Source organism: Ptychodera flava, chromosome 15, assembly GCF_041260155.1.
Source record: "Ptychodera flava strain L36383 chromosome 15, AS_Pfla_20210202, whole genome shotgun sequence".
NCBI classification, from domain to species: Eukaryota; Metazoa; Hemichordata; class Enteropneusta; family Ptychoderidae; genus Ptychodera; species Ptychodera flava.
In genome coordinates, this window is record NC_091942.1 from 5,894,130 (window position 1) to 5,965,267 (window position 71,138).

Genomic DNA, 71,138 nt, shown 5'->3' on the forward strand with positions numbered 1-71,138 from the left:
TTGCCAGACCAACACACGGTTATTAGAGGCCAGTCACTTGTAAGTTGTATTTTTTTTTCACTATTTTCTTTTTAATGTTATCTACAGTTTCTTGTTCTACTCCCCGCAGCATGTTTAGATACACTGTATTCAGCTTGTCAAGTCAGCCTGTACATGTGTCTGCGACAAGCATTGTTATCGTTGACAAGTGAATTCTACTCCCGACTGGAATTCAAATGTAAACAATAACAGTGCATTTTAAACACAATATAGACCCTATATTGACAAGCTAAATAACGAATGTTTCAACGTGCATTTGGAAGTAGAGCAAGAACTTGAAATTGGGTATACAAAATAAAATAATGAAAAAGACATTTATCAAAAAGTTACTTTCCCGTTAGCGTTGATACCCTTCCTCTTTAGCGGGAACCTCTGTAATAATATACGCGACGGAGTGCGACTATCGTTGCCAAGTGTAGCTATATCAGTGGCGATTTCCTGGCCGTTTTCAGTAAATAAAAGCTCGATTTACGTTGATGAAGTTCATAGCATTTTAAAAATGTGTATGTTTTATTATTATTCATGGACGGCTAACCTTGAAGGTCTCTGGGAATTTAGACTGGAAGATCCGTCGCTCGAGGACAATCTCTACGCTCCCCTCCTGAGAGCGCCCTCGAGCGGTGGATCTTTCAGTCTACTTGGAATGACGATGGTTGATTATACCGCCCTCAAAAAGAACTTAACGACTTTCAGAATGCACAATATTTCACTGGTCAATCAATTTTTGTAGCATTTGGTACGTATGTAAGTACTCACAAAAATAAATTCAACTAGAAACCGGAGATACTTAAAAGTATTAACATAACATTGTCACTATATCACATTTATTGTATAAAAATCGCACAGAAAAGAAGAAATATACATTATTACTATATTTGATAAAATGAATTTATCTTTATATTGATGATAACATCGAACTAATCATATTAACAAATTCAGAGTCATTCTGAAAAAGAAAACTTAAAATATTTGAAACTGGTGATGTTACTGACGCAAAACTGTAAAATGACCTACTGACCTGCCATAGATTTCTACGACTATTTTTCTGATGATTCGTTGGATCTCAGGCAGTTATTCCGACCATGAAAATGTCTGACTTCTAAATAATTAATTAAATAATTAAGTATGTTAAGTATCAGCCGTTTCCATGGCACATCCACCTCAAACCAATAAGTTCAAATTAATTCTAAATCGAATATATTTATTTGATTTGGAACTATATTACTTGGTAATTATTTCATTTTCCTTGATCTGTCAGCACACTGACATCTTTGACACATCTTTTGTAACCCAGACGACTGAGCAGAGTAATTCCTATGAAGGAGACAGCGAGACAAACAAACACACTGACTGGTAACCATAAGACATCGAAGTGATTTCGTCCTGAACCTGTGATCAAACAAACAAATTAATGAGTTAATCGAACTGCTATGCATTTTACGATTTGACGAAATATAATTCATACATCAATTCATGATTAGTTGTTTGATTGATCAATTGATTGATTGATTGATTGATTGATTGATTGATGACTGATTGATTTTAATACAATTTTGATAATTTATTCTCGAGCAGTACCTAGTGATCATAGTGTAAAACATTAACATGCAACGTTTGGGTGTACATCTTCTCAAATCACTGCGTTTTGAACTTTGTCGTCTTGTGTATGCCATTTTCAAATTTTCTTTGATTCATTCCAAAGAGCGTCGTCGTTTTTGTGTTTACTTGCCCATCGTGCACCGCGCGACTTCAATCAGAAAAGGAATTATGAGTGTCTGTTGAGCAATCGAGAGTTATATGTGAAGATTAATAAAGAAATATTGATGCATAAAACTTGAGTAATTACACAGGCTACCTTCAACAGGAATCTTCGTTGTCCTTTGATTCGTGCTGGAGTTATTTTGTTCAATAGTGTAGAAACTGTCATCACTTCCAGGACTCTCAGGGACTATGTCTGAAAATAGAGTTTGTTAAATACCATGATATACATACGCACACACACATACAGAGAATTCATTCAAAAGATGATACTCTAAAAAATTTCAAAGTGTTTCACGGCTGTTTCTTGAACTGTTCTCTGAACGGATATGTCATGGTCCCTCCGTGGAGAAAGGACCGAGCTTTAACAGTATTTGTGAAGTATTGAAATCGTCGCTCTTTTAACGGGAACAAATCGACATGATAGACGACAAATTGAAACACGCTGGGCGGAAACGAACGCTGATTTGCGGAAGCAAACGTAATCCAACTCACTCTAGGGTAACATAAAACTTAAAGCCCTGCTGTATCTTTTAGCATTATTTTTATGATTCTACTTTCAACTAAAATAAGTTTGTGAGAATGCACTAATTTAGGTACACTTATTATTAACTTCCCTCTGTGACTGTATATGCAATTTTGAACAAATTAAAGATTACACTGCAATTAAATGTTTGCCCACACATTAAATCGCAGCCCAGTGCGGAAACAAACACCGTTGATACTGTGCATATCTGCTCTGAAATATTCACATAAACTGCACAGACTAGTCTAATGCTTAGGGGTGAATGTTTTCAACTGTGACATTGTATGTTCTGTTTCCTTTGTAATATTACCAAATTTTGAAAATAGCCGGAAATCATAATGACCGTTAAAATTTGGCTTTACTTTTCAAATGTTTCCTAATGCAGTATAAGCCTATACCATGCATATCCCTTCAGAGGGTAGAAATTCAGAAAAAAACAGGGGAGAATAGGAGGATATTTTGAGATCAACAAATTTCAAGAGTTACCGCCAGTTAGGCTTTAATCCCCAAACTACCGAAGTGCGGTGGCGCGAAAGGACTGTTCTACAGACATTACGAATTCCAGCAAATGTTAATTTGTAGAACCGTAGGCAGTGTATTTATGGAACATACGAAAGGATCGGCAACAAGAACTCACTGGCATGGTCAGACGCAGCCGGTTAAAAGTCGCCAGGACAAATACCTCGGAGAACTAAGATACACAGATCCCGAGCTAGTTCCCCAAAGCTTAAAAATTACTTTGAAGCTTACCTCTAGCTGTGACACCTTGACTGATAACCACTGTGAGTGTGGCGACCAAGACAACAGGATGAATTTGTTCCTTCTCCATTTTTTACTGTCACAAACGGCAGTAATATTTAGAAAAATGAGACCGAGTTGTCCATAATGACGCAGTTAAAAATTTCAACATGAATATTTATTTACAAGCAATAATACACGGAATGTCACAAAGCCTCAGAATAACTAAGTTCAAAGTTCAATTATGCAACAATCTGTCGAGTTCTCACATTTACATTTTGATAAATAATATTTGTTTTGATGGCGACATTCTGAAACCAACTCAGAGCATATGTTTAACAGCGTAGATTTGTCAGCATTGATAATGTGCAGCTTTTCTGATATACAAAGATTACATCGCTTGTTTATGTCAGAGTAACTCGATGCTTTGTCAATAATTGACCATGATACGTCAAAGACCTGGTCCTTGTTCTTTAGAGATCAAGAAAACTTTTGATAGTTTTGATTGTCATACTTTTGTTACGGAACGATCGAATATGATTAGCGAAGCATGTCCTAAAAGTGTTATCATTGAGGCCGATGTAAACCTTTTCCATGTTGACCCCCGTTGATACTTTGGCCTTTTAAAGGACAGCTTTGGCTTGGCAGTATATAACAATTACAGTAAGTAAAAATACTATGTACAATCGCGAGCTCCTTGCCTTGAAGATGTAAATGCAGAAGAGTGCAGAATTACACTTTGGATTGCGCAAAACGATATCGCACAGCAAATGTAACTCAACAATCACCAACGTTTACATACAATGATCAAACGCTAATAGTATGCGCCTCGAAATTGAAAAACTTAAAGATTTGCTTAAACTTTCCTTAAGGAAACTTTTAACAAATCTCCTTAAAAATCGAGAATAAAAACCAGTGGTCACAAGGCAAATTTTTGTCCTGCAGTAACTGACTACCTTGAATTTACTGATATTTGAAATCCAAAATAGCCGCCAACCCTGGGTTAACTGTATATTCACATAATATGACGGTGAGCACTTTATATATTTTACTTAATGACCTTTAAAGGAAAGTTACACATGTTGTAGTTCTGAAAATTGATGTAAATGTGTTAGAGTTCAAATTTCTGTCCCCTTAACACGAAATTAGTAGTATTTCTCTTCGGTGCCTTCATACTATGACCTCACGTGCACACATTAAAATGGCAACACAGCAAGCCACCGTTGTCAATAGCGACAAATCAGGACGCTTGCAGAATTGAGGGCACTGCAAACAATACGCTATGAAAAATAAAAAACTGCGGAGAAGGATTCGTTATGAGCAACACTTATTTCGATCGGATAATTTTCTGTATGGTTTGATTGTAAGGAACCGTATAGTAAAAATTGTGAAAATTTTATCACGCTGAGTCAGCAGTTTTGCCTTGTAACGCTAGTCATACACCAGTCAATGTTGACACGTGTAGGAGCCATTAATCTGTGACGCAGTTAAAATGTAAGCTAGTTTCAGCTCATTTTTTTCGAGTTTTCTCATTATCGACGAATCCAAATTTAAGCTACTACCTACGTGGGGTCTGACCAATTGCTAAGTTATTTCCCGTTTTCTCTTTTGAAAACAACAAAAATCCTCAAACGAACTTCTGAAATCCATCTGTACTGATCATGGGTTAATTTTAAAAGTTCTCTTGTAGTTCATTTGAATTTCAACTTCTATAAATTTCACATATTTAAGACATTTTGTCTCCCTGTACGCTCTGATGAAACTTGTCTGTGTACGTCCCAGAAGTTAGGGAAATAAACAGCTTTCGTTAATGGCAGATGGGACTTGTCAACTACAATGTATTTTTCACATCTTAACAAAAATACAATAAATTAATAAAACAAAGTATATTTAAAATTAAAAACAAACCAAAAATTCTAAAAAAATTACTATTATGAAATTTACAAGTTGAATATAAAATATTCACACACGGATTACTATATATATAAGCCGAACAGTACCTGGCATTATTTACATCTGAAATTGATGAAATTATGAAAAATATATATATACTCCTAGAAAAGTATAAAAAAATGATTAATTTCTCGATAAAAAATGAACATTTAAAAGTGTCCGTTCTAAGGGGCGATCGGTTTCAAAAATAGTGCTATGGATAGAACATGAAATTAATCTATACTAGCGTATCAGATGTGTTGTAATTCAAAGTGACAATTATATACCAGAATACACGTCTAAAAATTGTCGCCTGCACTCCGGATAGCTAGGTGGTATTTTCTATGGAGGCTGTTGTACTTCGCATCATAAAAGAATACTGATGAGCGAGAGTAAAATTCATTTTAATTATCACTTTCTTTGGACTCTCGCAAGTTTTCAAAATATAAGTACGTTTAGTGGGATACAATATTTGAGATCAATATTCAATATGGTATTTGAACAGAGAGAGTCGTTACGTATATTACTGACCGAATGTCCCATACAGGCACCCATATTTATTATCAAGTGCGCACACATTTGCATGATAAATGTAATGAAAACACACGCTTTTTTAAATACATAAAGACTTCTTGTTATGAATAAGAAAATATTTACAAAAAACTATACAACTTTTGGTGGATCTCTAGACAGACGTTTCCCTGGAACACTGGTATTGTCTATTTGTTCCAACTTTTAACACTGAAGGAAATTCCAGACGTCTTGATTGATCAGCGATGTCATCATTGATGGAAGGGTTCATTGTCACAGATGCTGTGTTGTCTTCCTCTGGCTGTACGGGATCGTGAGTCACCGATGACGTGAACCTAACTCTTCCACCATCAACGTTGTGGTAGATGCAGCCTGACAGAGAAGTAAAAAATATTGCCATGTCAACAGTCAGTCTACATTCAATCCCAGCACCAGCAGTATTTCAGTTCATCATCGTTGAGGGCGCGCAACTTTACAACATGTTGTCTGATTCCCTGCCCTGACCCATTTCTGCTGCTGGCTGCGCTGCTGACGAAAATAGGGTCAGGTATGGGCTAATGTTTCAGTCAGAATTTTAACTGCATATTAATGAGCACAGGCACCTGACAAGATCATGTGATCAGCACATCTGTACAGTGGCAAGCTCGGAAATCAGATTACGAAACATCGAACGTTGAAGTTAACGTTGTTTGCACGGCTTCACCTTTCAATCTGCGGCTGTGTTCTTCTGTGATTGTATTTAGTGGTAAAGTGACGATTATCGTATATGACTTTTTTCTCACACGTGACCTGGTGACCATGGTGACCATTGGCATGTACGGCAATGTCTCAAAACTAAATAATTATTCATTTTCCATTGAATGTCGACATAGGATGCTTGGTTCGGGAAACTATGGAGGCACAATGACTCAGTTGGCATACGGAATCTAAATTCGAAGGCAGCTCCCAGTTGGAAATAAATTCAAAGCAATCACTGCACTCGTACTATTGACCAATGATAGCCATGCTTACAATAGCCCATACCTGACCCTATTTTCGTTAGCAGCGCAGCCAGCGGTAGAAATGGGTCAAGGAACCAGACTATGTAACATGACGATCTGACCATGTGACTCTAATATTGGCCAATTAATTTAACAGGCAAGTTTACGTGTTCTGTCCTTTTCTGATATCTTTATCATCAATTAGGCCTAAGTTCAATATTTTTTCGTATTTTGTGGTGTCCTTTTTCTTCTGTGTTCTGCTTTTGTTGTTTTTGTTTTTTTGCTCAGTGCTTATTTTCCCGATTCTCTAACGTGTTCTCTTTATTCTCATATTTGTCTTTCACTCGGTCAACAAAAGGTTAACCCTCCCCCGTTTTGACGAGAATCTCAATAATTATATGCAAAATACAGTGTCGCCCGTTGCTGACCCTCCATACCAGTCTACTACAGCACATTTCGATATTAAAGGCAACAGTAGAGGGTTTCCGGTGTCACCAATAGTGGACTATATGTATCACACAAGCCCGCGTAGTTCTCGTCGTGGGTGGGGTGTGGAGGTCCGATGATCTCTCTCTCTCTCTCTCTCTCTCTCTCTCTCTCTCTCTCTATCTCTATCTCTCTCTCTCTCTCGCACACACACACACATACACACACACACACACACACACACACACACACTTCTCTTCATCACAAGTATGCAGCAGGGAATAAGCCCGTCTACACTATGAAACTCACCATGGTTCGCATTTGCGCGGTTGCCATGGTTCACGGCACATCCAGGACAATGGGGCCGCCTCTTCTTCTTGTAACACTTGTGAATAACATATGCCAGAATAGCGAGTACCAGTAATATTAGAGTAATAAAAGCTATTAATTCTCCCTGATGTGGAAGTAAATTACCTGAAAATGGAATAGGATGTGAGCTTGAGTGTTCGCAAGTATGGTGCGCCTGCATACAAATCAGTTTCGCCTTTGCGTATAAATTGCTCGTAAACTAATGATATTGCCGACAAATAAATTTTTTGTCTTGTCCTGAATTCATTTGTTAACCATATTGCACACAATGCATGCATCGTTTCGGCAATTTTAGTATTTCATCAAGCTGAAGAACGAGATAATGCACTTGTTTTCACGATGAATATTCATTAAAAGTTAATCAAATTTAGGCAATTGTTCGGTTAATTGACTATGTTGATAGCTTGTCAGATAGTAAAAAGTAATATGTACAATTTATTTACATGTTGCTGTTGCGAAGTTCTGCTTGTCAAACACACTGTTTCAATGCTTCACAAATCCCATATTCATTTTGACAACTCTCTCTCTCTCTCTCTCTCTCTCTCTCTCTCTCTCTCTCTCTCTCTCACACACACACACACACACACACAATGGCTTACCGATATCACTAGGCGTCTGAGATACGGTCGAAGTAGACGTCACCGAATTTTTCTGTATTTCGCCGGCAGTATCTTCGACTGTGATTCCTAGTACAGTGTCGGTTACTGTTGTCGAGTCATTATGCGGCAACTTGGACTGTGCAGATATCGGCGTCGTCTCTGAAATGAAATGACGAAATTTAATTATGCCTATCTGGGGAAAGTATACAGCTGATTCAAGATTCCATATCTGTGTGCCATCGCGAGCACTTTCTATTTACCACGATTGGAATTAATTTGGGATAATCGGATTTTCAAATTTCTCAAAAATGTTAGGTGCCCTACAACTGAATGTTGCGATATTACAAATTACTCATAAACACAATTGTGTACTATAAAAATGAAAGAAGGAGAGATGACATTTGTAGACGAAATCAACATTACTTGAACATCCAATCATCCCAAATTAGTTCCAATCGTAGAAAATATTACAAGTTGTTATATTTATTCTCAAATATCACGCTATCAGAGCCGTACAGTACAACCATTTAGATTTGGATGGCGACAAAAGAGTTAAATATTAAACATAAGGTACTCAGATAATGTTTGCAATGTTAGATGATACATTGGCTTTAAGTTTCATTTCTTGTTTATATGACAATTTCTTGAATTTATCAGAACGATACAAACAGAGAATTTTTATTTTGACGTAACATCAACTTCAATAAGTTACTTTCGAAACAATCTCTAATCAATCTGTTGAAGTCGAAATAAACGTAAAATGTTTTACCCAGAGTTCAGACCCATCATATTACGGATATTTTACACCTTTCTATGGTTTATGTTTTATCTTTTTAAGTATTTTCAAAGCATTTGTCCCCTTTAAAAGCCAAATAATCTCAACTTCCAACGTTTAGGGGGCCAAGAACGCCAAGAATATTACGGCTGGCTACACTAGGCAACTCAGAGTACTGATATAAGACAATCACGTACATTTTGTAATGTAAAATATTAGATTGTTTGTACAGCTTACAAGCATTAATTTTTCCGGTTTTAAACTTTTCATCTATCTTGGGTGAACACGTTCGATATTTCTCTACAGCCGACCGACAAAGATGGCGGTGATGTGAGATATGTGATAGCTCCAGACCTAGTTTATTTTCGTTCTGACCGTAAATCTTTCAATTCCCCGTAAAAGTCATACTGACATTTTTGTGTTGATAGTCACGGATCATATCAATTGAATGGTCCCGCACAGATTTTCGAAGTCCAATGGCTTTAATAAGTTGTCATGACGACCGTTTTCCCTCATTCTGGTGTGATCTAGATATCCATACAGAATCTGGTACACATTACCTCCTATCTATATAAGCTGATTAGATCTACCGCCCTCCTAAGGTCATTTATAGAGAAACATTCATGACCGTCATGCAATCAAAGAAATTTGAAAAGTTGAAGGTAGGATATATGGCATGGATAGTATGATAGAGCAGACAATAACTGGAGATATTTGTTGCATCACAAGCTTAAGGCCTCCGGGCCATATACAATGCAATTCTCAGCTGGAAAATGATATATGCTATATTGGCGCTGGTCGTAAAGCTCATTTTCCGTTGAACAAAATTCCATTATTTACAGAGTTAGCGAACAAGTATCGCGTCGCAAAAAAAAACTAGACAAAACACTGTAGACGCTGTGCTTGGACCACGTTGAAATTATAAAATACAATACAATACTGACAATCAATATCTGAGATCTTAGGAAGGAATGCAGACGACAATGAATCATTACATTATCAGAGGAAAACATTGTCATCTGAATTTATGGCTCAGTTTTCATGCAGAAATCAGGTGGCTAAAACCGGAGATCTAAACAGCGTAATCTCATGTGTCCAGTGACACTAAACCAGGAAATGTGTCTCTTCTTCCGAATAATAACGAAAAACCTCACAACAAAATAATGGCTGTAACCGTCGGCGAATTTTAACTATATTTTTTCTGTTTTTGAAATACACTTTCAAGTTCTACTCACGAAATTATCACGAAATGGTTAGTTTACTTCTTGTCAGCTATGCCCGAATATATGCGATGCTGAATGCCATTGTTCATAACTGAATTCGAGTACGGACTAGAATTCATTTTTAACGATAATAATGCGAAGTGTGCAAGGTCTATTGTGTTGTGACGTTAAAACTTCATATTTCAACTGATCTGGGCTTTAGACATATAAAAATTGAAACTTCGTTGTTATGGCAATATTGTTAAAAAGTAATCCGATCCTAAGTGGTAGTCCCTGGTTTCTGGTTTCTGACTTTTTGAACTTCCCTGTAATTGGTTTACACATATGAATTGTGCTTCTTTGTGGTCAAGTTAATCAACTAACCCAAGGAAAAGATGGCGGTGAAGTGAAGGTGAAATTGTCATGAATGCGCACTACATACGTGGGCGTTGTCACGTCACTGTGCTGAGATGGCATGTGCGTGACTTGAATTTAAAACGCCAAAGATGTACAAACTTGAGTGAACAGAGTGATTTTGATGTCTTGACACAAGTAAAAAATACTAAAGTTCACACAAATGAGGTGTGGAATTTAAGACTGCTAAAATTTGGGATTGAAATTATGAATAAATGATGACGATTGTACGATTTATACATACCAGACGGATTTTGGATCGACTTACCACCGCAGACTCTGCATTCTTTTTCTGATATCTCTGTGCAGATGCTGCAATTCATGCACTTGTCCAATACTTTGAAATATCCGGGTGGACATTTAACAACAAGTGGGAGACTAGCGACAGTCGATGTTTGGCAACACCACAGCAAGAACCACGCAGTCAGTACGGCGAAACACACCCGGTTCGCACGTTGGACAAACGGTAGCAAAGGGACAAGCATTGATCTCTCAAGTAAGTGACCGTTGTTCCGTGTATAGTGACTGATCTTCAATTGCTGACGCTCTTATGAATGATGCACTGTCCAGTCGGCTACGCAGGAGTTGGCCAATCAGAGAACTCTCTCAGATACGTTATTGTACAACTCTCTTTGAAAGTTTATGTATCTGGCATACCATAAACAAAATAAGGAGGAGAAAAACACGATACGTCATATTACGTACGTCATTAGTTTGTCAGCTCTTAAAAAGTGACGTCAGATTGGTAATAATTACATATAGCAACATACCACGTGACAGGGAAGTCCCCGTCAGGTCAGAAGCTTGGCATATCTGTTTACTATTGTAACCACGACACACTATAAATGTTATTGTTTGCGGCACTGAATTTGAACTATCTTGTCGGATCAAAGGATTTTTACTCGAACACTTTCTCTCTGTTCGAACCGAATGGACGCAATCACAGCATGTCTTGGATTCAGTGCATCGGCAGAATTCATGACATATAGGTCTTTGGACCTAGCACCGTCGCCGAAAGGGTTGGGTCCCATTGACATGTCATGACTCGTAAAAACGTTTCAGTTCAGTCAACTTTGACTTCACGCTACTGACTCCGTTATGAGTCACAGCGAAATCGATCATGTTGATCAAGAATCAGAGTTTGCTTAACTTACAAACGTGTCCGAATCTATTAAACCTGAAGCGATTGGGTCAGTCAAGCTGATTAATGGTCATATAAATCAGATGTGGGCATAGCGACGTTTCTATTTGTCCCTGCTTTTCTAATTTGCTGTGTCATGTTAAGCAGAATTATTAATGTTTAGCATTTCGTATTAAATTTAAAAACAAACGAGAGATATAAAATGATCAACTCGAAGCCCCAACTTTTTCATAACATTATCCTGTAAAGTTCAGCACTTCTATGAAGAATAAATGGTGTACTAACTTACCTAAGAGCCTTGAAACTCGTTTTGGAATTAACTACACGGTGATACAGTGGTAAAATGTTATATACTTCACATTTAAGGAAATCAAGGTCCTCTGACTATGAGGGTAAAGTCTGACTGTGAGCGTAAAGTCCAAGTTCACCCTAATACATGTGATGAGGGCAAGGGTTGTATGCTGCAGTAAAATTCACAGATTATCAAAAGTATGGCGAATCTTGTGTTTTGTACTCACCGTGAAGCAAAAGGGCATTGTGATGTGAGATCTGTATTACAACGCGCATTTGTGGTAGCTCAGGTGGTTGTATGTATTAGGCGAAGCGTGCTATTGTTCACTGTGAAATAACACTCAAAAAAACTAATCGTATTTCACTTTTAAAATATTGCGGAAATCAAAACACATCATCATATCATATAGATGTACTTTTTTATTTAAAACTATAAAAACGTTAAGTATATAAATACTGAATATTTAAGTATGTACATTGTGCAACTTTAAAAAAAATGACTCCTGTAAAATCTTTATGTCGAGATGTTCATTTCTCATTAGAGTTTTACAAACACGAAAACTGACATTTTATGTTATGTTAATTTAAAGAGTAACGTCGTCATTGTCATTGCTATCGCGCTAGTTGGGCATTTTTTTCCGTATACCACAAGTTAACTATTTTCTCTTCGCTTGGAGGCATCGTCACTTCGGTTTATTATGTTGATTTTACTGTACAGTTGGCGTTGACTTTAGGCTACTGGCTTAACGACGGTACGTATCGTTATTCATCGTCGTCGAAAAATATCTCGCCTTCTTATACGGCAGCAACTTTGACGAAGACCCTCAAGCACTCAACTGCACACGGCCGGACGATTGGATGGCACACAGTTTGTGTAAGATTCACTCTGCGCAGACTCAGTGCAGCTTTTGTTCATTTGAAGGGATACTTATCAATGTTGACGTGTACGCACGGACTGCAATTCACTGTGACTATCGTACTGCAGCGTGGGCTGTGATCATCTATGAGTCTTAAACACGAATGGCAGTGTCTGTTCAGGTAATGTTCTTGATAAAAAGTACTGGCATATTTTAGTTTCGCGTCGACACAGCAAAAGCTGTTTTTCTTCTCCGCACTGGGTATCTGAATCTCTGGGAGCTTAGACTGAGTGGGTGTATGGATAGACGTCTGTGATTTGCCGGTGATGTAGTCGAACTCTACACGCGCTGAAAGTGAAAGAGAAGTAAGATTGATGAAAGAGGTCACTTCGTGGTTGTGTACACAGCATTATAGACATCTCATTGCTCCATTTATCGTTCAATTACCCCGAAGGAATGTGAAACTTCCCGGTCATTGGCGTTCCACGCCCGACTTGTGTCAAATACCAGTATGTCCCCATTCCTTATCTATCAAATATTTCAAGAATGTGAAGAAAACCTTTTGCTCTGATGAATACATTTTTTTTTCTGAAAGAAGTGTTAAGCGTAACTAAAGAATGCAACTTCATTGCTGTAGATTTTTAATAACTGAAAACAGTAACATATATATAGGCCTATATATATATATATATATATATATATATATATATATATATGTATATACAGGCAAACACAGATATATTCATGTCATTATATGAAATTGGACTGTTGATACAGAAACGTAACATCTTTAGTAGCTTAATTTTGATTATTATTAATTTTATCCATCATGAAACAGTCAAACAGGTGAAAGACTGCGTATACATGACGTAATACCCTCTATCCACTTCCCGATAAAACACAAAGGAGGACCAACGCCTTGCTTAAAGGGCACAACAGCGTGTTCGAGTCTCGAACTCGCCATCCTCAGATAATGAGTCACGTATGATCTTAGCACTGCGTAGTCACGTAACTAATCGATTAAGCATGTTCGAAGAGCATGCAGAATCTAAGATTATCGATATTTAATGTCTTACTTTGTACAGGGCTGTGATTGCTGGCATTTTCCTCTCCTCTGTGAAATGACGGCAGTTGGTAAGTCTTGCGTCGAAGCGCCATCGCAACTAAGATCAACAATACAATAACTGCCAGACCTACCAATGCCAATGGCGCCCACTGTATACCGCTTAAATAAGACTGGCCTGGCAAAAGAACGCAAAATAACAAAATGATAAGACATTTGTTTTCGACATCAGCTTTCAAAGCTGTTGTGATAAACATTTGTGTATAACTATAATTGGATGAGTAAATGGCCAATGAGCGTAAACAATTGAGTTTAAGATAAGAATTTTAATTGCAATCATGTACACAACTTCACAGACACATGTGTATACACATCTATATATCGAGAGAGACATACATGTACATATGTGTTCGTATATATAGATATTTGCACAAAAAGTTAATCTTTATACGCGTAAAACTTGAATTACAGGTGTTCCAACCACCTGACATTCGTTTTATGTTTGTAATATTCTCTCTTCACCTGCTTATCGAATACTTATTAGACACACTATGGACAATAATAGTATAACTTAAATCGCAAGTCTAGAGGAGCGTATTTTCGGGGAGAGATGATAAAAAATGTACGGTAGTTGACGGGATATCTCAGGTTTCTGTTTCACAAAGTTCATGAAGTTTTGATTGACTCTTTTAATTGAATGAGAAGCGAAAATGTACTTCACAAGATTTTTCTCGAAACACTGAAATTTCAAATTATTCATTGACTATTGATGTCCACTGAAAGACAATAAATTACATACGAACTGAGATACCTTATCAACAGGTAAAATTCACGTGAATGTAATTAAAGATTTCGGTTTTCGGTGACGAAAAACAAATGAAATTTTCACAATAACATATCACACAGAAATGTAAATACGAATTGTATTATTGGCAAAAGGCTGATGAAAAACAACCGGGGCCTTGTTTTCAAAATAGTTGAATAACATTACTGAACTCGTGGCCTTGAAATTTCTTAACCGACGCCGAGTGTCCTGGTTACGCTAGGTTTGTTTTAGTCACGTGATGTGCTGCATTAAGGAAGTTTGTTTTCGTCACGTGACCTGCTGCCTCTAGGAAGTTTATTTTCGTCAAGTGAACTTCTGGTTTAGGGCTGTTAACGATAAGATACGCGTTATATTACATTTGCCAATGCCTTTTTTTTTGAGTGTTGATTTGTCATGTTTTTGATGTGAATCTGTTTCCGCCGAAACTTCGTGGACACGCCCTCCCCTGAAAGTCGTCGCCCACACTACCAGATTATTGAACTCGTCAACTTTACATGAAAGGGTATGACTGACATTTTGAAGTAGGATAAATAATATGGCGAGAAGTCTTATCACAAGCATGAAACCTGCTTTTTTTCTAGTTTGACAGAGTTAAATGTGTAGTGACGCTAACATGACAGGTGACGCTTTCAATGTTACGTACCTGTGATTATCGTCCTGTACCCCATGGTTTCTGTCGTTCGGCTAATCCTCTGTACTGCTGTGTATTGACGTCTGCTGGTGTCGTCTGACTGATCTGCGTGCTTTTCACACGGGCATATGTGGTTCTGACAGCTGCAGATGTTGTTGTCCCAAACTCTGAAAAACAAAACAACCAGCAGAACACATGCTAACGTTGTTTACTTCGTGAGATGAAATCACGCGCGTAAAAATCACAGATAGTAAAAGAAAGACTCGCTGGACCATGGGACACAACCGGGAAATACCCATTGATCACATGGGAGCAATAATTAAAACAGGCATTCAGATAAAATTTGCTGATGTGCAAGTATTGACGAACTGTCATAAGCAGCGTTATGTAGACAGCAGATGGCCAGCGGCTCTGTTTTTGTGCGGTTATTGTCGTGACTCGCCTGATCATAGGCTGAACACTATGCACTTCGACACAAACAAACGTGAACACATTCTCCGCCTCTGGCATGTGTTCCTTCCGCATAACTGACCATTGAACTTGAGAAATTCCATTTGAATTTTGGAAAGCGTTTGAAAGAATACCGCTAAGTTATATAACAAAGCATTCCTCTTCCTTGAATCACTGTACGTTTCTGAGAAACGCTAAATTTGTCTCCAAAACCGGAAAAGGGTGATAATGCGTGGTTGAGACGCATACCGTCGTTGTCTTGGACCTCTCCCGTTCAACGTGAGTCACAACAAGTGGGTGCATGTTTGACTGAGACAGGTTAATAAAGTTCACCGCGTGTTGTAAAGTTGATCTGGTATCTGATAAACCAAATATTTCAAGGCCTGTGATATTCACGTATATTTATATGATTCTCCAGAAATGCTTCTTTCCTCTGCAGCAAACTACCAGATCAAGGTTACTTGATAAAGGCGGGATCTTTTGTAACTACAATAAATTGAATAGTACTTTACACCTACATTGATGATAATAACTATATACTAGCGTTAAAATAATATCACATTTATATTCTTCCCCCTCCCTCCCCCCCCCTCTCTCTCTCTCTCTCTCTCTCTCTCTCTCTTTCTCTCTCTCTCTCTCTCTCTCTCTCTCTCTCTCTCTCTCTCTCTCTCTCTCTCTCTCTCTCTCTCAACAACTGATATTAAAATAAGATCGCTTACCGCATGTTTCGCAACCTCGGGGTGGTGTGGAGAGTATCAGGCAAATCTCACAGGACTGACAACCACCCAAACCGTCCGGGAAATAATTGGGTTGACAATCGATATTCCTTTTCAAGTTCATGGCGAACTTGACGAAAGAGCGATGAATGAAATGAGAAAAGTCGAAGATCTTTAAAACCTGTTGTGTCCCGTATAACAGCTAAAGTGAAAATAGACCTGACAGGTTTAGAGCGCTCAGCGTGATCATGACGTCATGCGTCATCAAGTTATTTATAGAACATCCGGAAGTAGTTCTCTCGGTCCTCGACCCTTTGTGGTCACCCCTATGAGAGTCAACGTTCAGTGGGCGGCGTGTCGCCAGATTTCGGCACACTTATAGTGTGACATCTGGACTCCATAGTATCTTGAGGACACACAAATATCAAGTGCATCGCAGAATGGGGAATTGGTTGACAGTGTTGTACTGGTTTGCTGAAAGTCTACACAATATAGTCCTCGTATGACATCATCAGTAAAATTGGGAAGTTGTTGACAGTCACCGGGGAATTCCCACTTCAACATGCTTCATACGCTAACTGTTCGACTGACCTTTGTACTCCATGAACTTATCAATGGTTGATTCAAACAGGATCGTGGTCAGTGTACGTGGTTGGGCGTTGCTTTTGTATGCTTGTCCTCATTTGATCGTAGCATGTATATCTGGGCTCAATTGACCCACGGAATCCGAATCTCGTCAAAATAATAAAAAAATCTCATAGCTACTCAACCTTATCAGATTCGTCTTTGTTAAGCCACAATTTGTTTCCTGAATTTATTGTACTCCATTGTACGGTTTGAAAATCAGGAGCAGGTGAGTCTCTGTGGCGGTAGATTATATTTGAGGAAGAATGCTCTTCGAGGACACATATTGGGAATCTCAAATTTCTACAATTATTTCCTGGTATATTGCCTGTTGGGGCTCACTTTGAAGTTCTTAGAGTGAGTAAAGGTTTAACCATCTTAGTTCTTCGAAAATCGAAAAAAAGCATCTCCCCCGCAGAGCTATTGCACGGTGACCCCCGATTTATTCCTGATTTGGTTAGAGTGTGGCTTCATCTAGGAAAGTTTTAAGTCTTTCTGTTTCGGGGTGATACCTTAAAACTATTATCACGCACATTTCTTCGGATCATGCGGATTACCTTAAGAAGCGCCTTATCTGACGTTTCTCGTGTAACTATTTCTTTTTGTTGAAAGCAGGAATAAACAAGAAGTTATCAACAAATCATGTTGATATTTTCCAGGGGTTTTGTCACCGTGGACAGTTTCACATCGTACATGTAGACCATAACTGTAATCAACGACTCTTTGTCAGCCCACGGAGTGTACTGTACTTTGTCTCACTGCCTCTTTTAGATAATGGCTGCTTTAACAGATTGTTAATGACGGCGCTCCGGGGTGTAGAGGGCAAGTAAAAAGGTTAGAACATCCAGCGGTCATTGACATCGCAAAACCCAATGCCTCATTAGTAATTAAATCACCATAAGTTAATTAGATGTTATTTTGGCAAAAATAGCATGTGTTTACTTTAAGTTAATTGAGAAGATGACAAAAGCAGCATATCTTTGTTCAAGAATAGGAGGCTTTCACTGTTACAAGAACAATATCGACTACATGTCCAATTTGCATATGAAATAGACACGCACCACATTGCATGCATTGACTTGGTATCGTCTTCACAAGGACAACAGATGCACGTCTTTCTGGTCAGTGTCAACACAAAATGTTTTGGGTCATTGTAAGAATTCTTAGAGCTGTTTATTTTTCCGTTACGTATAGTTTGAGTTATGTTTTATGAAATGTAAATTTAAAGAACCCTTCTGTTGAAGAAGAGTCATTTAAGGTACAATACGCTTCTGTGGCATATATTTTCACAATACTGTTTTGGACTACCACTTGTGGGGCTTATTTTGAAGCTTATGGAGTATGTGAAGTTTCAAAATTTTGTGCGAATCGAAATTTGACTTTTTCTTCATGGAGTCAACACAGGGATGGCGGCCATTTTGAATTTCGAAAGTCAGTAAATATAATAATAATAATGATAATAATAATAATAATAATAATATTTATTTCTTTAAAAACGCCTTCCCTGTCAAAGACATCTCAAGGCGCATTACATTTCGGTTATAAAAATAAAGCAATGGAAAATGGTTAAAAATCACACAAGTAACTCTCTTTAACCAGATATGAACTGAAAATGCTCACGTGTGTTTCATTATATGTTGCAGTTATGTGTAAATTAGAACCTTTGCCACGTGTTTGCAACTTCATTGAAAGTATTATGATCAACATGATGAACAATATTCACCACAGATTAATTCTAAAAGGTCATGAAGTATACAAATATGTAATTAGCTGAAATGAAAATATTAAAGTTCTTTGACTGCTGTCATTGTATCACCACTTTATATAGCGAGTGTAATTACCTTTGGCCAAGTCCTTCAAGCCATATATGCCAACTGTGAAAGCTCATTAGATATGCAAATTATAAATTAGCTGACATGAAAATGTGAAATGGGTTTCGATAGTGTTTTAACCTGGTATAATCATCAATGTACATAGCATGTTTTGCCAACTTTGATCAAGTGAATCTCAGAGGAAAGATCATCGAAAATGCAAATTAGGAATTGGCTGAAGAAATATTGCTTAATGACTTTCAATACTGCTGTATCATAGTATCTTTAATGTGCATAGCAAGTTTCATCAACTTTGGTCCAGTCAATTCAGATATATATCCCTAATTAGCCAAGTTCATTGAATATGTAAATTAGGAATTGGCTGAAGTAAAAATGCTTAACGATTTTTAATATTGTTGTATCATTGTGTCTTCAATATATGTAGCAAGTTTTGTCAACTTTTGTCAGGTCAATTCAGATATATTTCCCTGATTAGGAAAAATCATTAAATATGCAAATTAGGAATTAGCTGAAGAGAAAATGCTTAATGACTTTCAATAATATTGTATTATTGTGTCTTTAATGTACATAGCAAGTTCATCAATTTCGATCTAGTCAATTCAGATATCCCTATAATGAAAATTCCTTTAATATGCAAAATAGGAACTGGCTGAAGTAAAAATGTCTTTGACTTTCAATAATGTTACATCACAGTATCTTTGATGTATATAGAAAGTTTCAATAACTAAAATCAAGTTAATTCACATATATATCCCTAATTAGGAAAGTTCATTAAATATGCAAAATCGGAATTGGCTGAAGTAAAAATGCTTAACAACTTTCAAGAATGTTGTATCATAGTAGCTTCAATACATGTAGCAAGTTTCATCCACAATGGTCCAGTCAATTCAAATATATATCCCTAATTAGCAAAGTTCATTCAATATGTAAATTGGGAATTGGGTGAAGTTACAATGCTTAACGACTTTCAATAATGTTAAATCATAGTATCTTCAATATACATACCAAGTTTGGTCAATTTTGATCGAGTCAAATCAGCATATATCCCTAATTAGGAAAGTTCATTAAATATGCAAATTAGCAACTATCTTTCATGTCACCCCTTAATGCTTCCCACTGCTGATATATCTTGATATGATCAACGTTTGTAGCAATTCTCATCAAATTGTGTGCAGTCGTTTTAATGTATATCCGTTTTTTGTAAAATCATTAATTAAGCAAATGAGCAAAAGTATGCAAGCCACACCCACCAAAAAGAGAGATATCGGACCAACAGACAGACAGACAGACAGACAGACAGACAGACAGACATCGCTGCGACATATCCTCACGTGTGTAAACACGTGAGCAAAAAAAGGTAAGTTTGTAAATTAGACTTAAAAACGTGGGTGATTTTGGGTGATTTTTTTTTCTCTTGTGTCAAAATTTGCACGGTAATCCCTAATCTTTATTACTGATTTCAAGAAGGAACGATTTGAAGTTCTCTTACGGAAAGTTAAAGTTTTAGCAAAATTTTAAGTCCTTCAATTTCTCGGCGTGATACCTTACATGTATAATAATGTTGTATTACATTTATGGTTTAGATAGTATAAAGTAAAGTAATAAATTTGGATGACAAGCTTTTCATCGCCACTTCTCTATGGAGCGTTGCCAGAAAAATAATTTTAGATGCACTTTTTTTGCTCACGTGTTTACACACGTGAGCATATGTCGCAGCGATGTCTGTCTGTCTGTCTGTCTGTCTGTCTGTCTGTCTGTCCGTGTGTCTGTCTGTCTGTCTGTCTGTCTGTTGGTCCGATATCTCAAAAACGGCTCGTCAGATCAGAATCAAATCTGGTACATGTATTCAGTTAGCAAATGGCAAGAACTGATTAGTTTTTGGTGGGTGTGTCTTGCATACTTTTTACTCACTTGCATAATTAATGATTTTAGAAAAAACGGATATACATTAAAAACGACTACACACAATTTGATGAGATTTGCTACAAATGTTAATCACACCAAGATATATCAGCAGTGGGAACCATTAAGGGGTTACATGAAAGATAGTTGCTAATTTGCATATCTAATGAACTTTCCTAATTAGGGATATATGTCTGATTTGACTCGATCAAAATTGACCAAACTTGGTATGTATATTAAAGATACTATTATTTAACATTATTGAAAGTCATTAAGCGTTTTCACTTTAGCCAATTCCTAATTTGCACATTTAATGAACTTTGCTAATTAGGGATATATATTTGAATTGACTGGACCGACGCTGATGAAACTTGCTACATGTATTTGGAGCTTCTATGATACAACATTTTTGAAAGTCTTTAAGCATTTTTACTTCAGCCAATTCCGAATTTGCATATTTAATCAACTTTCCCACTTAGGGATATATCTGAATTAACTTGATTGTACGTAGTTGTTGAATCTTGCTATATACATTAAAGATACTGTGATATAACATTATTGAAAGTAAAAAGACATTTTTACTTCAGCCAATTCTTAATTTACATATTAAATGAGTTTTCATAATTAGGGATATTTATCTGAATTTACTTGATCCAAATTGATGAAACTTGCTACGTACATTAAAGACACTATAATACAATATTATTGAAAGTCATTAAGCATTTTTTCTTCAGCCAATTCCTAATTTGCATATTTAATGAACTTTCCTAATTAGAGATAAATATCTGAATTGACTTGACCAAAGTTGACAAAACTTGCTACATATATTGCAGATACCATGATACAACATTATTGACAATCATCAAGCATTTTTACTTAGGTCAATTCCTAATTTACATATTTAATGAACTTTGCTTATTAGGGATATATACTGAGATTTACTTGATATCAAAGTTGACAAAACATGCTATGTACACTGATGATTATACCTGGTTAAAACAATATCAAAAGTCATTTCACATTGTCATGTCAGCTAATTTATAATTTGCATATCTAATGAGCTTTCAAAGCTCGGCATATATGGCTTGAATGACTTGGCCAACGGTAATTACACTTGCTATATAAAATGGTGACACAATGACAGCAGTCAAAGAACTTTAATATTTTTATTTCAGCTAATTACATATTTGTATACTTCATGACGTTTTAGAATCAACCGGCTGTGATTATTGTTCATTATGTTGATCATAATACTTTCAATGAAGTTGCAAACATGTGGCAAAGGTTCAAATTTACACACAACTTCAATATATAATGAAACACGTGAGCAATTTCAGTTCATATCTGGTTATTCATGCATATGTGTACACTTCAGTTGATCTCTGGTATTCTACTTGCTAGAAAAACAAAGCTTGTCAAAGTGAAGTTTGGGTTTCGGGTTATTGAATTATGAAATGCACCGATCAAACAAAATTACATGCAATTGTACATGAAAGCTGACAGATAATGAAATCAACGCTAGTACATTAATTGAAACAGATAAGATGACGAATCTAACTTGTAATGGACAATATGAATTTTAACCCAATTTTCGTTTAAATTGAGAAATATGATTTTTTGTATTTCATATACTTTGAGTTTGAGTATTTTTATTTTAATATTATATTCATTCGTCAATTTTAGACGGCCCAAGTCTGTGATTTAAGTATTCTATGAAACCTTGTATACTTGTGTTCCTTTTAATAGTTGAAATTTTGGTGTGACTACAGGCTCGATGCACTGTTGAGTTTTACTGGAAGCCACGGATTTAAAAACAATGGGTAGGACGTGATGTGTTACGTTCATAGTACAACGTCCTGTTGTGTCGGCCAAACTTGATAATTTCTCTCATAGAAATTGAAGAGTACGAAAAACTATGCATGGAATTTACTGGCTTGTCTAGTCTGACAGTAGTCTTTAAGTATCAATTTACAGGGTTTACCTTTCCAATGAGATACTCCATAGTACCTTTAATGTAGGTTACTTCAAATTATTCGAAAAACCAGAGTATTTTAAATCCTCTGTTTGGATTTCAGAAAGGCTTAGCCATGTGAGATCTTCTTACAAATTACTGTTCTTATCCACGAAGTCTTCGTGTCTGAACGCAGTTTTGACCTAATGGTGACTTGGCAAATAAAGTCAAGACTGTACAATCTCTTTCGTTACCCGCTTAATTCACGATGCTTTTGTTTTGAAAGGAAGACTGCGCCATGAGAATAGGTTTCGGATTCTAAAATTATTACTGTAATTTTTCTGTCTGTGTGCACTCATCATGACGAAGCGCGTGCAGTTAATGAAGTTTTCGCCATCTCGCTTTTTGTGAAAATAGAAAATCTAACGTTTCCTCTCGGACTTAACACAGGATATAACGGCCATTTTGAATTTCAAATATTGGTATATTTCAGGTATGTTTTCACTTTACAGTCTAAGCTTGATTATGAAAGAGAATGGTTTGCAGTATTCATACGGAAAATTAGGGCAAAAGCGTAAGACTTCTTATTTCAAGGGGCGGATTACCTTACTTGTTTTCTAGTGATGTGTGTGAAGAAATCTAAACTATAATCTCAATTCCAAGACCTCTTTTTGTAGCTTTTTGTTTAATTTCTTGTCACTTCTGTTGCCTACCCCCGGTGGTGGCGCTCAAGGGAAAGGCTGGGAATTTTATGCATGTTTCTCGATATTGTAAAACATCCCCCTAGCTGGGATTTTTCAACGAAAAAGACAAGCCTATTATGAGAAATATAGGACATAAATAAACCTTAATACACTCCCTGATAAACAATATCTAGGAGTCAGTGAGATCATTGCAAATACAGTTACAACTATGGCTATAATTCTAAGAAAAATTGTACCAGATTTCAAAGGGGTTTTCTTATCCTTTTGCGGATCAGCATTTGCAAATAAAGTACTTTTTTCGTGTTTTCACGAACTAAATGACGAACGATAAACTCCCCCTTTTCTGTGATTTCGGGAACACGTAAGGTTACTCATTTTCTCTGAGAGTCTGAGTGCCAATACCCGGTGTGTATACTCTTTCTCATATTCTGTAACAGAAGCAGATCCCTAAGGTACTATAACCCACACTAAAAATACCAATATTTTACCACATTATGGGGATTTTGTTTAGATACAAATGTAACGACCATCATGCTTTAACTGATGCAGTCTAGTCCCCGGCCTTTATTCGAGCTCGAAGCGCAGTGCTCACACTGGTCAAGTATGGTGTATGATGGAATAGGGTTGCGTTTCTTGTGCGCACAGCGCCGCCAGCGGCAGAATGGCGCTTTGGACTCGGGTCAGATTGGGACAGTGCTGACTCAAACGATGTTGTGCAATTGAACCCGTTGCTAGGTTAGTTTAGAACCTTACATTATCAACGGACACTAAGGGAGCGTTCAGTTATCACGGCCGGTGTTGGGCCGGCAAATGTTTCCTGCGCATCAGTCAAACTAAGTTAACTCCCCCTACCCATTGTACCAAAAAATTGATGATCCCCCTTGTAAGATGACAAAAATTTCATGACCCCCACATTGCATGAGGAAAGCTGCACATACAAACACTTCTGGGAGGGCAATAGGATCCAAAAAAAAGATTCTCAGTTTTTTGTCAAATGACCCCCTTTACAAACTCACAAGGTGTTAATGTTCAAATTTTCCCTTTTGGCTTGCTATAATTTTAAAATTACCCCTCAAAGGGATTGGACAGAAATTACAGGTGGATCGCAATATGTTTACACAAGCGTGTGTGTACAACATTTTGATATTTGGATTTAATTGATAATCAGCTGTTGAAAATATTGTTTCACTATACATGGTAGTCTATGAGAAAACTATGTGATACTTTTTCAATACAAAACTAGGAATATCTATGCGTTTATAGACATTTGATAATTGACATAAATATACTGAATTAGAATAGGGGTTGTTACAACTAGTATGTGTACAAAAAATTGACATTAGAAGTTCACCAAAAATGTTCATCCACTATACATGGGAGTCTATGATAAAATTGTCAATAATTTGTTTTTCAATGAAAAAGTTGTTGTACTTGTGCAAATACAGATGTTGGATAATTAACATAATTGTACTTGATTAGAATATGATGGTTAAAGGTGCATATCATGTGTACAAGAAATCTGATATTGGAATTTCACTGAAAATGTTCATTTACTATTCATGAGAGTCTATGAGGAAACTATGAATATTTTTTTAAACAAGCTAAATCTGTGTATTTATAGATGTTTGATAATTCATTTTAATGTATTTTATTAGACTAGGGTGGTTGCAAGTGGATAGGTGTGCCAGAAATTGGATTTTGGAATTTCACAGAAATGTAGATTCACTGTACACGGGAGTCTATGAGGAAACTATGAATAATTTAATTTTTTTCTAAACACAGATTTAGTACTGTACTAAATATGTGTATTTATAGACGTTTGATAATTTATTATAAAGTACTTAGTTAGACTAGGATGGTTAAAAATTGATATGTGTGCAAGAAATTTGAGTTTGCAATTTCACCAAAATGTTGATTCACTATACATGGAGTCTATGAGAAAAAAATGAATAATTTTTTACAATGCTTAGCTAACTTAATCTGTGCTTTTATAGGTGTTTGACAATTGATACAAATGTACTTGATTCAAATAGGGTATTTTAAAATTTAGATGTGGACAACAATTATAATATTGGAATTTCACCGTGACCTAAAAGTATAATTGCACTTTTCATGGTACTAGTAGTCTACAGGTAACTGTTAAACATTTTCCTTCACAAAACTTGCTATATCTCTAATATGTAAGTAATAGAAATTGTTCATTGCCCTCAGTGAGCTCGATTTACAAAAAGACAAGCCTCAGAGTTGCCAAGGCAAGATGTTAATGTGACAGATAATTACACTTTTTTTCAGATTTACAGTTAAATGACTTCAGAGGATGAAATCATGCAGCGAATCAGTTTTACCTCTCGGAATATTTCTGAACACTGAAATTACTTTTTGAAGGGACGGATACTTATGAAAATTAAGTGACCCCCGGGCCCTGAGCTGTTTGAAAAATACATGACCCCCCTTTGCAGGTTTCAAATTTAAGGTGATCCCCTGGATTTTGCCGGCCCAACCCTGGCCGTAACAACTGAACGCTCCTTAACAACAAGGGTTCGCATCTGGTCATGTGTGATAGCGCCCTCTTCCTCAAGTTACGTTTTTACTGCATTGTCCCTTGTTCAAAATCCAATTTATAAAACGCAATAAATTCTGAGAAATTTAACGGGATTTTTAATTGTTAATTATTTAGTTAAGTCTGTTTTCCATCTTTTTGTTATTTTTATGATGAGATCTGGGAAACAAAGTCGATCATGATCTGGTAAACAAAGTTACTGACGATTTAGTTGACTAATCGAAGTTGGTATTAAAACGTCACAGAATGAAGCAGTCTAATGGATAAATTTTACAAACATAACACTCATGACCAGATAGCACTGACTAAAACTGTAAACTTTACATCAACTGTAAACGGTTTGGGGGAGGAAGAGAGAGAAAAGGGCGGCTGTAGTAAATGTTTAGCCATTCGGAGTTGCCGTTGGAAGGTTTGTTCTGATAGATCCAAGAAGGACGGTTGAGAACATGTCGGGCGTATCATTCTTTGCAGAAAGGGGATACAATAATTATTATTGTTTTATGTTACATGGACTTACCGATGAGATGTAGATAAATATATATATACGTATATATATTTCGGATATAGTGCAGGGATATGCTTGCATTGCAACAAACCCCTCTTATGGGTTTCATACGCACAGCCGTAGACGGGACTACCCTCCCTTTAAGTTAATCACGGTCTGTGATGGAGGAACTGTGCTTTCATGAAAGAGAAATCAGCGATTCTCACTGAACAATACAATAACTAAGCGTTGCGGTCCGTTGGATTAATTGAAACGTTTATTACGAAAATCAACAACACACGCCATTTTCAAGGTAAAAGGGCATTGCTTTGTCTCAGCGCACATTGCTGTTCAAAATATGCTTCTATTTAATGATATGCCCGTCGTTTTTACGAACGGATGTAAAAATTGACCCGGAGGACGAATCTGACAGCACACGTTGTGACGTGTCTCCTCCATTCAACGCCGTGTGGTGGTGGCTCAAACACTGTCGCCCGCCAACCGTGCAAGCGCAGGAATATGAACGTGAATCGTGATCAACGTCAACGCCGCTGCTACCATAGCGACTTTCGTTGCCTGACAACGGTCTGTCTCCAGGTTCCCGCTGACCATTGTTACTTGTATGGTCACGTGTTGTAGATGACAGGTCGTTGGTCGAAATTCTCGTTTTTGTGGTGTTGTCAACGGTGTTGACATCAACCCAAGCTTTAAAAAAAAGAAAAAAATGTATGTTACATGTCTTTCAGGTAGAGGCTTTTTTCTGAAAAATCCCTTCAGTAGACCCACTCTTGTGACAAATAAACTTCCATTCCTATTCTGTCGCAGCTTTCTGACTTGAAACATGTTCAGCAATAGTATTTAAGAACAGAACAAATGTTCGGACGATTACGTTTCTCCTCCCTCCGTCCCTGAAAGCTATATCGTTAAGTATGTGCATTTAGAAGAAATGGTTCTAGACCAGGCCGAAGTGCTACGCGAACCGTTATGCATTTTGGGAAAATATCGCACAAAACTGTGAGCAACAGATTTTAAAAATAAAAAAATCAAAACAGATTTTGAAAATAAATGAATTTCCTGACCTATGTGTATTTTACACACGCTGCAGGGTTTTAAAATGATTAATGAATTATTAGTAATCAGTAAAATAAAATGAATGAGTTTATTGCTAGCTGTCCTCCACTCTTTGCTTTTGTACTTTGTCTGTGTTGATTGCTGTGGATTTTGCGGTCGAGTGATGCCGGTCGAGCGCCCTCTCGTGTCTTTCTTATACGTGTTATTCATACATGGCAGCCCCATTTTGAATTTTGAATTTACGTTTAAGGTTATGTCGGTTCAAAACTACAATAAGTTAAGTGAGCAAACGACTGACGTACCACGAGAACGCTTCCGAAGAAAAAAAACATCCTGGTAAATCCCCTTAACGGATAGGCAGCAGTCCCCTTATGAAAATTAGCTGTCTTTGTTACTGTTATTATCACACAGTCTATACCGATCATATTTGAACTCTGCAGTCGTAAACACAGATTTGGATTTGAGCTATCTTAGCCATATTTCTTGTTAACTTACTCTGGAGGAGTCCCTTTTCCTCGTCATCGCCGTATAAACTGTGACTCTCTACAATCAGGCGTCCAGACAGTCGAGAAAGATGGCGCTGGTTTCTCCTTACCGTTACCATCGTGGCTATTACAATCGTAGTTAAGACAATCAAGATGCAGAGGATGGCGGCTAACCATATGATTTGACCGTCCACTGAAAATGAAAATTATACTCATATGTTTAAAGCTGAATAGATTATCACAAAATGATATTACTGTTTACTTTTTAATGGCTCCCCTTTAACCATGCCTTACAAATGATTGAACTGTTCAGCATATTGTTTCCGAGCAAGACGTCTATTTGCTAACTTTTTTGAAACAATTTCAATGTTTAATCTTCTCCGGGCTCATTAATAGCTACGATCGAGTTGAAAAAAAAGGTGAAATTATGTTTCTCCCATGTCATATTCCCTTCTGTATGCCATAGTCTAACTTTACTGATGCATATACACTACATCACACTACTGTATTTAGAAACACTAGTTTTTGAACAGTTGTTATTTCTGAAAAATTTTGTGAGACTGCTTCATCATGTTCAGTTGGCCACTCACCGAAAGCCACGGCTTGTTCCTGAACTTTTGACGGAGACATAGTGTAGTCGTTCAAACCAAAGTCCACAGTTCTCGATGCTTCTAAAGTGTTGACATCATTGTTTATTGTTGTAAACTCGCCTGGGATAAACGATGGACATTTAATTTGTTAGTGCAGACAAGAGTCGAAAATAATTTTGATATGCGCAACAGACATAGGAGCTAAAAAGGTAAATTCCGTCACTTCTAAAATTGAGGACACGATGTCACAATATTGGGTAATACCCTCCGAGCAACTTTACCAGGGACCAGAAAAGTCGGTAACGACTGATTATAACCCGGACTTTCCAGATTTAAATAATAGCTGCAGTGAAGTACTGGTAAAGTTGATGTTGCTATGGCAACAGCTAGACCTGATCAGTCTACATAAGAGACCCAAGTAATCTATAATGTAGACCCGTAAATCGAATTAAAAGTGTCATGTTGATGGTTTTAATTTAAGTTTTAATACATCATATAATATGAGATATTAAAGCGATTCGAAGATCAGCTTGCAAATAGTTGTCATAGATTTCTACGGACCGTTATCTTTTCAAGAATACAATATTTCATTTTTCATGTGAAAAAGCACTCAAGACGATATAAATTATACCGATAATCAATTCAGTTACTTACACGAAGCACAACCGCTCGGAGGCTCGGACAATGCCGTGCAAATACTGCATGGGTAACAGTTACCAAATCCATCGGGTACTGTCCCCGTAGAGCAGATCGTGTCTGAACTAAACGGTGACATCTGAAATGCTAAGCTTGGCTGTTGCGTTTCAAAGTCTAAGCAATGGCCGTCGAGTTTGGTATTTCCAGTGCCGCTTCACGATCGTCGAGTAACCTTAGAACGACGACCTTGCAGTCGAAACTGACGCAACTGTCGCCGTACACAGCTACTCCTGCCGTAGACAACTTGAGAATAAATCTGATGCGATTTACACGGTATGTTTAAGATGTTGCGGTGTCGGGGTATTTTTGGCGATGAACAACAGAACATCCCCTTTGCAATCACGTGTGCCCATTTTGCATATGTCGTAACTTCTCAATTTAATTTTGATGATCTCACCGCGACTGCCTCAAAAACGAACAGAAAAAATCACACACGTATGCATTCAATAAGCAAATGTTTATTTATAAGCACCAAAGTATATAGATATATACAGCCAAATTTATATATGAACGCAATACTCAAGTCACCCCTTCGTGGCTACTTTGTGGATTTTTTTTGTTTTTATTAGATTTGTATTGTATTTTTTACTTTTTTATGGTTTTTATTCTTTTTTTAACTTCTACAGAAAGAGTAGCATGAGTAAGAATCTTTAACTGAGATCCGTTAAAGTGTAAGCTCTCCAAAAACCAAAAACACCATACCTCTTACTAAAATCACATATTACAATGAACAAAAACGCAAAGGGTCATCGAACACGTAGGAGTATACATAATATTGGATTGTTCAAAATAAGTTTGATATAGCATGTACACCATGTGCCCATCTTTTCTGCGTTTTGGGAACGTTTACCAGTACCACTGCATCAGGGTGGCGACAATCTGTCTTTGCAGTCTTACTTTTTTAAAGAGTCTATAACTACTCTACCAGTATTTATACTAAATTCATTGTTACTGCCATAAACAGTAAACAAATGGCTCTACTGTGTAAGGTCTACCAGGACTAACTGCAATGGTGAGTCCCTGCGACGTAGGACTTTCACGGCTATGAAATCACGGCTTCCGATTTGTTACTGTCATCGTTAGCTGGTTGCAAGGAGACTCGATCATCACTTGACTCTCCAGTGCGCGAGAGGTGAGCAGTGTAGCCAGAGCCAGTCGAAGTCTCGTTGACCGTTTGATCGGCATTGCAATCTGGGTCAATAGGCTGTCGAAGCGGTTGGCCCTCGAGTTCCTCTTTCGGCCATTTCACCTGTCTTTCTGGCTCAGGATTTTCAGGTCGGTTGCTTTGTGTCACCAATAAAGTCTGTGGATGTCGATCTTGCAACGGTTTTGTTTTAAGGGCAGTGTATGTCTTTAATCCACGGCCGAAAATCGTAACAAATGTCTCTGAAACTAAAAGTGAAACTCGAGAGCTTACAGGGTATTCAAATAAATGATGAACTTCAAGTTCATTGAAAACATTGAAAACTGAACAAAAGGAACATCATCCAGGTGTACATGTAGTATCATTTACCCGTTCATAATGCAAGGCCGATGGTTAATTTTATTTCGTTTAACTTCGTTTCATGTTAATCCTTACTTCAATGCAGTTCGATGAACCCCCCGTACTTTTGATGTTTATATTACCTTGTAAAAATATGTACGCCGCTGCAACCTTTCTATTAGAACTAACGGATCAACAACGCAGTGTACAATTTGTCTTGCCTTACCTTTTATTGATCCTGTCACGTGCGCTTCTTCGTCCCCATTGGCCCTTGCGTTTCTATGTCTGCGTTTATATAGAAAATACGTCAATATCAACACCAAAAGGCACACAGAAATTATTGTAACTGTAACTACGACGACAAAGACCGACGAGTCAGCTGGTGGAAAAAAATAAAATAAATAACATTAGAAATCTTGATACGAAAAAATCGACATTTATAAACATTCTGTCTTCTTTTTCGATAGTTTGATGTGCGAATATTTTGCAAAAAACGTTTACGATAACCGTTCACTTTGAAAACTAACCTGATAAAATAATTACAACTAAATGTATGTAAATAAATAAATAACTGTATCTTGAGATCGCTCTAAATCTCGTGTGTTAAATCAAATCAAATATGCAACTTAGCAATTAACTTTCATGTCACCTCTTCAGTAGCTTTTACGGCTGAAATGTCCTGATGTGATCAATATCTTAGTAAATCTTATCAAATTGTGTGCAGTCGGTCTCCATGTATTTCCTTTTTACAAACATTAATTATGCAAATGAGCAAAAATATGCAAGCTACACCAGCCAAACAATAATCATTTCTTGCCACTCTAAAACAGAATCTATTTAACCAGATTTCATCAATATACTATTATATCTACGGTTCTTTAGATATCGCACTAACAGACAGACAGATAGACAGACATCGGTGCGACATTAGCTCACGAGTCAGTGTCAACACGTGAGCTAAGAAGCGATGATTGACTTTACTGAAGGAAATCTACTCAAACCAACACTCTTATCATAAATACCGCGGGATATTAAAAGCATACAGTTGGCCTAGGAGTTGAGTTTTTGCTAGTAACAGTGGGGATGGGCGGGGAGGGTTTTACAGCGTGCGACATAATATCACATAGTTGTCATGGTCAACAGACCCTGTCACGATGTGTAGCGCATCTCTTTTTTCCATACTGTCTGTGACATTGAAGGTGCTCTTACAGATGTGGAACAAAAAGCTTAACTACAATTTCAGTTTGTTTTCTGACGAATTTGACTTACCTTGCGGTTCTGTCGTTGTATATAAAGCACCAGAAGTCTGGAAAAATGTTCCCGCGGCAATACGAGTAACGGTTGTACTTGTAGTCAGTTGACCTGCATGAAAACAATATCGATGAATCTATTAGAACCGTGACCTTTGATCGCTCCACTTCCGATAAACAAACCGCGAACACAATAGTATTATTGTGGGGAATGTACCTACGTTCCTACGTTCCATTGACCACTGACAGCACGTGCATGGGGGTTTCCCGATACGTAACGGTTTACAAATGTATGTCCTTTCGATTGTGCAATAGTTTTGACCTCCGCCGTCGATCGGAAACATCTCATTGACTTCTGTTGAATTATACACTGCGTTACGCGTCCTACAATTACTTCCCCACACAATTGCCATCAAATCCGTTGGCTTTGTTCTATAATATTAACCTATCTATTATCATACAACTTGTTGTTAAAGCGTACAACCGTGACAACTTTTAAGGCTTACCTAGTTCGCATTTATCACACCCACGCTCTCGTGGGTGAGTGAGGCAGAATCTGCATGGAAAACAACCGCCTATGCTGTCTGGCACGCTCCCATCGGGACAATACATTTTCAAGATCTAGAAGACGACAATGCAGTGATCGCTATAATGATAAACTTCTAACGAAGTCCACTTGATCGACGTATCGACAAACTTCCAACGATGTGCACTAATAGATCGACGTATCGATAGATGGCTTTAACTGGACTGCACTCACTTAGACGTAAACATCGAATTTTGACTTTCTTGGTTCGAGGAGTCAAGAAAAGTTGAGTGCACTTTTTTTAAATATATAACGGGAAATTTTATAGACAAACAATAGGACTAAAAATAGACATGTTTAAATACTATCTCATTGTTACCTTGTATGTGAACAATGATATTGTTATTATTTTTAAACCAGTTGCGTCAGGAGGGTATTTCCATCAGCATTATGACGTCATGCAGGAATGTCTACTATTACTAAATGACCCAGACATTTTGGAATAAACATTGTTTTCGGCATGGCAGCCATTTACATGATCTGCGGAATTGAAAACACACTGTATTCCTCTCAATTGTGAGCAGGTTTTGCAATATAGAAAAGTGTCCTTACTGTGAATATCTCAAGATTCAATAAAAGAGTCTCTTATTGTTCTAAATAATTTTCTTAGAAAATCAAAATTCTGAAGAATTTAAAAAAGTTGCTAAAAATTTTTATGGCGTCAAAGTTCATCAAATTTCAGATTTTCCCTTGCTTCCAGGCTGCACTCTACTAGCTCGAAGTAATCGGTATAGTCTTTGTCTGTTCGACGAGCACACGACTCGTGGTCCATTTGAAGCCCATTTGGATCACATTTAACATGCGGCACAGTATCCTGGCAAATTATCTGAACCTCCCGGTCAACTTCGATTATCGCAACAGCCTGGTTTGGTGGCTGCACGTGGACTTTGTTCTTGTGGCCGTCAAATGTAACCCAAACTGAAACAGTAAAATATCAAAGAATGGATTCAATGTTCACTGTCTTTTCATTTTCTTGCTCAGTCTAGTCAAGTGTTGTCTTCTCGATGTTCTAAGCAAGACCCCTTATTTCATGTACAAAGGATGAAATGATATAATTGATAAATTCTGTGGACAAAATGGTCAAGTGATGTAGGATGAAACAATATTCTATTAATACTATTGTCTTTAACATGTGTTATAACACTTTGCGAGTCAGGTTTGTGAGGGGCATAATACCCTACAGAACCCCTTAGCTAATTACTCGACGAGAAGAAGAAATGTCATTCCTTTTTACGTTCACCTTCACTACTGTTGAACTTTCGTCAACGCTAGAAGACGTGTTCTATGGCGATTATAGCGCCTTCAAGATGAAGAATGTGAATTCACCTACTTTGGCAGAGTGCATCGCTCTTCAAGGCCTCTACTTCTTCTCCTGCGTGGTTGCCCGTCCTTTGACGATGTCTTGAACAAAGCCGTTTGCGATTTAAAAATACCACCAGGGAAATAATTACCAGAATAATTACAACAGCCACACTCACCCAGAGGTACAAAGAAGAAAATCCTATAGAGAGTAACAAAGCCGAGATGTGGACTTGGTTACATGTCAGAAGGACTGTATGATACGTTACACGTCAGTGGAAAAAATCTCCATTTCTGATGGATCGATTACACATGAATTATTTTAAATCAGGAATTATATTCCCTAGTAATATTTTAAACAATTTTCAAGTGTTTCTGAATTGACCATAAATCTAAGGTAAAATTCTGCCACTAGATCAAACCACTCTTAAGACTTCGTGCGCAAAAAATGCCCGCGGAAATGTCCATAAAATCGCACCCCCGCACCCGTCACAATTTCGAACGGTAAAAGTGCACTCGGTGAAAGTTCATAGTTCATTTGTGACATACATGTAAACTTTACTCCAAAAAAGTATTCAAACATAATTTCACAGGGCAGTATGTGTACCTGCTGTAAAAAAATAATTTACTCCCATTGAAGTACTTGATTCGCCACTATCGTATCACTGAAGACCACAACTTACCGTCTGCCCCTGCGAGGTCTGTAAATGATATTGTCGGCGATGTTGTTGGAGTTTGCTGAAGGTCGTCCGTGGTTGTGAGTTGACCTGTTGGTGATGAAATTAATAAAATAATAATAATAATAACAATGAATTTATTTATGACTTCATTATTTGGAGATATTAGTAGAGTCACAACGTTATTAGTAAAGTCACGACATATCTTTCATATATTTTTATTTAAAGAAATCTGGGTCAGGTGATGCGAATGTGCCATGCATTGGTTGGTTTTGCGGACCACGCTGTCACGGGCACAAAACGGACTGTATAAAAACATACATTAGATTTATTTTGAGGGCGAGAATTTTGCCTTTGCTCTGCAGAACACATTAATAGGAGTCAAGCAGAGGGGCGGGATTCGATTCATTGCGGTGGTGGTGGTGGTGGTGCGAGGGGTTAGACGGAAAGGGGCTAATCTAGTGGCAAGGAAACGGCAGTGTGACACCGAGTCTTGTCAGTTTGGAGAAGACCAGTGGTACGTTTTTTCAGCTTTTCTGGTTGGAAAGGAAGAAAATTAAGGACTTAGTGACGTACAGCTGAGTAACTGTTACGTGCGTCACTTTGTGACCCCTGTTGCAATTCAACAGGTGCAAAAGAATTATTTCTTGCTCTCTATTTGTCTCTGACAACTGCCATCTCAGGACAGTACAATTGTTATCAAGACAATGATTCAATCTTTGTGTAATGTTGTTGTTCTGAAACCAAGCTAGGGATTTCCCACTGTCGTCGATATGCTAATGTATCTACATATCTGCTGATGTATGCTAAATTTATATGTTTTGTACTTCGTTCGGACGGGTTTTCCAGTTTGTGCATGACGGCACCTTCGATGCAAAATTAAGAATTGAATTACAAACAACTTGCCGTGGCTATGCACACGTGCATAGACACTTACCATAACAGGTAATTCAGGGGGAACTATTATTTATCTTCTTTTGTATTTGGCAAGTGCCATCCCAGGACAGTTCAGAGGTTATTAGGTGAAATTCCCCCGAAACATGCAAAATGAGAACAATGCTCTTTTGTAATGTTGTTGAAACTTGCTAGTAACCTAAAGCCGAGGGGATTTCCAGGTTTGATTTATTTGTTGTATACATGCAATAACACCAATAGGGATTATTGTCACATCCGGTACTTGAGATAATAAGGTCACACTTGTAATCACAGATGGGAGTGTGGGCGGTAGAGGGGGTTCTCCCATATAGGCTGTATACTCGCCATTTGGTTGTCCATGGCAACCTTATTACGGTAACACTTGCTAAGTTTGGACGGGATGATAAAAGTGACTTTACCTTGCTTTTTTGAGAACAGTTTTTGTTCTTCTGAACGTCAAATCATTTTTTCTGTGTTCCAAATATATCGCCATTTGTAGTGTCCCTTTTTTCAATACGGTGTGCCTCTAGACTTAAACTCATTTTCACAATCAATACATTTATGAAACTCTCTGATTTGCTGAGAAACAGTGTAAAACTATGAAGGACGAAAAGCCCTTCAAACTGTTAAACTTACAATTACCACCGCTTTATAGATGATAATGGGGATTCAATGCTTACATTGTTCGCAGTTCCTGAACTGAACACTCTTACAAATTTCACAACCGTAACACTTTCCAAAATCGTCGGAAACTTCACCGGGTGGACAGCTGTCGTATTCTCCCATCTCGATGGCGCTGTAGAGTAAGCTTCTTCGATTGATGTTTGGTTGTAGAGGGTGGTGGTCGGGTACCCTGCGGAAGACAATGTTACGGTAGCAATACAACAGCGGGCGCGGGTTGCGTAGAAAGAGTAGCGGGGACAGGTAACTTAGTAGTTTCTCAAAATCTCTTCTGTAAAACGGCCATGTGCACGATATTTATTCACCAGTCCATTCGATGGACAGACTAGAAAGACCTTTATATACTTAGCTAGCTCAAGCTACAGTGTACGACGTCAACATCTAAAAATATTACGAAAAATTACATATACACACCAAAATAAAGATCACGCCACCTTGAATCTTACCTGCCATTTTAGACTTGTTGACTATCTTTCTGCTTATTTGTTTTGTTGCCAACTTCAATGACTGAACCGGATGTCTCCACTTGGTGTGCTAATTTTCGGACATGATGTTGACTTCAATTAAGATATAAGTGACGTCATTTGCAATCAACGAATAAATGTCTTTTTTATATCAGTAATTATGTTGCACTACGCGATAATGTATGTTACTGTACGTGAAACACGTTAAGCCATTGGCTGTCAGAATGCTACTCTTATCTTTGTCGTTGATGAAACCATAGAAGCGTATGACGTACATACATTGTATATATGCATGTCATATACCAAGTATTCTTCCATTCACATCATTACTCGTTCCTGGTGGTAGGACCTAATTTACAGAGATTCACCGGTCTGCTGTTTGTTAGATGTGAGTGAATTACTTATTATCCCGTTTCGTGAATATCGAACTTTGATTGCATCCGTGAAAGGAACACAGGTTAAGGCCACCATTTTAAAGTTCAAAATCGTTTAAGTTACTTAAGGTAATTTGTTACTCCAATCCAAAACTTGATACGTTGACGCCTTATTTGCATTTTTACACTCAAAGCGAGTCTTTTCAACGTTAATCCCACTGGAAAACTTAACCAAAAGTTTGACAGTTTCTTTTTCGGTGAGTTTACTTTCTTACATGAATTTTCCATAACTTTCTCCAGCCCAGCGCAACACAATTTAAATGGAAGAAACTTATCTTTAGAAACAAAACATAAAAGCCTCAAAAGACGGCTCGACATGCGCACCAATGGCTATCTTCTACCAGGATTTTGAGAGGACAAATCTGCTGAATGGAGACAAAAAACCGAGACCAGACAGTTTTTGTTGGTCTAATTTCTTTCAGTTTTAATGGACTGTAATGAAGTTAATGTCTTTAATATATTTCACTGACGCTATGTTTAAGGCAATGATCATATCGATATAAAATCTTACATGGTTATATCGTTAGTGCATAAAAAGACCAAATTCGAGACCTTTACTCTCGTTACAACTCATCCTTAGCTCCGCATCGTAAGAGAAATTGTCCCATAGGGTAAATGAGTTCTGAATCACTTTGTCCATACATGCACTAAATATGAGCGATTCTGATGAGTTTAAAGTCATTTGCAGTCATATGGTCTTTACTAAAGGCTCGAGGAGATCGTGCATGTTGGCAACACTGTCTTGTACGGTCCTGATCTTCCAGAATCTGTCTCTCTGTACGGATGGGTAACGTGTCTTTCTTCATCACGGTGAGAATGCTGAACACTCGTCGGCTTCTCAACATTATTTCTCTCTCCCCGCACAAAGTCTGTCTGCTTTTTCTTATTTTCCTCGCGCTCGTCGGCGTCCATCTTGATCGCTACCTCGTTTTCTTCAAAGTAGGCTGTCGCTATGTTTGTTTTGACGTTGAACTTGACACAGGAAGCTAGCAAACCAAAAGATTCACATTTTTTATTTAGTTGTTTTTGATTTCTTTTTAAATTATGTGTTTTGGTCATATTTCGAGACAGTGCTTTTTATGTGAAACAGTTACCAGATTGTTGGAAATCCTGTACAAATATATCCAAAAATAAGAAGTTCAGATGCGCTGTAACGGTCTCTTTGGCAGCAGAGCGAGTGAGACACTGACTTCACTTCACATTACTGGCCTTCCATGCAGTTGATTCGTTGAGTTTTTGGACGAAACAAAGGCATTTGTATGTCTTTTGCTGATATTTTACTGAATAGGAGTACAAGAAAATATGTTCATTTACTGGATTCGAAGGCTTTCACTGAAGCAAAGCGAGGATATACTTACCTCTAGGTTTTTTAACACACGTGTTTACTTTATTCTCGGCGCAGCTGGTATTTCCATTACTCTGATTACGTTTACAATATCTGCAGGCGATTACTGACACCATTAACACAGCCATTGCAAGAACGCTAAATAATATCCCCATCCACATATGTAGAGATTCTGGAAAACAATTTACGAATTGATAAGTGTTTCTTCATTGAATCTTGAAGGGACATTTTCATTCTGGAATGCTTCATGAAGTTTGTTGTCTTGCCTGTACTGTTGTTATGCGTATTTTTAGTTTAGCGATGGGTATATTCGCCATCGTTTGACGAGTACTCCGGCATCGTTGTAACACAGTTACTGTTAGAAATCAGTTAGAAATCTGCTCTGTCGTGAGTCGCAAAATTAAAAACCAAACACAAAATAACGTCTTGTATGTACCGAAAACTTACGACCAGATTTTATTTCACATGATGTTGACTTGACTCACATATGCCTGCACCAGGCGAAAGAATCGCTCTTTGAGGACATGACTGAGTAAATTCTCGTCAACAAAATCGAATGTATTGAAACATAGCGAAAGGTGATTGCGTGACTTTTACAGTCATGTGAATACAGATTCATTGTCAAGCAGTATTGTGATCAAGTACTTTCGTAAATTCCAGAAACAGATCTACAGACTGATAGAAAATGTGAACATGTTATATTTTGTTGGTCCTTGGCCTGGCAAAGACAAAAGGGACTGGTCATTAACTCTTTTGAAATAGAATGATAAGAATAAGAAAATGTATCGTTTATCTGATTTGCGGTGTGATTTACTGGCGTTGTTTTGAGTTGAATAAGATTGCATACTATTTCTTAGGATTTCTCATTTTTTCAGCTTCAAGACAAAAGCGGCAGGACTGTAAAAAATGATTTGTGCAGTTTGCTCTACAGATTTTACGGTTTTTGCCCCTCCGAAGATCTAATGGCCGGAGATTTCGTAATTACAGCGAAAACGGAGTCAGCGTGGACTCTCTTTTGTGTCGGGCAACAAAATAAACGCAGCCATAGACGTTTTTTCAGACAGAACACCCAAACTAAACGTCATCAAATGCACACCGCCTATTCAATCAATCCAACAAATCAAACAAACGATTCAATTTGTATTCTTATTGTTACAAGAAGTTCCTCATGACGAGTTGAGAATAAAACCAAAAATATGGTAAATTATGTACAGAAAGAGTTTGAACGGCGCGGTATCACGTTTCCTGCGTCTGCATCTACAGTCAAACCTCTTTGTCAAACGAGGTGGTAGCTTCAGTGAAATTGGGAACAAACACCACATCAAGCAGCTCAATACAGATTGTTGCAATCGAAATGCCGGTATTATACACCTTATCTATATTATTCGATGCCACCTTCATCACCGCACGTCTGTTATAAACGTCCAGATAAAATTCCAACGACAGCGAGCACACCGTTGACTGTTTGACCAACACCTCAACCCCCCATGCCACTGACTATCCGTATTAGGGTCCGGTCCGTAGTGTGTTTTTCCACTGACGCTATCCGCTTTAGCGTCAGTTGTTCTTCCTAAAGACAGAAAACCGTTGCTTCTTTTTGTGAGTTGGATAAAATCATCGATAACATTGAAATTTAGAGTTTTTCAAGTGTTTTGTTCAAGACATAGATATATTTGTCTTACACATCAATGGCGAAGTCAACACGTTCAAACAAGTAAGGCCTGGTAACGCCAGCACGTCTTTCCAGTAGAAAAAGATTTCATGACATTTGCTACATTGTTTGTGTGTTTTGTCCGTAAAACACGTCAGTGGCTGCGTTTATTTTGTCGCGCGGCACAAGATAGAGTCCACGCTGACTCCGTTTTGGCTGTAACCAAGAGTTGCGTGCTCATAGCAACTAGTACATACCGTTAGTTATGGTCCATTCTGTTTTAGGGGTCTGCAACTCTGTTGATAATCCATCAGTGAACAATTTATCATTGTCATCCGATACCGTTACGCTCGGTGTAGTTGTCGGGAAATTACCTGCAAAATCAAAATACTATAGTCAGTTCTTTACCCAGCAGCTCTCCCACCCCTAGTTTACCCGTGTGATCGACAATTTCATCTTTCAACACCAATGATAGCGAGGTTAGTGGGATGAGCAAGGTGTAACCCGTTTTGTTCAGAAACAAGATATCACCTTTCTCGCGAGCCAGAGTTTTTGTATGCTCCACGAACCCACAAAAGCAAAGATCAAGTAACCCGCCTAACGTAAAGAGGTGTGCTGTTTACGACAATGGCTGTCACGTATACACAGAGCATTCTGCTTTGTTTGACGTACTTTGACACGGGTCGTCAACGATGAATATAAAATTGCCTGGTTCATTCAGATTTTACGGCTGGGCTACACTCAACAGAATGGTATGTATGAAGACAATAGTCCTACAATCATGTCTTAAAATAGACTTGGAGACACTTTTACCACAGAAATGGCGACAAGATAGCAGCTGTTTTCTTGTCTTTGCTTGTTTGTTTGTTTGTTTACGAACCAAACCCTTAGTCCGCAAACAGCCTTTCACAGGATTTGATTTTTTATCTTCGAATATTCATTCTCCCAACTTCAGTGGGTTATTGTTACTGCAGCTGAGTTAAGTGTACTTACCAACAGACCTGAACTATCGACAGTGTCTCTCACAACATGTGTCACTCAGAATCGATTGCCAGAAAACCGGTTAAAGTTCTTCAATCTGGCGTAAATTTTAGTTACTTTGCACACTACTGAATTGATAAACTTTTTTATCAACGTCCTTAATTGAAATAAACTTTATTGGAATGATTTTGTCTGACGAAAGACCATATATTTTTTAAAACTCCTGATTCGTAATATTTCATTCCTTTTCCTTTAACTCCTATTTCTTCTTCGGAGACTAGCACGGAGACCCTCGTGTTTTACTATTGGCTTTGCTGATACTAAGGGGGCAAATCCGTCGTTCAAATGTAATGTAAAACTATGACAGTGTTAATCAAATCGGAGGCAGATTCACAATTCAACCCGACCAATCCTCCCTACCCCACCCCTCCCATCTCTGTCTGTCTGTCTGTCAGTCTCTCAAACACACACACACAAAAAAAAACCATGCCACACATATGTTATAAGGAAAGTACTTACATGTTTCACAGCCTAGCATCCATAACTTTAAGCACGCGATGCACCCAAGGCAATCCAGTCCATTTGAGAATTCGTTCGGTTCACACGGATAATTCAAATTCATACTTTAAGAGTGCAAGAACACTTCCGGTTGATATCGCAAGGTTTTGAGATCAAACAAAAACACAACTCTGCTCGGATGCGTACGGCAACTTGTTAATACTGAAGATCGAGTGAATTCGAGCAACGTCAGTACGATGTTTGAAGTTTGGCCAAGTTTTTCTGCCATGATATGTACAGTGAGCTTGGAAAACCCCGATGTCGTCATCTGCGCGAGGATTATTCAGCAAAATGCGTCCGTACAACCTGAGCGTGTTTACGTATTCAGCTGCGTATTGTCAAATACTAGAGTCTTCTCGTTTGTTTATTTGCTTGTTATCGTGATAACCCTGCGAACGTCACTGAGCTCGGGTCATTTGTGGGTGGATGACGTACGCTCTTTTGGCGACTTGAGTGGTTTACTTTGTTTTCTTAGAACGAACCGGTGTACCGGTCCGGTACTTGTAGTCTACCTGTGCTGTGCTGTTTGTGTTTGTCATATCGAGTTTGTCACTATGGAACTTGTGACTATGATGAACATTATGCCTTGGTATACTGTTGTTCTGATTTAATAAGCCGTTTTTCTCTTACACAGGTGCTCGCAGCGTTGCATTTTTCGTCATAATATCTTTTTATGAATCCACTGGGACTGAGATGTTGCATTTCCAGTCCGTGTGGTTTCAATATAGAAGCCATCAACTGCTGCTCACTTGTACAGGCTGTGCAAAGTCCAAAATACCGTTCCCCTCCCCTGGTATGTGCACGTTTTCTGTGGGCAACTGGACATTTGAGGGGACTCAACTGATCGAAAAGAACTCGTCTAGTACTCGTAAGTATGAAAAAGAGACTTCGCTGTTTGATACATGTCAGCTGTTGCTTGGATGATCTATCGTTGTCAGGAAGCAAATCATGGCTGACTTGCATGACGGATGTTTCCACGATGTAACTCCGCAATATCGGTGTATGACTTTCTCTGTCTGAATGTCCCGGGAAATATTCGAGTTAAATTCAACAATTTGCAAATAATTGCCCGACTTACTTTTCCGCCACTGTTGAAAGCGACTGTTCAAAGTTGACACTACTGACCGTGGAGGTAATAAAGCCCCCCTTTTGTCTTTCAGATCTTACAAGTTTCAGGCCAATAAAAAGAATTGTGTAATTCCGAGAACATGCCTCCCGAAAACAGGGTAATTGGGTCGGAAGATTTTTCTTTTTTGTTGGCTGAGACTCGTAAAATTAGGTAAGATTTGGATATTTTACTCGAAATTTTTGGAAAATGTGTAAAAATGTCTAGGGTCTGCGGGTTTACCAGGATAGGTCGGGTTACTGGAAACGCACATTTTATATTTGGCCAAATTTGGTACTACGAACAACAATCAGCTAATAATCTTCTATAGTACATTACGGTTTGTGTTCTCAAACTGTGTACGTTTGTGATGTCTTTAGCGCTGTACGTAAGTGAAGTTTTAGTTGTCCGGTCCGCGTTTCTTTGCGAGGGCTGGATTGGGAAGATTTGAGGGAATCTTCCCTAGTAAAACACTGTCTAGCCAGTAAACGTGTGAAGAATTGAGCTCAGAGCACTGAGCAATAAAACATATTTATGCTTGTGTGAGTGTGATTGCGCATATTCCAATATCTGAATATCAACAGGTCCACTCTTGTCGAAGTGAAAGTAACTGAATGACTAAGCGCGACGTCATCAGATTTATGGGTGAATTTTTATCTTCTTTTGCAAATCTCCAGATATTTGAACGAAATTGAGATTTAAATCACGGTTACCAGAAACACACTTTGTTAAATTTTATAAGGGTAAACGGGAATGCCTTCCCGAAGTGTTGACGACATTAGTGTTACATTCATAGAGATTTCAAGAAGGCCTATGTAACCGCCAGACTTACACACGAGCTCAGCACAGTTCACTAATAAACTTACCAGTGGAATCTAAATACAGCACACCCTTGAGATAGTCCATGGTTTTGTAAATCATTGGAAAGCACACAATCAGACAACATGCGTATGTATAATAATTATATACGCCAATAAAGATACGGTCTTGTGAAGTACATTATCTCGCCGTGTCTGCTACTGTTTCTGTCAACCTCTCTGTCAATACACATATACATATATATAATACATACATACATACATACATACATACATACATACATACATACATACATACATACATAGTATACGTTTATTGATGCTTCAAAGATACGTGTTTCATGTCTATGAAATTTTTTTAAAATACAATAATATAAATAATTTTGTTCAAGCAGAGAAATGGAGTGTTTTCCGTTCATTGAATGAGCGTGAACTTGTCTCAGTATCATCATCTGATTTTCATCTCAACACAGATCTTGACAAGCCTGAGCCCAACTACTATAGGCTTGGTGTGAGCCTGTTCATTGTTTTCTCTGAAAACATCAGACGTCTCGGCGGGATGTTGATAAAAATGTACTTGATTATGATAGTAAATGTAAATTAAATTGATGGGGTTTGTGCCGAGAGAGATCTCAGGTCTGTGTGATCTGTCACGAAACAGTCTCGACGGCGTTCTACTGCATGAAGTCTGTCACTGTACAAGATTTGCGATGACAGATCAAAATACTTTCGATTCAAAGTTTGTCTGACATGCTCACGAAGCATTTTCGTTGCCGATAACAAGTGATGCTCTCTCGTTGTCCCTGTCCGCTGCAGGCATGGCAACCTTGCTGTGAATATTCCAACTATTAGACGGACTGGAAATAACGCTGTCACTGCCGTCGGCAGAATTCGGAGTATCGTCTGCTTGGATTCCGTCGCCCGGCTGTTGGATTCCGTGCTCGTCAATCTCGCCGTCTGACAAATCGGCTTTACCTTCATTCTGGTAATCGATGTCCGATGGTTCATTTGTGAAAGTTTCGTATTTTCCATCTTTGAATGTCGTACATGCTGAAAAGATGATTGAAACCTCATCATCATCATCATCATCATCATCATCATCATCATCATCATCATCATCATCAACATCATCATCACCATCATCATCATCATCATCATCATCAACATCATCATCATCGACAACAACAACAGCAACAACAACAACAACAACAACAACAACAACAACAACAACAACAAATGATGATGATGAAGATGGTGACGACGATGACGACGATGATGATGATGATGACGATGATGATACCAGGGCTCACGATATTCTTTCGCTTGTGACGAGTACACTTTGAAGCTTTTTTAAGATTTTACAGAACAACAGCGAAACAACACGACGATCATAATGAAGGACACGTGTAATAATACCATGATGCCGAAAGTTTTGTTTCCAAGATTAGGCGCTTTGAATAAAATTCTGTGTTTGCCGTCCGCGTGGTGGTAGGTTTTTGGAGAAAATTGAGAAAACGAACACAGTGTTAACATTATTACAAATAAAAATATTATTTTCTCTTAAACAAAATAAAAATGAGCTTATTTTAATACACTTGTGTTTTCTATCTGTGTTTTTTTTCCTGGCTGGCTGGTAGGTTTTTTCAAAAATCCAAGGACGACAAGCAAAGAATTTTCTTTAAGTGGCCTTACTGTCAGTTGCAGTGTAATGATTTCTATGAGCAATGCTTTTGCTCCGTAGAAATACAGTAGTTATAAAAGTAGAGCGACAATAGATTGTTCTTACCAGTGAAGAAACGCTTCACGTCGGTTTCTTCAATGTCATGGTGTGTTTTCTTCTGATCACGATTTCTAAACCAATACCACAGTAACATGACTGCACACACGAGCACTAGAGCTACAGGAACTACTAGCAACATCTGTCCATTGGCGGAGTAGTCGGGTTCTTGAAAAAAGAGAAGAACCGAAAAAATGTGAAATAAAGTTAATTGTTTAGTTATGACTCACGGCAGACCGAAGCGGCCTGAGCCTTCTCCCACTTGAGTAAGTATTGTCCGGTCCACTCGGCTTGGTTAGGTCGGCGTAACGAAGTCTCCTGGCCGGAAGAAACAATTCCGCCTGGCGAAGTTGCTGTCTTAAGCCGAAAAACCACCCTGCCTAGCTGCGCCATTATTAGTTCGACGCAATCGAACAGTCGTAGATTAGAAGATTATACATCGACTTTTTATATACTTACTTGTGTGCGGAGTGATTCCATTCCTCGCGTCGGATATCGGAGATTCGTTTGTCGTCTGAGCAAGTAAACCATTTGTGCTGCTGGTATCGAAAGAGCTGATCATGAATGGTGGACTACCCGGCTCTGTGGAGACAAGAAAAGACAAAGGTGATAGGTGAAAGTGTGCTGATGTCATCAAAAATGTCATCAAAATAGACTGGCCTGCATGGCATTTGACACCGGCGAGCCGAGATTAAGCTTGTGGAATTTCAGGTCAGCTCTCAAAATAGCTGGGGATATCCCTCGCGGCTTTTTATAAGTGTGTTTACAAGTCGTGTTGCGGACTCGCAAATTGCTCGAGCGAGAGACAGAGTCAGCAGATTGAATCCACCCTAAAACAGATAGCCGCACCGTTGTTTTTTTTTCGGACCATCCGAACTGGCAGCGCCGTGATTTGCAGGACTTGCAGGCGTTGATAACTTATTGTGAAGATATCAGAATATTTTGTATTTACCCGTGCTATTTAGTAAATCTCATGATTTAAAAACGTGTAAAGCAGAACACTCACCACATTTGTCACAACCTCTTTCCAAAGGTTTAATTTTACAGAAGTCGCAGGGAAAACATCCACCCAAACCATCGTCCACGAATCCATAACCACAATCCTTACCAGAGCTTCGTTTCATCAGTTTCAGCAGCCGTTTGCTCGTCACAGAACCCATGTTTTTTGCTTTGAGCTGAGGTGGCTCTCTCTCACAACCCGTCTATGATGCCTTGTTCAGTATTCGGGCAATTTCAATTCACCCAAAATGTAAAACGGCTGTCGAGGCAGTCTTTGATCCCCCTGAAGATTGGCGTCTAGGTACTGAACGCAACGCCGCTGCGGCTGAAGTGTTCAAAGTTATTTATAATGTACAGTTTTAAAATGGACCAACAACAGTTTAGTGACAAAACATTTTTTAGGCAATAGTTCTTTAAATAAAGCCGGGACTTTCTCGTGAGCTGAGATTTGACCCCCTTTCTTGTTCAATATTATCGACATTGTCTGGTCGTCTGGTTAGTAAAATTGATCTATTAGCAGTTACCTGTGGCATGTGATACGGGAAATCCCCTATGTACGCTTACGTCATTGTTCTGCTGACAAAGATAAAACGGCAGTCGGATTGCTATGGTAAGCACATTTTTGACATTTTGGTCGGTGCACGTATCCAAAGTGATTAACCATAGATCATCATTGCCTCCTGCAAATTTTAGTAGATATTTAACTAATTACATACATACATACATACATACATACATACATACATACATACATACATACATACATACATACATACATACATACATACATACATACATACATACATACATACATACATACATACATACATACATACATACATACATACATGCTCAAGAATCCTCATCGAAGTCTCAAGTTTCTTTGTAATTGAAATATTTAATATTACTAGTATGTAAGATATAACATTCACGCATATCGAAAACCATTGGCTACTAGGTCGGCAGTTTGCACACCCCGTCGGAAAGCGCTGTACCCGACGGGACAGTTTCTGCGGCATTGGTTCGTCCTTCAACTGTCTCTTTACAATGAAAAATGCATCCAGTGTTTCCCTCAACGCAAGAACATGACTGCTGAATGTCGTCAGGCTGATCGGGAACTAATGTGTCTTGACCTACTTCTCTGTTGGCTACCTGTGGTGGCGCTGACGGCTGTCCATGATAAGTGTTTGCCAAGGGGGCGTCATCTTGATCAACGATGTCCACTGTGACATGGTTTTTAGGGTCAAGCTGTGCACAAGCTGTGGAAAAGAATTGGGATTGGTGTTATCATGTCGCAAGCAAATTCCCCAGATGTTTAGGGTAGTTGAATTTTCAACAAGTTTTCATATTCACATAAGGGACGAACCATTAGATCTTGGGATGGGTGGTCAAAAACAGAAAAAAAATTAAAGTGAAAAAATTAGGAAAAAAATCGTCAGACTAGTTTGCAAAATAAAATAAAATAAAATAAAATCAGAACGCAAAATCTGACAGCTTACTTAGAAAAAATAGCACACCATGACTCACTTGGAAAAAAAATTCAAAAATTTACAATTGTAAACACAAAATATTCACAATCTGATTGTTCCCATCCCACCTCCTAAGATCTAATGGTCTATCCCTAAGTTATTGAGAATCGATAGTGACGCTGTAAAAGTTTTACGTGTAAATGGTGGCATCCCTTGACGGGTGAAATTTGAGGTTTTCACCATATGAATGTAAAGTGTTTTCGTCTTGTCTGAAATGATGACAAACAAGTATATACTCCTAATCACCATATCATAAAACCATAAACAGTACTGTCTATGGTAAAACCGACTACTTTTATGGATGGACAAGTAGAGGTTAGGAGGGACTGGGGATGCCGACATTTGTTTTGCGCTTTCCAAAATTTGACAATTTCCCCCAAACTTCCCCTCCTTATGTCGGTCGACATCATTTTGTGTTTTCTAAAAGCAGCAAGGCTGTATTTTTTATACATTTTCGCTCAGCACCACCTCTCACCCATTTTTGACTACCACCTCCCAAGATCCAATGGTCGACTCCTCCCCTATGTATATCGTAGGATAAAGATCTTACTGTCAGTAGGTTTCTTCGCTTTATTTTTTATCACATTGCAGGTGTCTCCGTTTCCTCTATTCAGACGACTGCGGTATTGTCTTCTGACGAGAATGATGACCAGACCAACAAATAACAAAGTACCAGCACACAATATGACGAGCTTCAACGTCATCAGGTTCGTTCCCGGCGAGCCCCCTATAATGACGCATACAAAAATATAAATTATAAACATATCACACTGTCCGAGGAAGATACACTAGTCCAGAAACAACGTAATAACATTTGATTAAAACAATTATTTTGTCTGTGGCATTTACTGAAGTGTGTAAAACATTTCGTTGGTGGCGCTGTTCATATCGACGCCAAGGAATATGGCACTCAAGTTTTGAGGGAGGTATGCGTCAGCTTACCTTCTTCGGTGCCATTTCCGGCTGTAGTCGGCAAGGTATGCACGGAAACAATAGTAGAAGATTGTGTAGATGTTAGGAGATTACCTAAAGAAAAAGAAAAAATCTTGGCCTTTTTATAGAAAGACAAATACTCCATAGAGGAGAGTGAGGGATGAGGGTCAAAGGCCAACGGCAAACAATAGGGTATTGTGAGCATGTACGGGAACGCCTCATCTCTATAAATACCTTGGGAACCCCCATCCCACCCGCTGCGTGTACCCAATGAACGCCTTCACTCCCATTCTGTGATGGCAACAATCTAAATTATCAAAAAGCTGAATGTGGGAAGGCAGTTTTGACAAACATGCACTTGTCATTCATAAAATGAATAATCATTTTTTCCATCTTGTCATAACAAGTTTAACGAATGCTTACATTGTGCACATTCTCTGAAGTTGATAACTCCACAGAGACTGCAGTCTAAACAGTTACCAAATCCATTTGGAACTTGGCCGGCATCACAACCTCCATTTAAGTAGTTGGTCATCTTTGGTGTCTTAAGACTAGTGGGAGATTGAGTTGATACTCCGTTGGGATGTGTTCAGCACCAGTGATTAATGAGCTGTGGTACAGAATATCTTAGCCTCACTAACACTGAAGTTATTCGGTCAATCTGAGCTCTGAGAACTTATGAAGAAATCTGGGCACAACTTTTTGAATAAGTTTAGATGTTAGATAAAATCGCAAAAAATCCCAGCTTTAAAAATACTTGTGAACGCATTACACAATACATTTGCTATGTACCTACACAATAGCTATGACTTCATAAGCTTCAACACCTGGCGCATTTGCTACCTGCCTGCACAGGCCACTACAACCATAGGGGATTGCAAAAATATTTGTCCTTGATGTTTGAATGTTAAACATTTGTTCATTACACAAGCTTTACCAGTGTTCCCTGTGTGTCTATTACTTTGTCCTCGCCATCGCTGAATAAAGTTTCAAAGAAAACAGTCAATATCAGTAGAGGGACTGTGCTCTCTCTCTCTCATCCACTTGATTAGTCCCCACCACCGGAATGTGAACGATTATCCCTTTCACTAAACTAGTTAGTAGCTCATAAGGTAAAACTTGTGAGCTGCTAATCAGTTATATGATTTGGCAGAGCAAACTAATGAAGGGGATTAGGGAGGGCAATTAACAGATCTAGATGAAATACTATACTGAGATAGCTAGGGTAAAGTAATAGGCACACACTAGACACAGGTAAGGCGTGTATAATAAAACATATTTAGTACATGACATTTATTGATCATAAATTCTAGATGAATGGTTTGCAATACCCTGTGGAACAACCTGAAGAACAAGAGAGGCAGAACAATAGATAAGATTTTTACTCGTTGTGCCAGAAACTATTTCCCCATCAAAAATGCGGTAAGAAAATGGATGCATGACAAAATGTATTTGGAATTTCAATTCAGCAGCAGATATGTATTGTCTAAGTACATCACAACAGTAACACACACCCTGCCAGCACAGGCTAGTAGACTCTAGTAAAGCTCTTAAAATATTAGATTTGATTGGTTGAAATGTTCAAATGGGTAATGGAAGATGTACAAGTGACCAATCATCTACAGCATTGTACAATGCATTGTCAGAAGCATAGATTATTTATCAGTTATATTTCAAAATAATCAGCTTGATAAAACTTACACAGGCACAAAGAACTGAAGCTATATACACAGTCAATGTCAACTAGAAATTATGTTGGTGCAAGGGACTCAGACTCTGCCTCTGATAAATAAAATACACCAGAGTCAGTTTTCATAGTATTTTTGTCTTTTATTGTAAAGTCACAAATAAGTCCATGGTTTTGATGGAAGTCTGTACAGGCATATATGTACACTTTCTACACATTCATATCATTACAATGGGTTGCTTTCTAACAATGCTGCTCTGAAGAATTTCATTTCTTGCATTTTGGACGAATTCAACATAAAAAACAGACTCACAGATGATATCGGTCTAGATCCATTGCGTGTATTGTTAACATAAATAAATACCACGGACCAATGAAGAAAGAGAAGATGCTGCATTTTTTTCTTTGCACATGACAAATAAAATCACTGCTTTATGGTATTTGTACCAATCATCTCCATCTATTGTTACAATTAACTATAAGGTAGAGTTATATGATCAATAAAACGTCTAAGGATTACATAAACATTTATTCCATACACTACAGATATACACAGGAGCCCGAATGCCAATCTTGCAGTCAAATCAAAAAACATTGATTGGCTACTCAAATTGCGATCTACACCATGCATCCAATCAGAACTCAGTGCCTACAAATTACCTGGTATCGAGAGATATTCTGCGATGTTATACTAAATATCGTGTTGTTAAGTAATATTTTCCCAAACTTTTCTCGCTGTATGCCCTATAAACCGTGACTGTCTATAATCAAGTATGAGATTTCATACAATTTCAGAGATGCCCATAGAACGTTTGCCCTCCACAGACAAATCAAATGCACTTCAGTGTTCTCTGTGCATAGCGCCACAAGCGACGGATCAGTGAATCTCTTGTCATGAGGTGGCATTGTTCCGTCACTGACGGATGGCGTGCTACGATTGCATTATTTACAGGAACGCGGAGAAGACGTACTGACACGGGAGTAAATTCGGGAATTACTCCATCCTGATAACACTGACAAAATATTATATTTGAATGTGGCTCGGAGAAACACTTCAAAAAACTTTCGGACGGCGGTAGTATTCCATTTGCACCGTTACATGTAGATGTCTTTTGTAATTTGCAATATAAGGAACATCAGAAATGTTAGACAAATTTGGAACGGCAGACATGATTAATATTGTAGACTGGAAGATCCGTCACTCGAGGACGCTCCCCTCCCCTCGGGCCTCTTACCCTGAGCACAGAGAGCGCCCTCGAGCGACGGATCTTCCAGTCTAACACGATTGCAGTGTACTTTCAACATTCACCAGGATACGGTCACTCAACCTATAACAGTTGCTCAACAATAACAGAGAAGGGAAAGGTGGCTGACTGTGTGGTATTAATGAGTATTGACAGTGGCAGTAGCATATAGTTTTCAAAGAGCCTTTCTTTCAGCTTCAGTTTTTAAATGCAAGCTCCCAACCACTGAACTCAAGAAATTTAAAATCACAACACAGTTTTCACAAGCATATATTTTCAAAGCTTATATTATGCTAAAACTCAGCATTTTCGTTGTGTAATTGTGTGATTTTCTACACTGTGAAACACTGAGCATGGCTTCAGTCAGGGAGTATAACAGCTATTACTAAGTTAACCAATTAAAGTTGATTCTCGACATGTATCCATATTCCACTGACTGTACATATGGATTGTGTTGATGGGAAAATGGATGTTTAATCCTCTTTACAATAGAAACGATAGCAGAGAGACAGAACAAGTATATATACAGAGTAACCGGACAAACTGGCACCCTCGTTGACGGTCAACAGAACTTTGCCTGCTTTTTCTGGCCGGCAAAGAGGGATGGGAGGACCAGGTGTCAAATCTAAGTTTGCTTGAAAATCTGTTTTCTCCAATTTTTGAATCAATTTTTTAAAATAACATACATACAATATATACTAAACAAGACAATATCAAAATTCAGTTGAATGCCTTTCAGGCTTATTTTAAATGTGTCAACTTTGACAGAAATCCGAAAGACATGTTGGTGATACATGAAACAGAGAGATTATTTAAAACTCAAACACCTTGATATTTGTATTGTCACAAAAGTTTACATGTTCATGTATGTGATATGAGCACTGACAGACTTGCTGCAACTCCATGGCACCAGCTGTTGGTCTTCTTTCATTGTCCTTCCACACACAAGTTCTACCCACATCGGTTACTTTAGGGTATCAACACAAATTCAAATTGAAATTAAAACCTTTCCAAGACTGAACACATCACTTGCAGTTAATTTACGAACTTTTCCTTGCACAACTTCTGGTGCAATATGAGGATTTTTTTTCTGTACATTCTCTTTTTCTTTGGATGACAGATTGTAAGACCCTATGATACTACCTTTTCTTTCCAAAAATCTACGATGGCTAGAACCAGGTTTTATGTCTCATTGATAGAAAAATGTTGTCTGTTTTTAAAAATCACAGTGGAGAAAACTCTTTTCATGTAGATGAGCTATGGCATCTGCTATTAATTTACTGATATAAATCCAGTCTTGCAGTATCCTTGACACTAATTGATTTCCTCTTTGATTTCCGACGACCTTCAATGCCTTACTCAACACCAGGGCTGATCCAACGACACCTCATACGGTATCCGTACTTACTAACGACCACACTCTTTGCGTTTCATGATCATGTTTAATTAAGAGCAAGTGTAACGCTAGGTACAAAAAACCCTATACACAGAAACCTGATAATATCTCGTTCAACTTCAATTATTATGTCATCGAAAATAGGTTTAGACTGACGAGAAATGTAATGAACTATCGAATCACATGGCAAAACTTGTGTATTCGTCATAACGGACGTTCATTTTCGTGAAAATGAGTCAGCATGGTTTGAATGGTTGGGGCACGTGATCAAAATGTGTCAAATAAGAAACTTTTAATAAATTGAAAAATGACAGGCCAATAACTTGGCAAGGTATACATGTACTTACTGACAAAATAGTCTGATACAAACTTGGTCAAAGAATCCTACAAACACGTCACTTCTTTCAACCTCCTGAACCTCTCTTAGTGTAGACACACTTCCAATGTGACCGCATTCGAGTTCTTTTCAGTGGTTATGCCCCATCTGAGATCAACCGGATCAAACTCATACCCGGCTTTACTGCAAACGCTCGACAATCTTGGCCAATACGTTTTGGTCAGTTGTTTACCTTCTGCTTGGACACCGCCAAAGTTCGACCCAAAAAAACACAAGTATACGATGCGATTCTTCTGATTCCTGCCGGTTAGATGGGGTTTGTCAGCAGACTTTCACTCATCTTCAGCAGTTGTGTCCCTCATTTCTAATGACCTGAGTTATACTCAACTAAAGGTACTTGAGAATCCAACAGATTCGATGTCCGTACTGCTATGATGGTCGATGAGGAAAGTTTGAGCAAAAGTTTAAGTTTTTCACTTTGGAGGCGCATACTACCTTGATAGAGTATCACTAACAGCAGTAAAATATGCTGTGTAATGCGTACCATAACTTGGTGGAACAATATTCATCGAAACAACTCACCTAACATTCTCTCAAAGTACAAGCTGTATTTGGTACTGCTGCCAAGGATGTTATTCGCATCGGTATTACATAAGTAGAAGGACCTGGCTACATTCCAAAGACACATTTTATTTCTTTGACGGTGTTGCACCTAACGACCTGAATGCATTAGCAATACAGAGATGAGACTGAACATGAAAAACCGTCGTTTCGAATTCACCAAATATGACGAGAAGAACAGAATGAACATTCAGTTTCAGGATCATATATTTTGACGCTCATCATGACTATCAAGTAATGCGACAGAAGATCAAAAACATGGTGAATTCCTCTAATGCTGTCTTGTTTAAAGTAGAGAGAGCCTCGGGGACTGATAATAGGACTCTCAAACTTTTGCAATACCTTTTTTTTCATCTGCCACTTGTGGGGACTCATTTTAACGTTTTTGAATAAGAAAACTGTTCAACGTCTTGGTTTTTCGAAAATCGAACATTTTATTTTTCCCCGTGGAGTTAACACAGGAATGGCGGACATTTTGAATTCCAAATATCGGTAAATTTTCAGTAATTTGTTTCTCTGAAACCAACCTTTGCACGGTGACCCCTGATTGTTATTGTTGATTTGGTAAGAGAATGATTGAAAAAGTCATTGAGGGAAGTCTGAGCAAAAGTTTAAGACTTTCACTTTCGAGGCACATACTACCTTTAAAAATTGACATGCTCGACTACTCTATCATCTCCTCGACTTGGAAGTATCATTTAAGCTTTCACCTTGATCATAGTCACGTGTTTTCAAATACGTATTTATAAAGTCGTTTCATTCATTCTATGTCACTTCACGTTGTTTTCAGAAAAATAACTGAACCAAAACAGTTTGTCCAGTGACACGATCAAGCGCGCCGAAATCGTAGCATATCGTATCAGTGATTTCAACGTTACTGGACTGTATACCTCTTTATATTAATCAGTTGGCATTAAAATATCTTGCAATTTTCACATATATCCTTCGCATTCTATCCCTTAAAAAATATGCCCTTCCACTGCGTCACAACAACATTTATTTGTATCAGGAAAGGCAAGTAAACTTAATTACTTTTTACTTTATATTTTCTGTTGTTTGCAAAAATGGTCATCGACGAGGAGACGCAGAGAATACAGCATCCAGTCTGAGAGAATTTATTGTCACGCGTACGTGAAGATATGAATGACATCAAGTTGTTCATTTGAGGAATGAAATGCCTATGTGTCACATACATGTAAGTGGCAATATTTGCGTTGGACACTCTTTTATTATGTGTCTTATTCATGGTTGAGAACACAGTTCAAATCCGTGGTTAGTACTACGTGTCTGCACATCCTTAATTCACATGAATTTAGTTCGATAACAAAATCATTACGATAGGAAGTGCAATACATGTACATTGCAAGTCATTGATCCTTATAGGATGGCTAAATAACTGACACATGGATGAAGTGATACATGTAGCAAGTGTTAATTGACGTAGAAAAGAGTCAGGGAAGAGATATTTCAATCCCTGAAATCACACCACCGATCTTGATGAATTGTCTTATTTATCTCACCTCACACCCTCACTCTGGTAGACATCACATTTAAACATCTAGCTGTATTGATTAGCTGAAATGTTTATTAGTGTATAATAAAATACAATAAACCGACTTTCAAAGATAATACCGGTATAATGGTGAAATAGATATCATAAAGGATAATATATATATATATATATATATATATATATATATATATATATATATATATATATATATATACATATATACATATATATATATATATATATATATATATATATATATATATATATATATATTATCTAATGTGCACATTACAATTCTGTGACCATTTTCTGTAAACATCATTACGACAGACATTCATGAAAAGAGCAATAAAACGACAGTTTTATTGTCGACGTCCGTTCCTGACAGTCATGATAAGTTTGCGACCTTCTTTGATAGCGATTCTCACAGCCTTGGCTGTTTTGATTGTTCAATTTAAAGCTGAAGGTGAAACTTTGTCTGCTATACCGATGGATGTCTCCAGATTTATCCCCAGCACAATGTCACCTAGTCAGTACGACAAACGATTGTACAGCGACTATTCCGTACTTCCACTTAAAGAAAATCCTTTGTTTGCCATCCTCGGATTTTTGAAAAACCTACCAGCCAGCCAGGAAAAATACAAATACAGACAAAAACAGAAGTGTAGTAACATAAGCTCATTTTTTATTTGTTTTCTCTCTGTAAATTAATATTTTGTTTGTAATAGCGTTAAAATTGTGTTTGTTTTCTTAATTTTATCCGAAAACCTACCAGAATGCGGACGGCAAACAAAGGATTTTATTTAAAGTGCTTAATCAAGAATGGAAGTATATTGAATGTTTTGGGATGAAATCAACTAAATGAATAAAAAGAAAGGCAAACTGCATTCACAGTGTTCTCTTTTGGATGCAGGAGAGGCATAAAATAAAAGCATTAACTACAATGAAGACAAACTATTCTTTATCTCCGTAAATAAACAAACTCTTTTTCATTCGCTGGAGAAAAAGACTTCTAGTCACTTCAATACTTTCCAATATTTCTTAATTTACCTACTAAGACATTTAGACGAAAAGAATTAAATTTTCATCTACACTTTTCTGAATGAAACTTTCAACCATTCGCTTATTAATTCAACAACACAAGTCCGAGTGTGGTGTCATTGTGCAAAGTCAAAGTGTACCAAAGAAATGAATTACCTAACATTCACTCGTATTTGATAATCAAAATAAACGCATCTCTCTCAGTGTTAACTCTGCGGGCAAAAACAAAATTTTAGACTTTTCGACAAACTAAGACAGTGAACTTTTTTTCTTAATCTGTGAGCTTTAAAATCAAGAGATTTGAAAATTTAACTATTCATAAGTGACGTACCACACTTACTAAAGTGTGTAACTTTTCGATTCTGAAGTCTGTCTTAAATTTTGACATTTCAAAGAGAAAATATATTCAGACGTTATCAAGATGGCTGTAGTCGAATTTATCTATTTGTAATGTCACATCTTGCCTGCGCATGCCTGATCGAGTACATGATGGCGGGGTCGAGATGTATGGTGTAGGGTAGTATTTGGCGAACATCTTCCACGTCAAAGTTCTCCATCTCGGTGTTCAATAGTTTTTCAAATAGTTCAGGGTCGGCATCAAGAGTTATAAGCATTTTCCAATCTCTTGGCTTGTCCAACCTATCTTTAATCTGCTGACAAATATCTTTAAGCTTGTCGGATAACTTCACCGTGTGACACATTTCGACTCCAAGATCTCTTTTCTCAAAGCTGTCTTCAATGAAATGAATCATGTGAGCCGACCTGTAAGGCCATTGGTCGAGGAGCACTATCCACAGAACCAATTCACTAGGTAGGAACGCGGGAGGGCGTCCCATCACTTTCACCATGTGAGCTGTTACACAGAGGGTATTGTAGATATTCTTGATACTTCTAGGGCATCCCTTGATGAACTTCAGAACTCCATTTTGTAGTTCATCTAACATACTTTTCATGAAGGTGTCATCTTCTTTGTTTTTCTTAACACTAACTTCTAACAATTCAGTTTCTTCTTCGTCAATCTTCATTCTGCGTTGTCTTGTCTTTGGTTCCATCATTTCCTCTTCTCCGTCTCCTTCGCTGAAGTTTTCTTGACTTCCGCTGAAAGCATCGATTTTGAGTTGCTCAAGATAGGAACGCTTTGACTTCTGAGTCATCAATGGGACACAGAAACGAATTTGAAGAAATCGTTTGAGATATTCGTGTCCTGTAAGGAAAGCCTTCTGGGAGACAGCACCCAAGCGTTTTTCGATGGCCCCTGCGACAATCCTTGGGTCTATCGCAACGATGCATATGAACGGAGAGTTTTCGTCAGATAACAATATCTTCATTGCGTCTATCACGTCAACCGCTTTGTCATAAGAACATCTATCCAGATCGTCGACTGTGATCACTACACGGACAGGTTTCTTCTTATACCTGGCAATCCAGTTAATCAGTGCCGAAGCGACCAAAACTTCACGTTTTATATCTGCCATGAATCCTAGTTTATCAGAAAAATTTGGTTTGTTTACCATGCTTTCGATTTTCGCCTTTTGGGACTTAATTAATGTCGAGACAACATTCACGATATTCTTTACATTGGTGACGAGCGCCATACTCAAAACGGTCACAATAGCGCCCTCTACCGCAATGACTGCGTTACTGAAAGTAAATGGCGAATCTGACTCCGGGATGGTAGTGTTCGATTCAAGTTCAGAGTCGATCTTGATTTCACCGATACCAATCAGAATGGCGAGAATCACTCCAACAATGAACAGGATGATTGAAAAAGCCAACAGACAGAAATTAGGGATTGGAACAATAATCTTCGTCTTCCGTGATATCTGTTTCGGCTCTCCCTTGGCGGATTTGCTCTGAAGGTAGAGTTCACTCGACTTGGCGACGATGCGGAAAAATCTTGTCTTCCAGTAACCGGCGTATCTTTCGATTTTACCGACGAGGTTGGTGACAATTCCCGCCCACAGAACATTGGACCCTGCATACTCCCAGGCATTGAATTTTACAAAAATGAAATCCGTTTCGTTGGTATCAAACACTTTCTGCGGCGGCGGTGGATAGTAAAAGAGAATCAACAGCAGAAGCTTGAATTCACTCCAGCCACCACCTTTACTGACTCGATATGCTGACTGCATTTTGCACAAAATACCTGGATAAAAAGAAATGACGGGTTCAGGAGTCCTATAATGAAATCACTTTGTTAATATATTTCGGTTTTAAAGTAGCCTGTTAACAAAAAAGTGTGAAAATTCCCCATAAATAATCGGCAAAGATGTCAAAATTCAAAATTCTTCAAGATAGAACTTACTGCGATCCAGTTTCTTGTATTCTATCGTACAACACAACCCCTTTTCATCATTGTTAACGAGAAACAATTAATGTAATAAAATATTGTTTCCTATTACTATGAAGCCAAAATTACACAAGAGAAGTCATTTAGATTTAAGTTTTAGGATTAAAGGTTTTAACTTTGAGTTGAAGGAAATTTCTACTATGTCTTACTTGTCAGTAATTTCACCAGAAACGTTTTCCCCGAACCACAGGGCCCTAATATTCCAATGGTTAGAGGCGTTGGTAACTTTGTACTGTACAGTGCGTTGGCAAGACCCTTTGCATACTTTGTGTGTCCCGCGGAATCGAGGTCCACGTCTCGATCACTTAGGAGTTCAAAACCAATGGATTGACGCTCAGTATCTGAAGATGAAAATAGACGGATTTAAGCACATCGCCCTCTTTGGGGGATTTAGTATTACTGAACGAGATCGAACGCATCCGGATGTTGATGATGATAATGATGATAATGATGATTATGATGGTGGAGGCGGTGATAAGGAGGATGAACAGATAGTTGTTGTGGTTGTGGGTGCAACAGCCACGGCGATATTCAATGATATACAAGCACTGTAATTAAATGATCGGTTAAATTGATTGTCAGTTTTACTAAACTTGAATTACGTCGAATTAAATTACCATAACTTTGTTTTGGTGTGATAAGAACGTACTTGTCTAAATGAACTCTGTTTACGATGATCAACCAGGTTGAGATATGAAAACAGTTCTCTTCCGGTTTGTTGGAATTAAATGATAAATTTGATAATAATGCAAACACTGTCAGCAGTCTGGCTGTATTAAGACAAATCGGAGTGAGGTTTTTTTAGGAACACGCTGTAAATATGTAAACTAAACCTAATAGGTTTGTCAACTTCAAAAGCTTAACACGGTCGAAAAGGCCGACATGTACATTGCAGAATAATGGCCTACCTGATGGCATCGAATCAACTACGGTGGCGCTATTAATTCTGGACTGTACCACTTGTTGGATTCTTTCACTTGTATATTGCATTGGTGTTTTGTTTTCACTGTTCTCAGCTTCTTGCAAGTCAGGACAAAGTTTCAGCAAACGGAGAAGTACATTTTTGGATTCACATTTAGCAGCAACATGTACCGCCGTTTCCTATTGTGGCATTTAAAACATGAGATAGTCAAAAACATCGCCGTAAATATGTACTAACACGGCTTTCAAAGTGTACAGTGCGAATTTTTGCCGAGATTGAGCCTTGCAGGCTAGGATTTTAGTCTATTAGCTTTTGAGTGGAACTTAAGGTCTTCCGAAAGTGTTATACAGAATGGAGATATTGTCACTATGTATCAAAAACTGTTAAGTATGATTTGAAAGTTGCGTGAGGGCGCCCTCATAATACTGACCTAAACCACAGAGTAATATCACAGACAGAGTGGCAACACTTGCATGCCTTTTGTTCCATGGTCGTCTCTGTAGACTATTGGCTTTTCATATTAAAATGAGCTTAAAAGGTGTTAAACTTTTTGGAGGCTTGGTTTGTGGTTGATAATTACACGAGATTATGCGAAACATACGACGAGATGGCATCGTACTGCCAGTCGCGTAGCAACCATAGTTACTTTGTGAGCTCTCAGGCCAGAAACACTGTGTTACGTGCAGAGAAAACGAACAAAAGGGTGAACTCAGCAAATAACGTTTAAACAAAATTTATTACGAAAATAAAACTAATTGCTAAGTCAGGGATAGAGTACAAGCTTTAAAAGTGTACAGACTACTTATCTCAGCTGGGACGGCAGAGCTCCAGTCTCAGAGTTGTAACAGTCAGTCGGATGAATGAACAGTCCTTTGGCTTGCAGGCTTGAAACTGCACAAAGTCCACAGTATAAATCCAGCGTTGACAGTGAAGGTCTTGAAAAGTCTTGAAAATGACTACTGCTGGAGTTTAGTAACACACAAGAGACACGATCCCAAAAGTCTGACTGGAAGCTGTGCACGTCCCTTTTATAAAGGCATATAAGAACAATCTAGAACTTTTATTGACATGCTAATTACTGTTCTAAAATTATCTCCCTCACACAACTAATCAACTTTCCAGAACATTCCAAACATGACTAATTGAATTCAAGGTTGTGAGGTCATCAAGGGCAGTGACCTTGAGAATGTTCTAGACTAATTGAACTCAGGTCATGATGAGTGTGGGGGGAATGACCTACATAACACACCCCCTCTTCAAAAGGAAAATTTTTCAAAGAAAAATCTTTCTTTTGCAAATGTAATCTTGAAAAAGATTTAAGTACTCAATTTTTTTTTTTCTCTAAAGTAAAATTTCTTGAAAGTGAACAACAATAAACTCTAAATACGAGAGAGACAGTCTGCAATTAAATTGTCTCTGCCTTTGATATGTCTAATATCAAGATTAAACTCCTGTAACATTAAACTCCATCTTAGCAATCTCTGATTTTTGCCTTTAAATTTCTGCAGAAAAACAAGAGGGTTGTGATCAATATAAACCACTATTGGCTGATTTGAAGAAGTAACATAAACTTCAAAATGCTGTAAAGCTAATATCAAAGATAAACACTCTTTTTCAATTGTAGAGTAGTTTCTCTGGGATTTGTTAAATTTGCGTGAAAATAGCAAACAGGATGATCTACACCATGACTATCCTCTTGCAATAAAACAGCACCAGCAGCCGTATCACTAGCATCCACAGCTAATTTGAATGGCAAAGTGAAATCTGGTGCAGACAACACTGGAGCACTTTGCAGTATGGCTTTAAGTGTATCAAATGCATGTTGGCATTGCTCTGACCAAACAAACTTTACTTTCTTTTTAAGTAAGTTAGTCAACGGCTCAGTAATCGTGGAGAAATTTGGACAGAATTTTCTGTAGTAACCAGCCATACCGAGAAAGCGCATCAGTTGTCGTTTGCAGTTTGGTATGGGAAAACTTGAAATGGCACTGATTTAGCATCAACAGGTTTTACCTCACCCTGTCCTACAGTATGTCCGAGGTAAGTTACCCTCGCCCAACCAAACTCAGATTTGGCAAGGTTGACAGTCAACATTGCTTTACTCAGTCTCTCAAAGAACTTCCGCATGAGCTTGATGTGTTCCTCCCAGGTGTCACTATACAGGACGACGTCGTCAACGTAGGCTACACACCCGTCTAGCCCGGATATGACGTCGTTGATCATCCGTTGGAACGTTGCCGGAGAGTTCTTCATTCCGAATGGCATCACCTTGTACTGGAACAATCCGTCTGGTGTAACAAAGGCGGATATTTCACGAGCACGATCCGTCAGAGGGACTTGCCAAAATCCCTTCAGTAGGTCAAATTTCGTCACATACTTGGCTTTTCCCACTCGGTCGATGCAGTCATCAATCCTCGGGATTGGGAAAGTGTCTGTCTTTGTTAAAGTGTTGACCTTTCTAAGTCCGTGCACATACGATAACTGTGATCTGATTTGGGAACAAGTATGCACGGCGAACTCCAGTTACTTTTACTGGGTTCAATAAAGTCATTGTCCAGCAGGTATTTGACTTCTTCCTGGAGATATTTTGCTTTTGTTGGATTCAGTCTGTATGGATGTTGTTTTACAGGCTTACTGTCCCCAACATCAACGTCGTGATAGATGACGTTTGTCCTCGTTGGAACATCTTGAAACAGGTGTTTATATTCGTGGAGCAGTTCTTTCACCTGTTGTTGTTGTTCTGGCTGGAGGTGTGCCAACTTTGTAGACTCCAGCTTCTCCAGGATTTCTGAGTTCTGAAGCTTGACCGAGCCCAGCTTTGAGTTTAGAGTATTTTCACTCAAGTCAGTTTCAGTATCACTATCTTCATAATGGCCAGAACTGACGGTACTGACAGGCTGAGTTATAGTAGGATTATCCCTATCCAAATATGGCTTAAGCATATTTATGTGACATAGCTGTTTTTGTTTTCGCCTGTCAGGTGTTATTATGATGTAATTTAAATCACTCAATTTCTTATCAATTAGATATGGCCCAAAGTAACGAGCATGGAGTGGTTTGCCAGGAATTGGAAGTAGAACAAGAACCTTTTGACCTGGTTCAAACTTCCGTTTTGAAGTGCTTTTATCATATTTGGTTTTCATTGACTGCTGAGATGACTCAAGATTTTCTCTGGCTAATTCACATGCTTTAGAGAGTTTTGTACGAAAATCTGACACATATTGCAAAATATTCAGACAATCATCATCGTCTGATAGGAATTTCTCTTTAACGAGCTTAAGTGGGCCACGGACTGTATGTCCAAATACAAGCTCAAATGGGCTAAAACCAAGAGACTCCTGAATTGACTCTCTAACAGCAAAGAGCAAAAAATGAATTCCTTCATCCCACTGCTTCTCTGTGTCAAAACAGTAGGTCCTAATCATGTTTTTCAAAGTTTGATGAAATCGCTCAAGAGCACCCTGACTTTCTGGATGATAGGCGGATGACCTATACTGTTTAATGCCTAGCTGATCCATTACTTGTTGAAAAATTCCAGACATAAAGTTGGAGCCTTGATCGGACTGGACACTTTAGGGAGGCCAAATAAAGTGAAAAATTTGACTAAAGCTTTCACTATAGTCTTTGTCTTTATATTTCTCAGTGGTATGGCTTCTGGGAACCGAGTTGATGTACACATAATTGTCAACATGTACTCATTTCCTGATCTTGTTTTTGGTAGGGGCCCAACACAGTCTATTAGTATCCTACTAAATGGTTCTTGAAATGCAGGAATTGGTTGTAAAGGGGCCTTTGGAATGGTCTGATTTGGCTTTCCTACCATTTGACATGTGTGACAAGTTTTACAGAAATGTGCTACATCCTGCCTGAGATTAGGCCAATAAAAGTGACTGAGAATTTTATGATAAGTTTTCCTTACTCCCAAATGACCAGCCCAGGGCGTTTCATGGGCCAGGCGCAATATTTCAGCACGATAGGGCTTTGGAACCACAATTTGATGTTTTATAGCCCAGTCGTCATCAACCAAGACATCTGGAGGTCTCCATTTACGCATGAGAATACCAGATTTTGTATAATAGGAAACAGAGCTATCTGAAGTTTTATCTTCATCATCTGGGTCTTTGTGTTGTTCTGCAATGAGATTTGATCTAGAAAATGTCTGACTTTGGTCAGCAGAAGTTTTACTGGAAGTTTCAAATCCACGAGGGATAACGGAATGATCCGTGTCAAACACCTGACTGAGAAAGGTGTCATTTAAGTCAACATCTGTGACATTATTTTTGAGAGTATTTTGATTCTCAGAAGTTTTCTTTGACATGGCTCGAGTAATGGCACATGATGGGAAAAGGCCGGGAATGTCTTCCTCTATTGGCTCTGGATTTTGATCTAAACTAGGATTATCAGTCACAAGTGGATTAGTAATGACCTTGTCCCCAGCAAGGTCGTTTCCAAGAAGAAGGTGAATCCCTTCAAAGGCAAAAAAGGCCTAATACCTAAAGTCACAGGTCCAGAAACAAAGTCCGAAGACAAATAGACATTATGGAGAGGAACAGGAATGTAGTCATTACAATCTACCCCCTTAATAAGAACTTTAGAACCTGAAAATGACTTTTCAGAAAACGGCAGGGTATCTGCCAACAAAAGAGACTGGGAAGCCCCGGTATCTCTTAAAATTTTGACAGGGGTAGCGGAAGAGAAATCACTAGAAAGTGATATAAAACCATCATGAATAAATGGTTCGAAAATACCCATAATGCTATCTTGAGAGGAATTGACCTTGACCTCATTAATTGGGGATAAGAGGGGTTTAACCTCAGAAAATGTGTTGCACACATTATTAGACTCTAATTGAGTTGATGAAGAAATAAAGCCGGTTGGCTTAGATCCACTTTGACCACTTTGACCTTCACGTTTTCTTTTCAACTTGAAACACTCTGACATTAAATGGCCGTCTTTCTTGCAATAATTACAAGAAAGTGTACGAACTGTTTGTCAGAAGGAGATTGAGACTTGGATCTGATGATGTGGAAGTGTTACTTGAATTTTGTGAACTGTTGTCATTTGATTTCCTACTCTCCTTTGAAAATTCTTGGATGAAAAGGAGGAGTTAAATTTACCTGCATTGTTTCTGTATGAAAAGGACTGGGATGGTTTGCTGAGAAATGAAGATTTGTGGGTCAATGAATAATCATCGGCCAAACGTGCAGCAACCTCTAATGTATCTGCCTTTTGTTCATTGATAAACGTCTTGATGTCACTCCGGATGCACCTTTTAAATTCCTCAATCAAAACAAGCTGTCGTAATTTGTCATAATTCTGACTGACCTTTTCAGAAGAGCACCAACGATCAAACAGTTGTTCTTTTGTTCGAGCAATTCAACATAAGTTTGATCCTTCACCTTCTCACAATCCCTAAATTTCTGACGGTAAGCTTCAGGCACCAACTCATAGCCCTTGAGAATTAATTCCTTCACAGAATCATAATCTGAAGCCTGCTCTACTGACAACTGAATGTAAATTTCTCTGGCTTTACCCACCAAAGCACTCTGCAAAAGCATAGACAGACTCTTAGGCCATTCAGACTCTGAGCAACTCCTTAGGCCAATTCAGACTCTGAGCAATTTTCTCAAAATGAAGGAAATATTTATCAACATCCTTTTCTTGGAAGGGGGAACTAACCTGAATGCTTAGTGATGTCAAAATTGTCTGAAGGAAGAATTTTCCTGACTTTCCAAGCTCTAAACGTCTCATTTCTAACTGCAGTCGGTGTTCAGCTAATTCTCTTTCCTTTTCTTTTTCCTCTCTTTCTTTCTCCCTTTGTCTTTCTTCCATTTGCAATTCTTTTTCTTTCATTTCCAATTCCCTCTCTTTCTGTCTTTCTTCCATTTCTAATCTTTCCTGCCTTTCTTTTTCTTTCTGTCTTTCTTCCATTTGCAATTCTTTTTCTTTCATTTGTAATTGCATTTGTATTTTTTCTTTTTCTAATGCCAATTTTTTAAGCTCCAAATCTGCCTGAATTTCTAATTCTAATTTTTTGAGTTCGAAGGAAGACTCAGGCTCATAATCTTTTAAGGCAGACTCTTCAAAATGGCCAGAATTAACTAAATGTTTTGCAATCTTGAATTGAATTTCTCGCTTGCGCATAGATCTTTTGACTTCTACTTTAAGGAAATTGGCCAGTGTTATGAGGTTGTCTTTTCTGAGGGAATTAAATGTGTCCTGATCAAGGTCATCCATAAATTCGTCTGGCTTGAATTCCGCCATGATTGAATTTTGCTGAGTTCACAGTATACAGTAGTTTTGAAAAGGCAGGCAAAATGTTGTCAAACGGCTCAAAATATTCGGCTCCCGGACGAGCCCCCAATTTGTTACGTGCAGAGAAAACGAACAAAAGGGTGAACTCAGCAATAACGTTTAAACAAAATTTATTACGAAAATAAAACTAATTGCTAAGTCAGGGATAGAGTACAAGCTTTAAAAGTGTACAGACTACTTATCTCAGCTGGGACGGCAGAGCTCCAGTCTCAGAGTTGTAACAGTCAGTCGGATGAATGAACAGTCCTTTGGCTTGCAGGCTTGAAACTGCACAAAGTCCACAGTATAAATCCAGCGTTGACAGTGAAGGTCTTGAAAAGTCTTGAAAATGACTACTGCTGGAGTTTAGTAACACACAAGAGACACGATCCCAAAAGTCTGACTGGAAGCTGTGCACGTCCCTTTTATAAAGGCATATAAGAACAATCTAGAACTTTTATTGACATGCTAATTACTGTTCTAAAATTATCTCCCTCACACAACTAATCAACTTTCCAGAACATTCCAAACATGACTAATTGAATTCAAGGTTGTGAGGTCATCAAGGGCAGTGACCTTGAGAATGTTCTAGACTAATTGAACTCAGGTCATGATGAGTGTGGGGGGAATGACCTACATAACAACTGCCTCACGCCAATCAAAACATAACACGCCAGCAGTTTCATAAACATGTCCTTTCTTGGCGCACGTGTAAAGACGGTATGACTGACCGTAAACCATTGAGTAAAAACCAGACAGTATCGATAAAAGACTTTCAAATTTGGTTCAAACACACTCATTATATATTCATAAAAATATGAGAGGAATTTTTTAAAACGGTAAAACCCACTTTCCTGAAGCTCAAACACTTCCGTTTCGCCAGCACATCAATTCCGATCAGCACCACACGACAACAACAACACAAGCTTTGTCGAACATACTTTCGCTGAACAATTGGTGAAAATCCGAAAATTACCGAAGGGTGCATGGTCGGCACTCTTCGGAAAAGAGAGCCAAGAGCTTCGTGAGGCGAGGCAAACATGGGTTGCTTACGTAACCGCTTCACGCCTTAAACAATAGCTGTTGCCACTCTGTCTGATATTACTCTGTGCCTAAACTAACTGTCTGCGTGTACATACGTGGTTACCATTATTTACATTGAAAGAGAAAAATGTATACATTCTCCGTCTATTAAAAATAATCACCCAACCTGTTACTTATCTTATGTAGATCTTTATCAGTATTTAAAATTGGAAAACACTTCAAAAGAAAAAAGTTTTGGTCTACTCTTTGTCCCTGACGAACTGAGTTTTGATATTTATCTTCTCAATGAACATGAAGTCTATATACATCAGAACATATTTCCTTGTGATCTTGTGATCTATTAGGCACGACTGAGCACTTTTTAGTTTCCCCAAAAAGTCAAGTGATCGAAAACATATGTACATCGTAATTCTGGCAACCTAAAAGAGTGTTGACAATGGTGAATTGCTTACTTAAGTAAATATCTGTCAAAATGGCGTGATGCAACACTCGGTCTGATTAAACTTTTACAAGTTTTACAGGTTCAGATATTGGATTTTACCGGAAGTTTTTCGAATTAGAACCATACGAATGGACAGAGCAGTCTATGTTTTCTGTACGAGTGATGAGCATGTTTGAAGAATCAAACCAATGAGGACAGAAGCGAATTGCTGAATTTGCAAACTCAAAAATCACTCACCCCTTCTGAGTTTCTGGACGCGATATCGTCCTCATTATAGTTTTCTAGTAATTTATCAATGGCGTCTACATCATTCATCATGGCTGCTGCCGATAAGTCATTGGCCTGAATTTAATAAGTATGCGATAGCAGCAATATCAGTAAAAATAAATCATCATACAAAGAATGAAAAAATAAAGATGTGCTTTCCCTTCGAAAACGTCATATGTGCATGATCTCCTGTATATCATTCAACATTAAAGTTACTTTTACAAATCTTCCTTTAGCAACAATGTTGAATGCCATAACCAATGACTAAATCATGTGATTTCTCTTTGAAGGTAATATGGAATATATCCTTAAAGATAAATCGTTAGATCTGTAATTTGTTTTGAGTCACCACCAGATAATAATTACTCTAACATTTTTATCAGACAGGCAAGCTTACCTTATCTTGCGATGTTTCTCCCAGGGCGAGTTTTACGTCAATTGTGAAGAGTGGGCCTTCAGCCCCGGTGTCCTTAAATAACTGCCGTGGACTAATGTTCGAATCGAGCAGCCCGGTCAAAATGAGATATGAAGTGCCCCTCATGTCTGACGACTTGAAGTCTAGATCTCCTGCGTATGGTAAACCAGACGGAGTCAGAATCTTTTGCATGCTGTCTTCACTAACAACAACAAAACAATGAGACTGACAAGATCTTAGTTATATTTTTATTTTATTAAACTTTGTTTAACGAGGGTAGCCTGGTAAGCTTCAGTAAAGATGCTTATCTTCCCCAGGGCCCTCAGATGATCATACAAACTGATACAAAGCAGAACAACATGAAACATGACTAACAAAGCTAGCACAACACAGTGCACAGAAAAGAGTTGCCAGCAGTGAACCTGCAAACAAGAAATATGAATGCACAATCACACTAGACGACAAAAACAATTTGACAAGAAAACTAAAACTCACAAACACAAAAATTATTCCCAATAAGCTTTAAGATAAGCAGTTTTAAAACTGCTCAATGAGTTACTAGATCTTATATTTAAATCGACATTATTCCACTGATTGGCACTATTTACAGTAAACCCCTTTTGATAAAAATCCTTATTTGTTGCAGGAACCACTAACAATTTGCATATTAGATCTTTTAACTCTTTTATGATCAATTTCTGTAAAAAGACTTGTCATATATTGCTCTGCAAGATTATTTAAACTTTTAAAATCCATACAAACATTCTTATAAACTATTTTATCTGGTAATGGCATTATATGCATTGTTTTGAATAAAAGCTGGGTCGAAGCATTATACCTTGCATCACACACCACTATGATAGCACGTTTCTGAATCGTATGCAACCCTTTCATAAACGGTGATGCTCCCCATAAATGACAACAGTAATCCAAGTGTGGTAAAATATAGCTATTATAAAAATCTTACAACAAACACAGTTTGGTAAAATACCTAGTTTGAAAAAGAATATGGACGAGAATTATTTACCTTGAATGTCCATTTTTGACAAAGGCCTTCCACCTTCGTCATGAGCAAACAACCTCCACTTCATAGAGCCATCATGGTTAGAACAACATGCAATTTTCCCTTCCTGTATCTTGAGGGCGCCAAACTCGAATTTCCAAGCAACAAGAGGGAGCGCTTCAGAACCAAGCTGGAGGAAAAGACAGGAGAATCATCAATGATACAACCCTCTCAGGCAATAGTATATTGTACATGTCATGTAATATTGCGTGACAAACTATGAATATTTGTGGCATTCTGATGGGAATAAAATATTTCTTTAAAAGATCACAGGGTCTTTCAGACAGTATACACTTCAATATTAACGGTAGACTGTCGACAGTCCCTCGTGCCTTCTGTGCTTTTATCAGACTTATACACCGTGACATGTTGCAAGTGCCGTGTGCATGCTTTTCTACTATAGCCGAGAACCTCTGGCTCGAGCTACACTAACGTAGAATTTGTCGATACACGAAAAAGTTATTCTCATTTAAAAACTACTTTTTCGCTTTAAACGTGGAAATACTTGTGACTTTGGTACAAAAGTCTTACAGGGTCGGGGGAAGGACACAAGGGAAAAAGAGGAAGCGTGTGGGGAAAGGGAAAAAGGGAAGGAGAAGTGTTCTAAATATAGAGACAATGAGAGAAAGTTTGAACACTGAGACGGCACATGCCTTGTAAACAGAAAGAGGTTAATTGAGGCGGAGTGAAATGTACTTCGTGCAAGCAACTCGTTGACCTAGAAGAGTACGACCAATCGGCTATTATCTCGTTTTGAAGTGACTGGAATATATACACTGACATTTTTTCCCGCAATTTAGCGAGATAAGGTTAATTCAAAGAATTAGAGCGGCGAAAGTTAAAGGCCTTCATTGCCAAGGAAAACGAATTCCCTTGCAGAAATGAAATGACCTATGACCCATGAAATTGACAACGTATGTCGGCTCTTGAACATTGCTTTGGACTGTATGTATAGCCTTTAAAGTTTTGATGTAAACCATGTCTGAGGTCAGCAGTTCAACCAATACTGTAATATACATTCATTTGATCGAATCAGCTCTGAACATTGACTGAATATTTCTATCGTGCATGAGTCTCCGCAATCCAAGCCCTACCCCTAATTTTGGTTGGTTTGCGCAGACCCATACCCAACTTGATCCGAGTCTACTTTGAGAGGAAATCCGGAAAGTTACAGGTAAAACTTTCAACTGTAAGTTTTTGTGTGTAACTTTGATACAGCCTTGACACGGAGTGGTGTCATTTTCACTTGCTGGACTGTACTCTAAGTTGTCGACAACAAGCCGTGTAATTCTTGGCGTAGACTTGTTTATTTTTATGGGTGACGTGACTTAAACAAACATTGGAAAGTTCCGGGTAAAATCTGCGACGTGTGAATCGCTGCTTTACCGAGAACAAGGGAAGCTATTAGGAGACTGCGCCGACTGATTCCAACAGTCAACCTATAGAGCATTGTAGGATGTCATAGCGTCGTGCAAAACTAAACTGACACAGCGTTGTTAAGTTTATACGCGATGGTAACCGTACACGTTTTGGGTTTTGAAAACGTCATTAACGCACAATGACAACTAATACCCGTTGGGTGTCTTGCATTCCAGTGTTTGTCAGAAGTAAAATCTCAATGGGAATGAAACCGTACCTTTATCCCACGTTGATAGAACAGGCCAGTTTTCCAGCCGTCGACTATATGTGTTTTGTTCCCATCTCCATATTCTCTTACGTACTGATCTTGTTGTGTCGAGTACTGCAGTTTGAAGTGACCATTTGTCCGCTCTTGTTGGTTCAGAGTAAAAACCTCTCCAGTGGGTTTGCCAAATCGCTGAAATTTAATCAAAGTCATTATAGCTATCAGTATAT

The 71,138-nt window shown here is 38.1% G+C and overlaps 7 protein-coding genes across 8 annotated transcripts in view; all 7 read right to left on the reverse strand.

Annotated features, from left to right (window-relative positions):
- Positions 1-3,217: 3,217 nt before the first annotated feature.
- On the reverse strand, positions 3,218-11,033 carry LOC139151003 (uncharacterized). Of its 2 annotated transcripts, none has more exons than XM_070723517.1 (4): positions 10,534-11,033; positions 7,899-8,057; positions 7,240-7,404; positions 3,218-5,896 (listed from the first exon to the last, which is right to left on the reverse strand). In XM_070723517.1, the coding sequence occupies exons 1-4, from the start codon at positions 10,772-10,774 to the stop codon at positions 5,679-5,681; spliced, it is 783 nt and encodes a 260-aa protein (XP_070579618.1). In that variant the 5' UTR covers positions 10,775-11,033; the 3' UTR covers positions 3,218-5,678. The 2 variants fall into 2 exon arrangements, with proteins under 2 accessions (XP_070579618.1, XP_070579619.1); XM_070723518.1 differs by having other exon boundaries at positions 10,558-10,972.
- A 1,088-nt stretch (positions 11,034-12,121) lies between these two features.
- Positions 12,122-16,509, reverse strand: LOC139151004 (uncharacterized). The gene is made up of 4 exons (XM_070723519.1): positions 16,268-16,509; positions 15,111-15,265; positions 13,655-13,819; positions 12,122-12,926 (listed from the first exon to the last, which is right to left on the reverse strand). The coding sequence occupies exons 1-4, from the start codon at positions 16,270-16,272 to the stop codon at positions 12,634-12,636; spliced, it is 618 nt and encodes a 205-aa protein (XP_070579620.1). The 5' UTR covers positions 16,273-16,509; the 3' UTR covers positions 12,122-12,633.
- Positions 16,510-26,580: 10,071 nt separating this feature from the next.
- Positions 26,581-36,387, reverse strand: LOC139151005 (uncharacterized). The gene is made up of 10 exons (XM_070723520.1): positions 36,054-36,387; positions 34,465-34,548; positions 33,813-33,983; positions 32,403-33,400; positions 31,916-32,008; positions 30,873-31,025; positions 29,122-30,555; positions 28,468-28,587; positions 27,888-28,070; positions 26,581-27,026 (listed from the first exon to the last, which is right to left on the reverse strand). The coding sequence occupies exons 7-10, from the start codon at positions 29,240-29,242 to the stop codon at positions 26,686-26,688; spliced, it is 765 nt and encodes a 254-aa protein (XP_070579621.1). The 5' UTR covers positions 29,243-30,555; positions 30,873-31,025; positions 31,916-32,008; positions 32,403-33,400; positions 33,813-33,983; positions 34,465-34,548; positions 36,054-36,387; the 3' UTR covers positions 26,581-26,685.
- Positions 36,388-37,349: 962 nt separating this feature from the next.
- Positions 37,350-41,805, reverse strand: LOC139151007 (uncharacterized). The gene is made up of 4 exons (XM_070723522.1): positions 41,449-41,805; positions 40,206-40,322; positions 38,311-38,469; positions 37,350-37,938 (listed from the first exon to the last, which is right to left on the reverse strand). The coding sequence occupies exons 1-4, from the start codon at positions 41,549-41,551 to the stop codon at positions 37,655-37,657; spliced, it is 663 nt and encodes a 220-aa protein (XP_070579623.1). The 5' UTR covers positions 41,552-41,805; the 3' UTR covers positions 37,350-37,654.
- A 1,896-nt stretch (positions 41,806-43,701) lies between these two features.
- LOC139151006 (uncharacterized) lies at positions 43,702-46,539 on the reverse strand. The gene is made up of 4 exons (XM_070723521.1): positions 46,194-46,539; positions 45,647-45,769; positions 45,197-45,355; positions 43,702-44,460 (listed from the first exon to the last, which is right to left on the reverse strand). Exons 1-4 carry the CDS (start codon positions 46,345-46,347, stop codon positions 44,165-44,167), a joined length of 732 nt encoding a protein of 243 aa, XP_070579622.1. The 5' UTR covers positions 46,348-46,539; the 3' UTR covers positions 43,702-44,164.
- Positions 46,540-47,052: 513 nt separating this feature from the next.
- LOC139151008 (uncharacterized) lies at positions 47,053-49,319 on the reverse strand. The gene is made up of 4 exons (XM_070723523.1): positions 49,072-49,319; positions 48,658-48,741; positions 48,266-48,442; positions 47,053-47,445 (listed from the first exon to the last, which is right to left on the reverse strand). Exons 1-4 carry the CDS (start codon positions 49,181-49,183, stop codon positions 47,141-47,143), a joined length of 678 nt encoding a protein of 225 aa, XP_070579624.1. The 5' UTR covers positions 49,184-49,319; the 3' UTR covers positions 47,053-47,140.
- Positions 49,320-56,110: 6,791 nt separating this feature from the next.
- The window catches only part of LOC139151009 (NTPase KAP family P-loop domain-containing protein 1-like), a 15,797-nt gene continuing 769 nt past the window's right edge, over positions 56,111-71,138 (reverse strand). Inside the window, exons 2-8 of the mRNA XM_070723525.1 lie at positions 70,921-71,100; positions 69,249-69,414; positions 68,204-68,373; positions 67,777-67,881; positions 59,746-59,938; positions 58,987-59,178; positions 56,111-58,633 (exon numbers count right to left, since the gene is read on the reverse strand). Of these exons, the coding sequence (XP_070579626.1) occupies positions 56,925-58,633; positions 58,987-59,178; positions 59,746-59,938; positions 67,777-67,881; positions 68,204-68,373; positions 69,249-69,414; positions 70,921-71,100 (2,715 nt within the window). The 3' untranslated portion in view covers positions 56,111-56,924. The remainder of the gene's footprint in view (positions 58,634-58,986; positions 59,179-59,745; positions 59,939-67,776; positions 67,882-68,203; positions 68,374-69,248; positions 69,415-70,920; positions 71,101-71,138) is intronic.

Excerpts from the sequence above, each read along its gene's own strand:
- LOC139151003 (XM_070723517.1), bottom strand. The coding sequence starts at position 10,774 with ATGCTTGTCCCTTTGCTACCGTTTGTCCAACGTGCGAACCGGGTGTGT. Across the intron at positions 7,405-7,898 it reads TCAGACGCCTAGTGATATCG|GTAATTTACTTCCACATCAG; the intron begins GTAAGCCATTGT and ends TTCCATTTTCAG. Across the intron at positions 5,897-7,239 it reads CCGCGCAAATGCGAACCATG|GCTGCATCTACCACAACGTT; the intron begins GTGAGTTTCATA and ends CTTCTCTGTCAG.
- LOC139151004 (XM_070723519.1), bottom strand. Across the intron at positions 13,820-15,110 it reads GTACAGGACGATAATCACAG|GCCAGTCTTATTTAAGCGGT; the intron begins GTACGTAACATT and ends TTCTTTTGCCAG. Across the intron at positions 12,927-13,654 it reads CAATCACAGCCCTGTACAAA|CGCGTGTAGAGTTCGACTAC; the intron begins GTAAGACATTAA and ends TTTCACTTTCAG.
- LOC139151005 (XM_070723520.1), bottom strand. The coding sequence starts at position 29,242 with ATGTCACCGTTTAGTTCAGACACGATCTGCTCTACGGGGACAGTACCC. Across the intron at positions 28,588-29,121 it reads TCCGAGCGGTTGTGCTTCGT|GCGAGTTTACAACAATAAAC; the intron begins GTAAGTAACTGA and ends CGTTTATCCCAG. Across the intron at positions 28,071-28,467 it reads GGAACAAGCCGTGGCTTTCG|TGGACGGTCAAATCATATGG; the intron begins GTGAGTGGCCAA and ends TTTCATTTTCAG.
- LOC139151007 (XM_070723522.1), bottom strand. The coding sequence starts at position 41,551 with ATGAATTTGAATTATCCGTGTGAACCGAACGAATTCTCAAATGGACTG. Across the intron at positions 38,470-40,205 it reads AGAATGGACCATAACTAACG|AATCTCTACATATGTGGATG; the intron begins GTATGTACTAGT and ends ATTGTTTTCCAG. Across the intron at positions 37,939-38,310 it reads GTGTGTTAAAAAACCTAGAG|CTTCCTGTGTCAAGTTCAAC; the intron begins GTAAGTATATCC and ends TTGGTTTGCTAG.
- LOC139151006 (XM_070723521.1), bottom strand. The coding sequence starts at position 46,347 with ATGGGTTCTGTGACGAGCAAACGGCTGCTGAAACTGATGAAACGAAGC. Across the intron at positions 45,770-46,193 it reads AAGAGGTTGTGACAAATGTG|AGCCGGGTAGTCCACCATTC; the intron begins GTGAGTGTTCTG and ends TTGTCTCCACAG. Across the intron at positions 45,356-45,646 it reads TGGAATCACTCCGCACACAA|AACCCGACTACTCCGCCAAT; the intron begins GTAAGTATATAA and ends TCTTTTTTCAAG.
- LOC139151008 (XM_070723523.1), bottom strand. The coding sequence starts at position 49,183 with ATGACCAACTACTTAAATGGAGGTTGTGATGCCGGCCAAGTTCCAAAT. Across the intron at positions 48,443-48,657 it reads CGGAAATGGCACCGAAGAAG|GGGGCTCGCCGGGAACGAAC; the intron begins GTAAGCTGACGC and ends GCGTCATTATAG. Across the intron at positions 47,446-48,265 it reads AGCGAAGAAACCTACTGACA|CTTGTGCACAGCTTGACCCT; the intron begins GTAAGATCTTTA and ends TCTTTTCCACAG.